Genomic DNA, 64,090 nt, shown 5'->3' on the forward strand with positions numbered 1-64,090 from the left:
GAAAATCACAAACATGCCATGAAATGTAATTTAAAGTTTAAAAGAAGTTTATTCACTGCAAGCCTAGGTGTCTCTTCATGTAATACTGATCAACTTCATTTCTCTTTCCCTGCTCTATCCCAATTTCAATTGTGATTGGTACTTCGATCATCTTCTTTCCGTACTTCTTACTCTCTCTAACACTTCTCACACATTCTATCGATGTCTTTCTTGTTTTTCCTCTTTATCTTTCTAGCTTCTATCTCAGAGCTTAGTCTCGAACTCCATAACTGTTATGTATTGCTTTCACAGTATTCATCGGGTCTCAATACGTGGGTATACCAGTGAAGTCGACTGCCTTTGACTTTCTCAGTTATGGAGAAGTGCTAAGGATTACCCTAATAAACTCACTTCTTATTCTATCCAATCTACTGATTCCGCTTTTCCATCGTAAAATGTACAATATAGAAGTTTTTCGTGGCTTTCGTGGGTTTCTATCTGGCCAGAATTCTGCACCTTAGAGTAGTACCGGTCTAATTATAGTGTTTATGGAATATCACATATGTTTTGGATGGTATTCTATATTATAGAAATAATTTCTCAACTATACGAATATAAAGTTGAGAGCGCGAGACTGTATGTGCTCCAGAGGACCAGGACGAAACAGTGCAACTTGTGAAGAGCATATTCTCGTGATTCTCTTCCACTATGAGTCATACGCTGCCTCTTTTCCTCTGTCTTATTCCCCCCCCCCCATCTGACTTGCTCAGAGAGAGAGAGAGTGAACTCTCTGTGCTTACCGCTGGGATATAACCTGTTCGCTCTGAGGTGAGAGTGACGTCATGGATATCTGTGACCACGTCGCTCTTTTCCTCCAGTGATAGGCGTCGAAGGGAGCCCCAATGCCAAACATTCCAAGGATTTCGACGTCCTGCTGTGAGCGAGAGAAAACGAAATACGGGATAAAAGTCCTGGAAGCTGGCCGATACGGAGAAAATCCGGTGTGACGTCATTCTCATCTCTGAGCGAAGGGAGGATAGATCATCTCACGTTCTCTGGTTTTTAGCTGTTTCGCGAGGTATTGGTCCGGTCCCCTGAGATCATCGGGTACCATTTATTAAGAGAAGAATATTTAAAAAAATAATGATGCCAATATCCTTTCCTACTCTTGATTTTTAAAGGTCTACGTCTATCCTTAACCTTAATTGGTGTGTTCAAATTCGTGGTCCACGGACCGCAAGCCTTTGTTATCGGTTCAAATCGATACGCGGTCAGAGGTGGATTCTATCGGAGACTTTCTCTTTTCCGCCGTTTTTCTAAACCGGATTCAAAGTGTCGTTTTAATATTTTAACTTTAAATTGGAATCGTGCGATTAGGTTAATGCGGTGGCTAGTGTACTGGCCTCCTACCCCGAAGGCCTTCGTTCGTATCCCGGCGGGGGCGGAAATTTTCAAGGGGTATCCCGATCCTTTCTTTGGTGCCATGCAGAGAGCAACTCCAATATAATACTCCGTCCGTCGAATGGGACGTCAACTTGCGTGACCCCGTGGGGCCTCTCATTAATATAGTAGGTCGATTCTGACGCCGGGGTTCTCTCCATCCGTCATCCCAAAATTAGCTACCTTTAAACAAAATTACCCACCCACCCCAAATGGCAAAAATGACGTCAGCTGTCGGTCACCCACACCCTAATGACTAATATAACACCTTATAACCCTACACTGGTATTGATATCTTGAAAAATATTTATTTGCTTGTGAAATGTTCGAATGCAGTATGGTGTACGGTGAGGCATACGAGTATGTGGTGAAGAGTGCTTATCTCAATTGACTTTCTGTTTGTTTTTCTTCGTCGATCTGACAGTTTCAGATAGCGGAATAATTCGGACGGAATGTGAAAATATACTTTTTAGCTAATCTTTCGGGTATGAGAATGGTGAATTCTTTCATTCTCTTTTGCCGCCGTAAGTTTCACCGAATTTAATTCCGTGGGGAAAATGCCTTGTGGCCGATTAAGGTACGAGTGCCATATCTGCGGAATGATGCCTAGTCATCCATGTATTTCCTTCCCCATCAATAATTCTCAGCGGCGGCGAACTGACCGTCGAATAATTGACGCGTGACCAGAATTTGTTGAGAATTGAAACACAAGTAGACTAATGTATTTTCATAGTTTTCCAGTATGTCCTATTAGCTGTCAATTTTTTATTACACCAAAGTTTCGCTACTTTCATTAAGAGTATCATCTGGGTTAAAGGACTACCAAAAGTAGTCAACTCATCTCTTCAAGACCGTTGCTGCTTTACCGAATGCAATATACGTTTAAAAAAATGCTTATGTTTTTCAGTCATTCTTTGGGAGACTAGAAATTATTCAAAATCGGGCTCAAATAATTACGGATCCTCTGGATGTTACGTATGCCTTACCTTATCAGCTCTTCCTGTGATTTTTAATTTTTTCTTCGCCCAATGTGAATACGATATCATGCATATGTTGAAAGGCGGGCCGTGTTATTCTTTCTGAGCTGAAATCTATAACTTTTCCTAAAAATTATTTTTTATCCATGAATATTCGGCAATGGTTGCTGTCTCCGATCGAAAGTTTCAACTATCTTCTTTGGGCTCTTAAAATCGATGGACTAACTTACGTTAAAATCGCCAATAGCTGCTGCATGCACGAAAAAGAAATGAAATGTTGTACGTATATGTGTATATAACCCCAGTCGTCAAGGCACTAAAAAATTAAATTACTTCTACTTTTTTACCTAATAAAAAAGTAATAATTGACAGAACAAGTATTCCCACTAAACATTAAGCTTATTCGTATGTGAAAACTGCGGAAGTCTTCACTCTGAAACAGTTCATAAAAATTTGTGATAACGCTTCTGTGTTTGCAAGGCATTCCATGTTCTCTGGAACAGTCAAATACCCGTTCCTGATAACTCTATAGAATTCTTTCCTCAAGCTTTCAACTCTTTTAAACGAATGAGCTGAAAACTTTATGGCTTTCTTCCATTCTCTTCAAGTATTCTAATGGGTCAATCGTTTCCTCCCATGTCCTACAACTTTTCCCGAATCCGAATCGATCTTTATCTAGATACCCCTCTCTTCTTCGTTTTCAATATTAAAAAGAATTTTAAGCGCTAGACCATTTTCAATATTTAAAATGCAGATATTTTTAGGATGGTCCGAAAATATTATCTGTAATTTACTTTAGGGAACGGGCTCTCTAATGTTTCTCTGAAAGTCAAATTGTGTACATATGAGGTAAATTAGTCTGTAGACCTTGGTTAAAGTATTTTCTTACAATTATTTAATTAGTTCCTAGAAGTGTTGCTACCGTTTCCATGGGCCTTATTCACGCACACACCGTTAATCGTGGCGTCGAATTCACCCCTCAGTATAGTGTCTCCTTGCACTCTAGTGTAATGACGCGTTAAACGCTAATACGTTGGGTTAAACTGCTAATTTTTCGAGTAACTTTTAAATTAAATCGTTAATTTATTATTCTCGTAACTTTTCTGGCACAATGTGTTACTTTTTTAGGTAAAAATTTGGCACTTAAACGGTAAATTTGTCAGGCAAAAGTTGATCTTTATTAGAATAATTACACATTACTACCAATGCTAGGCAAAAATGAAAGAGAACTAGAAGACTTCCACAAGGCTCTTCTGCCTTATTTTAGCTAAAGTCAGTTTAAAATATATTAACTTAAACTAAACGAATTATCTGAGGTAACTTTTGCAGTTAAATGTTCCAAGTCTTATTTCCTTTATTGTTTTCTTTAACAATGTGAACCGTTTCAATTTTCAGATAATATTGCTGGGACTCTTTCGTCTCTTTACTTTCCCTTTATCTTAATTTAAACGAAAAGCGTTTTGTTTCAAAATTTATCTATTTCTAAGTTAGGTTTGGGACAACCTGACACCTTCATGAATTACGTGTCACGCCCTTTTTTCTTGTTTGTCTCTATTATTTGTTTCTTCAGTTCTAAATGAATGAATAATATCCCGTATTGCATTGTACCTTGTATCATTTTCGTGTAATTTGTTTTTCACCTTCCCATGATTTACTACTTAAGCTTCCTCCCGAACTAGGTTGTTTAACTCTCCTTCCCTTATGTATGCTCTTCATCAATTTCTTCCCAGCTTTCCTTTTCTTTCGTCTTATCTACCACGTCGCTTTTCAATCTCGGGTTCCATGTATTTCGTCACCCTTCAATAAGTTCCAAGGGCTATCTCATGGCAGATTTCTTTCCATGTCTGACTTTTCAGTTTTTAGTGGCCCACTTCTAATATTCTCCATCTCTCCTCTCCGTATCTTCTGTCATATTTTTTTCCATCACTGTTTTCATTGCCCGTTTTAAAGTCAACATCGTTTAGTTTCTTTCAAATTTTCTACTTCCTATCTCTTTTTTTCCATCTTTTAAAGCTGTTCAAATTGACACTTTGCCAAAATTAAGTTGACTTCAAAATCTGCATCTTCGAACTATGCACTCCTTCCCTTGATTCTTAAGCCCATGCTAAAAAAATTACATTCATATTAGCAACGTTTTCTGTTCTTAGGGTTTACCATGTACATTTTCTTCGCACTTGCTTTAAAATAGGGGACTAGCCAATTGTAATAAATAGTGAACAGAAGGCAATGTAAAAAAGCAGTGAGTAGAAATATTCGCCAAAATTACGTAAGTGACTGACTCAACTGTGTGAAATCTGATGTTGAATGAAAGGAAAACTATATTTGTTTTTTTTAAATTATTTTTCAATTTTTATAAGTTTAAAGAAGTAATAATGGAAGTAGCTTTGAAATCTTCATAGTTTGTATTTAATCCGTAAATCTTCCCTCCTTTCTTATGTTTAGTTGTTTTTTCCTCCTTTAAGGATTTCACCAGCGATGAATTTCCATTTATTAAGTTATTGCATGTTTTTACTTTCATAACTTCCTATGAGTTCCTTGTTGAGTTCTTCCATTTCGTCATCATCAGGGTGGGACATTTCTTTCATACTCGTCTATTACCGATGCATCCTATGTATATTCTTGAATAATGCACTCGTCCTATCTCACCCATTTTTGCCGCAAACACTCCTTGAGTATCACATACCCGCCAAATGTATTCGTGGTTGCTCTGGTATGCCCAAGTTGTCACTCATGTCAAATTTACGTCCGTTTATTTTCCCCGGAGAATTGAAATGGGGAGGTGGGAGGAGGAGCACCGGTTATTTTCAGCCAGTGGGGAATTTCCGCAAGGGACTCTTCCACGTTTTGAGGGGTAATTGCACCAAAAATTGTTAGATAGAAAAATTAAATATATGTCAATTTACCAAAATGGTAGGGCAACGAATAATCCTATCATCAGTCCTCCATGGAAATTAATGAAGTGTTTAAAATTTCGAATCGAATTCCATAGAAAATGATAGATGACTTCGAAGAAGGAGAATAACAAATGCTGCATGGAATGCACCCTTTGAGTCAGTCACGTGGGAGTAAATTTGGCACGTCTTAATAAGGACGCAAAAGCAAACAAGGTTGAGGACTACTAAGATAATCTCCTCCTTTTTTCATATTTCTTCGCTCTAATGTCCTATTTTACCTCCTCTATATATATCGCAACCGTCTTCTTCCTCTGTATTTCCATCCGTTCACTCATCCTTCCGCAATTTTCAGCAAAGGGATTAGGAAAAAATAGCACGCCCTTCATTGATTCTCTAACTTTGCGCCCATGGTCTCGGGACGCAGTACCATTATTCCGCCCGATGAAGATTCTATGAATCAAAACCTTTACCGCGAAACAGTTCGGCAGTGGTTTTACTGTTTCTCGTCATTTCTGTAATGAATGAGTTGCTCAAGTTGATTCCAGGTGGTCTTGTCTTCAGCTAACCATCGTCGTATCATATATCTCAGATGACCAAGTGGCATGACAATTGCGGCAATCATGACAAGTTATCTAAGCGTCACAACGACCTTTGGCGAAAGTGTAACGGCATTTAACATTAATGCAATTCAAAAGAACATTACTTACATGACTGACACTTCTTTTGAATACCTGCTCTCTCTTGGCATTAAATTATCCTCGTTAAAATGCGTTGAGGCCTCCAAATGAGTACGATTCTTTTCAAATATAGCATGATTTTCAACTATCTTTATAGAAAACGTTACAGCATTATTTTTTCATGCATAAAAATACCCTACTTCCTTAGAGATTGTCCAGATCCGCCAATTCCGATGACTCTTTACCTTCGTCAATTTGTTTTTCTCTGTCATTCTCCCAGTCGTCGTAAGACTCCTCGTTATCGCTTATTGATTTTTTCATTATTATGGATAAATTGAAACGTACATGTGTTAAAAGTACCCGCTACCTACACGCTCTATGGTAGTCACCCTCACCTATTTGCATAGAAAAATAGAATGTTCTTCCATACCAACCTAGAAAAGCCGGGTACATTATCACTTGAGAATTGCTGCTACTTTTTTTTACACGTTTAAGGACTTATTCTTGCCTTGTATTTCTTTATAATTGCATATGATTGGCATGTAACGAAGTTGAATTTATTTCCTAATAAAATATTTAAAACGCATTCCAGTATTAAATAAACTAAGCCTGACAGACAGGATATAACTTGACAGATATCTTCTATTTTTTTTAAATAGAGACAATAATTAATGACGAAACAAGAACAATATTTTTGGAACCGGTTTTTATAAGTATTCGGTGTTCGGGAGGTCACAATCCCTTCGCCTTTTCCCTTCTCCGTCATCCATCACCCATGACCTTTTGAGTTTCTAAACACAAAGTAATAAGGCCGAGTCCTGGTTTCAGACCGCCTGTCTGTGGCTCGGCGTCGGCTCGATGCTTCATTCCGACAAAAACAGCCTCCTTACCAGACGAACTTTTATTATTGGGAGCACCTGCCACGAGCGTCCTTGTGGCACGAGTCATTATTATGTCACCCAAGGAATTATTTTTTTCCAATTTTAACTCCCCGTAGAGTATAACTGTGTTACTTTTATGCAGTTTGGTGGCCTTCCAGCGACCTTGCGTCCGGTGTTATCGCGATGGAGTGGGCGGTTGAGGGGAAATCGCTTCCGTCAAAAAGGTCCGCATTGTAAAACCGCAGAAATGTTTAATTCATCAATTGAGATCGCCATTAAAGAGAACCATAATGGAGAGGATCTGATTCGGGGATGTTTTTTCGGGTAGTTCACGTCCGGGAGTACATTCGATTAGAGATGAATTCGATGCTTGCTCGAATGTCCTCCGTCAATTTCGCCGTCCATGTGAATTCGAGTACTTCGACGTATTCCACAGGACCGGACTATTGTAGGCGCAGTAATTATAGACACTCGAGTCTTGGGCTTTATCATTTAGCAGAGCATTTCAAAATGAGCAAGAGTAACTTAAATTGTTATATACTGAGTATATATATTACAAAATATTTTTTGCGGTATTTTTAAATTACTTGAACGCATGTGTGAAGGAAATGGTAAAAGTGGAATGGGAAGAACTGGAGTTATGAATGAAAATCATTGGGGAATTTATAAAATCAGGTTTGGAGATGATGAAGCTTATTATAGCCAGTCGGCTCAGGAGTTTCCATCATTGCTAATGAATTAGAAAATCTGTTTGATAGGTATGGGATGAGAATGAGTATAAGAAAAAAGGTAATGCGGATTTTAGAAAGAGAAAAGCTTAGATAAACGTAGATAAACTTAGATAAATGGCAGGGCAAAAACTATAGTCGATGGAGCAGCTAGGTAACTATTTCGGAAGGGTCTCGGACCAAGATGGGCATAGTAGTAGGACTAAAAGAAAAAGAACTGCGCCATCATAAGATTTCACAAGGGAAAGGATATTTATGGCAGAGATGTTAAACGAGAATGATAAGAGCTCGTTAAAACTTTGATAGGGTGCATAGTTTTGTACGGAATTGAAACCTGGTCACTGAAGCAGGGTGGTAGGCATAGATTAGGAGGTTTTGAGATGTGAGTGTGGTGAAGGATGGAAGAGGTGAAATGAAGAGAAAAGAAAACAAACGAGTAAGTGCTAGGCATGATGGAGGAGGAGAGGAGATTGTTGGGAGAAATCCAAAGGAAGCAGATTAAGCGGAGGAAGAGCAAATTGATTGGCGACCGAATGCTGACGACTGTGATAGAGGGGAGAAGTTTGGACAAACGAGCTAGGGGTCGTAGAGGTAAGGATGAGGGGATATGGAATGCAATCTTATTATGGACCAGTTTATTGCAGTATGCTGTGTTAGGTTGTGCCTTGTTAGGCGAGACTTAATAAATGTAGGCGAGTTAATGTTGTGTCCATTCCAAGCCTACCTTAAACGATAGGCAATCAAATAATGATAATTTTAAATGATCGTGATAGATAGATCGTGATAGATCGTGATAAATCTGCATTCACATGAGACCCGGCAAGCCACCACTAGGACGGGTTGCACACCAGGCCAAGCATTATCGAAATTATTCCATAGATCCTAAAATTCATGTTCACAGGTAACATTTTTCGTAAATGAACTAGTAATACTGCATATTACTTGGAATGATGTTAAATTGAATTCACATGCAGCATTAAAATGTACGTTTAACCACTCGTCACGCTGCCTCATTTTTATCGCGAAATATTTCCGAATTTATCAAATAATCACTGACTCAATGAAATTCTATCTAAACTGGTCCACTATTAAAGCTCATATTTTAAACTCATGAATCTGTACTGTTGTTAAAATTACGAAAGTATTTTTTTGTCCTTTGGTTTTAAGTGGCGCGAGATGACATTTGAGCCTTCGTCATATTCCCTTTTAGTTGAGAATCACAAATAGGTATGTCAGATTCTGAATTGCGGTTTGATGTGAGAGTGGTAATACAAATTGTCAGCGTTGTTAGAGCGATGCAACAGGCTTGTGAAGGAAAAGTTCCCCGTTGTTGTCGTCCGATTAAAGGGATGCATTGAAATCCTCTCTTGGATTTATCTGAGGCACTTATACTATGTGATATATTTAGTAAGTGTAGTCGTATTTATGTAGTTTGCTGCAAAATATTTTGCAATACCTTTCTTCATCCTGTTTTTTTCCTGAGCCTGTGAGTTGCCCATATCCACTCAAACCCTAAAATTCATAAAAAGTAATTAATAGTTTCACGGAGTGTTATTTGATTCGTGACCGAAACTAATGAATGGCTAGGTTTTCGTTCTCAGTTTTATGGCGAAGAATTCACAAATGCTGTATTAAAATTGCACATTTCCTCTCTACAAAAATATTCTACTGAAACTCTATTCAGCACCCCAAATTTTTACTGAAAAGTCAGTGCATAAACTGAGATAGTTATTTAAAAGTATTAGATATTTTACCTTCGACTGCAAGAAGACAATAATTAAGTCCCTTAGTGGGATTACTGAGAGGTTAAAATTGAAAATGTTTCATAAAACCAGTTTCTCTAAGAAATAAGCTGAGTTAGTCTAACAAGCTCCCGGGGATAGAATTTCCAACTCAAGCACAATAAACTGCAACGTTAGCTGGGATAAACCTTACGTCACTTGTTTGCTGAGTGAGGGAAAAATTGAAGTCCTTGTTGACCCAGCTTAAAAAAAATAAAAAAGGTAAAGCTGTCTTAAAAGCTGGAAATCTTTTTACTTGTGATAAGCAAAGAGACAATAACGGATGAGTACCGTCTGTGGTCACCTGTATCTAAATGTGGGCTGACTATAATCTGACTATGATATAGGTCGATATAAAGAACAAAATTTTCAAACTGAACGACTGAAACAAACAGTCAGCTCATGATGGAAGGACACATGTGTAATAATTGAAAACGATGACTGAACGCGATTATGCACTTAGAATTTGGAGGAATATGATGCACAGATAATAAACAATTACTTATATTGCATGTGAAATGCAAAATGAAATTAATATTGTTTTAATACTGATGTCATTTAAACAAATAATTGAACCGGTATGAGAAAAAGGTAAATCTTTCTTCATGTCTAATATTCTGAACTGCATTTAAAACGCATAGGCGTAATTGCCCTTGATTGTCGATGGCCGATAAGCTCCCAGTTTAGTTGTTAAAACTCTTAAATTAATGTTCGTGTTATTTGAGGAGTTATTGTTCTATTTCTGCAAAGATTTGTTTAGCTGGCAATAAGACGCAACGAGAGTTAGAATTAAAACGTGTCAAAGTGAGTACTTACTTAACACAGTCATTTGGCAGGACATTTTATTTTTTCAAGGAGAACTGACTCGTGTAATCAAAAGAAATAACATGAATTGCTTCCTCCGGAGAGAGAGTACCAAATCAGCAAGCTCGCTTGTATTTGAATTCACGATGTCTTTTAACTCACAATTTTTTTAGTTCAAATTTCCAATTTTGGATTTCATGATGTTAATACTTTGTTTCGTAGCTTTATATTTTGATAGCTTAATGATCGTCATTGTTTTTTTTAGTTTCCAATAGGTTCTCTTTGTGGTCAGTTCTTGATTTCAGATTAATTTTCCTTATTCTGGCTTGATCATGCTCCCCGCTGCAACAATACTGAAGAGCGACTTAAGAGAAAAGAAATTCCGATCTTACCATATCGGTTTGACACCCCAGGCTGAACACAAATGAAGATGAAAGAAAAATGAGATTAAAGTGGGAAGAGGTTCCTGCATAAGATTTACGGTAAAGGACGATAATAACGCAACATTTGGTGCCTCTAACGGGAACAGATGAACTGGCACAGGCCACTTTCCTTTTGAGAAATATTTTTAGCTCTGATCTAATGTAAAAGGAAATATTACTTAGATACCCGTAACTAATTTTGAACACCTTTTGTTCCCTGAGCATAAAGTTATCTGTAGTGAGGTTGATGGCGGCCTCGAAAATAGTGTAAGTAGAATACAATGAACATAATTTTTGTCTTCGTAGGAAATAAAGAATATAAAATTATTTTTGTTCTCGCATTAAAATTTCCCCTCGCCCTATAAAGAGCCTCTAGTTTGGTTACTGAACTGGACACGGTGGGTACATTTTATGGTGAACCCGTCGGGAGTATGATGGAAGTCGAGAGCGAGACACAAAGAGACCAAGCAAATTAAGAACAATCAGTGAACATTTAACTGCAAGGGTGTAAGGGAATTAGCGCGGTCGGGCAGTGGTCGCCGATCCTTCGATCGAAAATTATTGATAATTGACAAAAATTTAACAACATGTGCGACTTCTATTTCGTAGAGAACCACCACCTTCATTTGTCAGTGAAAGCATTTGCTTGGCCTGACCCGGTAAGATCGGCGTTGAGTCCCAGCCCTATCAGAAGAGGCAAACACGATTTAATTGCCTGGGAGTCGTATGTATAATTTGCAAGTTCATTACCAAGTTTCCCGTGTTTCTTCATCCAGTTGGAAAAATCCCGCGCGAGGCATTTATATACTCAAGATTTCTCCATGAATTTTTAGAGACGCAATAATGCACACAGAAATTAAATATTAAAATAAATTTTATGGAAACTCAGCCGAGGAAGGCCTTCGAAAGGAGAAGAAATTCGAAAAGGTTTCAGCGTGAAGGGCATTGGAAATGAACAAAATTATTAAAAGTGGAGACTTCAAAGCTTGATTTTCAGTAGCGGCTGATAAATCTCGTATTAATTCGTTGGGAATTTAATGATATTAAGTTGCATGCTTTTGTCAATTACAAAATCAATTATTGCAGTTAAATACGAACATAACGTATTAATTCAAGAAATAATTATGATTTTTTGAAAATTTCTTGTTGGAATTGCTCATTAATGAATAATATGTTTTGTATTTTGAAGTTTAATTTGAATGTAATATCATGTTCTACGTCGGATCGCCAAGCATACACACATCTTTGGAATAACCAAGTTCGTGTTTAACTTCATTATTTTTTCGTTGCTTTACCGGACTATTTATTTGATTATTCTTCTGTACACACAGCGCATTCCCATTGTTGCGGATACTTTCTCTGCCGTGAGGAGAAATAGGTATATTATGCATATGTCTTAATGAACCACTTCCTGGTGTCCAAGCTGGTTTGATTTGGCATTAGTAATATATTTCTCCTTCATCATTGTCTTTTTCCAATATTATTTTCAGATTTTCTTGCTTCCAATCAGATCATGTGTCATAGTTTTGAGCTTGTTAACCTTTCGGTGATACTTGCGAGTATTCACAATAGCTAAGTCGTCATATGTAAGGATTCAAAATAACTAAGCGATGCAAACGGTGGCAGTGCTACCGAAGACAAGGGCGCCTTCCTTCGGACAGTGCTGCCTGAAGTTCGGGATTCTTTGGTACAATATTTTCCTTGCTCATCAATACAATTTACATTCCACACCTTATCGTCTCAGCAATGATTACCCCAGACATAAAATCAAGCTATAATGTTTCGTAGGATGCATTTCTTGGAGTGTAAAAGAGCAGCATGAAACTGCAATCATGGAATCAGCTCCATGAAGTCTCGTTTCATATTGCTAATATTACGTAATCTACCTTAATAAGCTACCTGGTGGTCACGATTCCCGATTTTCCCGACGTGGAGTAAGGAAAGGTGGATGCAGAGAATTTTGATTGACAATGAAATACTGAAGGCTGGTAGATTGGAGATCGTTAGGCAAGTGAGGTGGAAGGAGGATCAGAATAGGCATGTTGGACGGAATGAAGGGAAGCAGAAAGTATTGAAGAATGCTCTATCGTATTTCAGGGTGTCACGTTGGTTGAAACTTATGAATTTTAGCGATGGGAAGAATAAATAGCGATGATTAGACTGTGTATCCATCCAAAACCTACCTAAAATGTTAACCCACCATTTGTAATACAGGGTGCGTTCCGAAAGTAATGCTATTGAATTACCCCCGCCGCTCCTATTGGTCGGAGTGGAATTGAATTTCACTCGGAGTAGGTGGGGCGGACGATAAGCTTTGCCGCAAAACCGGTCTTAGTGCTCTCCAAGCTGTGGAAGCGGCGGGGCGTCAGTTATTGTACACCTCTGCGCGCCGACCGCGTCACGAAAGGCCAACCGAGCGGAAATTTCAAGTGAACTTTTGCAACGTATTGAATATGAACATGATTATTTGGAAAATGTCATCCCTGGTGATGAAACCTGGGTTTTTGAATACGACCCAGAAACAAAACGCCGAATCTCTCAGAGGCATACCGACCTGTCTCACAAGCCCAGAAAGGTCAGAATGTGCAAACCAAAGGCGAAAGCAATGCTAATTGTCTTTTTCGACAGTATATAGTATGAGTGGTTCATAAGGAATTATTTCCTCTAGGACAGACAGTTAACGCTGCCTACTACGTGGATGTGCTGGAAAGACTCCGAAAAAGGGTCATCAGGACGAGAAAATACATCTCCGCTCCCTGGAAACTTCATCAAGATAACGCACCTTGCCACAACGCGCCACGAGTTCCTGGCCGAACACCAGATGCAAACGCTGCCCCACCCCCCCTATAGTCCTGACGTCGCCCCAGCAGACTTCTTTTTGTTCCCTCGGATTAAGGCAGCCCTGAAAGGAACTCGTTTTTCGTCCATGGAAGAGATGCAATCAGCCGTGACGAACACCTTGCAAGAGGTCCCCGAAGACGCCTTCCAGGGCGCGTACCGGTCATGGCAAAGTCGCTGGAAAAATGCGTTGAGGCCTAAGGACAGTAATTGGAAGAATTTTAAGTGTTTGTGCAACTCTGTTCAATAAATTACTTTTAAAACATAATTGCAGTACCTTCGGAACGCATCCGGTCAATACCGGGCCGAAAAATCTTGGCTTGGAAAAGAAGCCTTCGGCCCCGCTGATAATTCCACGATCAAAATACGGATAAACCACAGGAAGTCAGGAGCCATAATGACTGCAATAAATTAGTTTATATTAAGTACCTACTCTTTATTTTTGCCAGGAATTTTTGTGACCTCAACCATGTGCATAAATTTTTCGGAAGGCCAAACTTTTGGCATGTAACTTTCCATTGTTTTCAGACTGCTTAAAAACGGCTCTCATTGCCACTTTTAATTAGGCTTTGACTTTAAAATGAAGTGTGATTTTTTAAAAGGGCGCTAGACACAGTTTTGAGTTTTATACCTTGGTAAATATGATTGTGTAGTGCAGCCATTAAGAGGTAAAAAGACATATTTCCGACTATTAATCGCATTACGGAATATTAAAATATGCATTTTGTTTTCTGCAATAACTCTGCATCAATTTCCAAAAATATATTTGTTCGCACGCATGAAAAAGTCTGAGGGTCCCTTCCAATAGAGAACACCTAGGACGTCTTCCACACCATCCATGGAGTCAAAAAATGTTATAATTTAGGTTGAAATATTATATCAATAATTTTTTAATGAATAGTCTACCAGGTTAGGGAAGGTTGTTGGTGGACCCTGGCTCCAAGCATTAATGTACTCATTAGCCCTAAACTACGTGATGCAAAATACCCTTAAATCACATAGGTACTGCATATTAAATTAATGATTACATTACGAGATTAAATTAAAGCGTAGGGTTAACTGCAGAGCATGTACATCTATAGGTTCAAGCATTCACTAGCATTGTGTTTGCAATTTGGTCAATGGAGACAATTTGAATCTCTTGATGTGACCTGTTTCTTATGTAAAATTAGATACTTTTAATCATGGAGAATTATTTACCTAAATAATCCTTGAGTTTTTTCTAAATTAAATGGACAATAGAGTTCTTTTCCTTTCCTTGATATTGGTTTCAACAGGAGCAGTGCTGAATTAGTCTTTTAGTACTGATGTAGTCATAATTTATCAAAAAAATAGGAAAACTTTACTGAGCAAAAATTACCAGGACAGAAGGACCTGATGAGAACATCTTTCATGTGATGAAGACTTTGAAAGAGATTTCCAAGTATCTTCCCTTCCCCTATGGCAGGACCCAGTTACTGACATCCCTACTGTTGGAACTTAGATATCTTGGATTGTTTTCATGGATTAGCAGCCAGAAAGAGGATATGCTCTTTTAGATGTAAAATTAACAGCATATTAAAACCCTTTTAAGGGAAAATTTGGGGTCTAAGAAAATAGTCATTACATTTTGTGTGTCAGTGACATAAACTGTGTTGCATTTAACTGTACATGTTGGTCTTTCCAAAAAGTTAACATTGTAATATTGACATGAGATGAAATCACCCTTCCCTACCCCCAAGAGACAAAACTCCGCATTCTGTCAAGCCCATTTCCTATTCTATAAATGCTGCATGGCTAATTAAGCTCCCCTAATGTCATCAGCTCCATGTCCATTCAAATGTGAACTCCTGGATGCCATTGCTTAGGGCATGGTTAATACTCACAATGGGGCTTGCTTCGCTCTAATGGCTGCCCAATTGTAAAAAAAAGGCACTTAGTGTCAGAAATAGATAATACACCTTTCACTTCCTGAAGAATGGTCAGAACCACCATTAATTTATTCAAAATCGCATGAATCTTAATCAAACCTCCCTATAGAACTATATGCCTGCCTTAAGTAGTTATTCCATTATGAATGGAATTGAAATGATATCCAATAGATCTCTCCTATAATCCATATATTCCCAATTTTTAACATATACCACTCTCATTGTTTGCAATTCTATTGTAAAAGTAGTAATCCCTTTTTTAATCCCTTTCTACCATTCCTCTAGTATCCCAATCCCTTATTCTTGATTATAATGTAATCAGGTAATACTTTTTATTTATTCTTTAGTAATTTAATCAACGGCTCTCCATTAAGATTTGTACTCTCTACCCCATTTCATTTTCTGAATTTAAAGTGGACTTCCATAGCTACATACTGGTCAGAACATGCATCTATCCCTGTTCCTTAAGCTGTTCAAATATAATAGAATCCAAGTGTCCTAATGGCATCTAACTGTTCTCTTTAAACAATGTCAATGTGTACACACATGAATGCAGGATGGTGTTTACGATTACTTATTATATTACTCTTTTCCTGGGTATCTATCATTTCTATGGCCATTCTCAGTTCTTAAACCATAATTATTTTCCATACCTCCATTTCATCCTGCAATGATTCTCTATCATCCTATCCATAAACCTTACTCTCCATCAATCTCCCACCTAAAATATCTATATTTCCTCTTTCATTTAACGAGAATTTCTCTTGTCTCAACATTATCCCAACATTCCACAGCCCAATTATGACTAGTTTTCTTCTCTGCTGCTACTGCCTTGCCTCTCCTGCTGCTGGGTATGACACAGCAAATTGGGAAAATTCCCATAGTTGCGAGGACTATAAGTTTCCTGTAGTGCCTTCCTGATATGAGCAATTTAGATGGTTTGTGGTTTCTTTTCTCTATAGTGTTTTTGAAATGACACTATCAACCAAATGGCCTTTCAACTATAGTCGAATATGCCTTTGCAGTTACCTTGCAGAGGAACAGATGCTGTGCAGAAGCCTACTTTCATCTAGTTCCTAACTTTTGACCCTTGGGTGACCCTACCAGGAGCAAAAATCATTGCTCCCACTAGCACATCTCTAGGAGTCATCAGATTTTTATTTTATTGATTTAAGAATTTATATCATTGCAACTAAGCTATTGTCCTGCCATTAATGGTCAACTGTCACTCTTACAATGCACGTACATATATACACAGGAAGAATAGATATGAGACAAAATGCTCTAATACACAATGACACTTTAAGATTACCAACCGCACCTTTACCATCACACAAGGGCTAGTTCACACCATACCTACAACACTCTGTTACTTGTCGTACTACCAAACCATAATCATGCACCCTTCAATTTCATAAACATTCAAAATCACGCGCCATTAACACATAATTCACTTTTGCAATACAACTTCTCACACTGTGCACATCACATAAAAACAATATTTTAATCAATACAATACGTGAAGTATTGATCAATGAAGTTTATTTCCCAGTGGCTGCTTTACACTTATTCTTAAAACTCCTAAAATTGGATTGGAAGGGCTCAAACAAACCTCCAGGCAGCTGGATCCAATCAACTATTGTTCTGTCTGAAAAAAAGAGTATTTTTTCTTATTTGTTTTCACATTTTTATTTTAAAACTGTGGTAGTTTTTTTCTCTTAAATTTTGGTTTTTCTGTCTCTGTCCATAAATCCTCTCACGCTTTGTCATTTTTAACAATTCTATACATTGTGCCTACCCTCAAATCCAATGGTAATAACTCCAACTTTAACAATAATTTATCATGAGGCACTCGGTTGAAAGCTGCTGAAAAATCAACGATTACTGCATCAACATCCTTTCCTTCATCCATTGTGTCGCCGATATATTGGCTTAATCCAAAAAGCTGCATTTCACACGAGTATCCCAATCTAAACCCATGTTGGTGTTTGAATAATACATGTACCCTTTTACCATGCCAAGGCGGTAGTCCATGAAGAGGGTAGGGATTAATGGAACAGGAAAACTACTCCATCACAGAGCCCATGAGGAAGGGTGAAAGAGATGAGAAATAAAAATGGAATACCCTTATAAAATAAACCAAATCTCCAAAAAGAACGATTTAAACATTACCTTATCATCCAAGTCATACAAGAAAAGGGACGCATTATTTTGTTGAAGTTATCTATTTTCAATCACGTCAAATGAGATAAGTTTCATACAGGATAAAATGGTGTTTTAATTTTATTTTGAGACACCACTAAAATTATAAGAAATCAATACATGAAAACATTTCATCATCAGTAAGAACATAGACTTAAAAATTAAATTTAAATTACATAATAATACTCCTTTAACAAAGCACCACACACATAAGCAATTGTCTACTTGCTCAATGGGAACCTAAATCAATCGCTACCAACTTTCTGTAATTAACTTGATCTGCAATGGCAAACGATTAAACACTTGCTTAGATTTAGAACCAAGAAGAGATACATTATTGCTTGCTCAGACTAACCAACTAAAACAAGATTAAAAGTTATCCACAGGTTCAAGCAACTGTTGAACTCCAAAAATATAATCTCGTATCTACAATATTTTAATCAACACTGTAAAATTCAAAGCAATACTAAGGTCATCTCACATACTAGTTGAAATTACAAATGCTTCCAAATATTTTATTGCCAATTTCCCTAAGTTTTATTCCAAACAACCTTGGGACTTTGTATTAAGTAATGTAAAATGATTCGGTCACTCATACTTGAAAATGTCACTTTCTCAGTAATGAACATCATGACATAATTGTAGAGTATATTAATTAGCATAAAATTCCACAAAACAGACCATACACTTCATCTACACTGACACACCAATAATATTTTCTTGTTTTCTAATTCTGCGTCCACCTTACTAAAAATATAAAGTGTAAAATAAAATGGCTATCCACAAAACTCTGACATAATAAAATTCATTATTTATCCCAAAGGTATACAGAATCTAACTATTTGAAAATTGCTAAAACAAAACAAATTTATGAAAAAATGACTATTCATCATGAATTTTCATGATAGCACACCACACTGCAAACTACACTTTACAGCCTTCCTCCGACGTGACCCGAACTTCCTTTGTGTGAATGAATTCAAGTTTTACCACTTGTCCCTTTTCATCAAGCTCTTCCACTGCAATTTCAATCAATCTGCCTCCTTTATCAACTAAGGTAGTGTCCATGCTGTCTGAATCATCTAGGTCAAGTGAGTCATTGATCATTGGAGATCTTAACTTAAGAGGGCTGTCAGGCTTCACCCTTTTCATACTTCTTTGGCTTACATTTTCCTCACTCAATTCATCGTCAGGGTCATCTGTGTCAACTTCACAGTCTGTTTCCACAAATCCCTTGTAAGGATACTGCCACTTGTTTTGACGTTTGATGATTTTTGTTTTAGATGCTGATCGAGCTTCACGTTCTGACATCATCTTCTGAGTGACCTCCAAACTTTCATAACGCACAGTCTCCAATCTGTAGAGGCCATCCTCATGAAGTTTATACCTGCAAAGAAAATTTTCATTATTGCCAATTACGTTTTTACTTAAGTTTACCCATTTTGTTATTCATAATAATAAGAGTACTAAAGTAAACATATAATTTGGGTTGAAATAAGAAAATATTATTAGGTAATCTACCAGTTAAGGTAGATTTTGGATGGACACAACTACCAAATAAATATTTTGTTTCTTCTGAAGGATTCCGTATTATCGGGTTTCACCGCATCGTTGCATGATGCTAACAACAGTTTCACCAAACAAAACACAGCCCAATATCCTACTCTAAAACAAATTATTCTTTGTCTCTCTGTGCTTACTTCCTTCCTTCATCTGATCCAACATCCTAATCTCGCCCCAACCTTTTTGCCTAACGTTCTCCCTCCCATACAGTCTTTAACATCCCACTGCTGACCAATATGCCCTTCATCCATTTTTCTTGCCTTCTCAGGATTTCTCCCAACAAACCCATTTGCTCACCCACCATACCAAGTACTTCCTCATTTGTTTTACTTTCTGTCCATTTCACCTTCTCAATTCTTCTCCACACCCACATTTCAAAAGCCTCCAATCTACGTCTATCCTCCTGTTTCAACGCCCACGTTTCCGCACCGTACATAGCTACGCTCCATATCAAAGTTTTTAAGAGTCTCTTCTTAACATCCTTACTCAACATCCCTGTCTTCAACTTCTTCCTCCTTGTGAAAGCCTCTTTGCCTAGCGCAGTTCTTCTCCTTACGTCCCTACTACTTTGACCATGTTGGTCCAAAACACTTCCGAGATACGTAAACTGTTCTACCTGCTCTAGTTTTTGCCCTCCTATTTTAATGCTAAGCTTAGCCTTTCTATTTCTAAAAAATCACATAACCTTTGTTTCATTCATATTGATCCTCATCCCATACTTTACTAAGCAATGCTCGCAACCACTTGTCCAACTGACAAATTAGCGCTTGGCCATCAGCAAACCTAAGAGATTTTATGAATTCTGTGCAGACTTTCATTCCTACCTCCAGCTCTCCTCATGCTTCTTAAATTATTTCCTCCACATAAATGCTTAACTGAACCGGTGATAATGGACAGCCATATTTCAATAAAATGCTGATGAGACTTATAGAAGTTTGCTTTAGTACCAAAAAATTCTTCACTCTATTTAAAACCACTGAATTTGACTTCCTCTAAGTCATTGAAGAGTTTAAAATTTCAAATATTATTAGTTTTTATTGAGAAGATAATTTATACAGGTGCTTAAGCACTTGTTTAATCATTTTATTGTTCTACATGTTTTAAAAGAATAAAATGCATACTCTGGTAACAGTCCAGTGTTTAAATTATCTGGTAATATTTCATATTCTATGATTTAATTCCCCTTTTAAAGATATACATTCACTGTGATAGATTTTCCCTAGCTTCATATATAAGTCCAAGAATAAATTGTGTAATTTACAATTATAATTACCATACAAAATGATAACAAAGAAGAAGACCACTAAAATTTTCCACAAAATAAAGATTTATTCACTACTAGTTTCGATGCACTTTATCATTTTTAAGTGAAGGTCCCACTGTGCAGAGTACAAAATATATAAACATATATATTAAATATAGGAGGTGGGGAAACCAGGGTGTCTCCACGTGCTGGGAGAGGTTGGTTGAGTGGGAAAAACTGAAGCTCGGAGGATGGGAAAAAACAGAGAAAAGTGGGAGTGGAGATTGAGGGTTTGTAGAGGAAGAGGGAAAGGCATAGGAAAACGATGAGTTTAGTCGGTTGCAATGAGATGGTCTTTTCTTCTCATCTGAATTCCTTATGGCGTTCATTGTCCCATCTCTCCGCGATTTGCAGGGATGGAGTGGTGGCAGTGTCCTGTGGTGTTGAGTGGGGTCCATTGGCTGATTGGTCTCTTCCGTAGGGGATGAGCCAGGTGCAGAGTGTCGATTCACCCCACAGTTGTAGTTAGTGGGAGGTCGGTGTCTTCCTGCATCAGGTTGGGACTAAGCCATTGTGTGGCTGGTCTCAAGGAAGGATCTGTCTATGGGGGGAGAGGGGGGGAAGAAAGGTCTGTCCTCCGTTGGGGTAAACCCTGGTTGTTCAACAGTTAGTTTTCTTATGCCATGCTTTGGCTTGGAATGGGGTTGAGACAGGAAGATGGGGAGGATGGATATAGGTTTTTTGTGGCAAAAGGTGAGAGATGGATTAATTGAATGCTCTTGCAAGTAATGGGGAGTGAGACTGAAATAAATTTTCATTTAACAACATGTCATTTTGAATCTTGTGTTGAATTACTTCTAATTGATCTAGGACATCTAGTTTCTTCCCTTTCCTTGTGACATGTAGAATTTTGGGGTTGAAGTTGTATTTGTGATTGGATTCAATCATGTGTTTCACGAACATAGAAGATTCATCTCCTTTCTGTGGACACTTTTGATGCTCGTTAGCTCTTGTTTTGAAGTCTCTGCCTCTTTGGCCTAGTGGGGCAGGAGTCACAATCAGTTCATGTACTCCACTTTTCTGAATTCTATCCACTTTGTCTCTTGGAATGCAAAATAGTTGGGATAGGTTTAAATGGGTGTAAAAGGAAACTCTGATTTATCTTTGGGGGGGATCTATTTTATTTGGCAGGTGGCCAATGTAGGGGATCATGCACCAATGTTTTGGGTTTCGGGTGGAGGGAGATGTTTTCAGGCTTAAAGAATTTATGCTCTGTAATGCTTTGCCTTTCCTATTCTTGTGTGATAGAGTGCCTATTAGGTGTACCATAGAGCTTATATATAACAGTTATTATGGAAAAAATCATGAATTACCGAGTCAGTTATAAAAACAATAAATATCCAGCATAACTTGTCTCAGGTGTCTTGTATTAATGCTTTGATAACCACTCATATTTAGCAGTTTCAGCCATGAATGACACCTTGTATTTGCTTACTTGAGTGCCTAGACTACACAGCCTATTTCTCCGATACAACCATTGCCTTAAACAGCATTCAGGGTCAGATTATGCAAGGCTTAGTAGTTTAGATTATTCACCTACAGTAACTGGAAAGCTAACATTATTCATTCACTAAAAACTTTACTTACCTAAAGCGGCTATGTCCTGAAGGCCACTGAAATGAATGCTTATTTACAAGATGTCGGGTGAGATAGAACCCTCTTGAATAACGGACATCACATATGTGACAGCAATACATGGGGTGAACTTGGTTAGCATGTACCTATAATAAAATATATTCATGAATAACAATATTGATAGTCCTTGGCCTTGAAGAAATACAACATTTTCTCAATTTAAATGACCATTGAGAATAAGAACAAATAATTTTGTTCTTTCACTGGTTGTTAAGCCTAGCAGCTATGCTACATTTAGCGATGCAGTTGAAATCTTTCAATGGAAATATGGGCAAATGAATTTGCATGCATATGTTGTGAACTTATAAACACTCTTCAGTTAACCATATACTCAGTATTTGCGCTAGAGGCTGGTGGTTGTCAATCCCATTTTGACCTATTTATTTCAACATGTAGCCTTACCTTTCGATAATGCCAGCTTAATGCAGAAGGAGTTCTCGCAGAATATTCACATCCCTCCTCAGTACATTTGTAGAATCCATCTGGAAGGTGAGCCCTCTGGTGACATGCCAAATCACTCTGGGTCTTGCCCCTGAAAAATGTTTACGTACTCAATAAATAGGCTATAGATAAAATCCAAGAGAAGGCAAATGTAAAGGGAAACTACAAACACCATAATAAACTTTTCATCATCAGCAAGTGTGAAGGTTTGCTGTTTTATGCTGGGTATGGTATTGAAATATAGTCATTAAACCAATATGATAGGCAGAGAATTAAGGCTTTTGACTTGTAGGCGTGGAGAAGCATGGAAAAGGTGAAGGGCACAGAAAAGTAAACAAACAAGGAGGTGCAATGCAAGAGGATTGTAGGGAGATGGATGCAGAGCATCTTGATGGAATATAGAATGTTGAAGACTGAGATAGAGGGGAGATCATTTGGTAGGCAAGAAAGGGGATAGGAATAGGATCGGCATGTTGGCTGAAATATAAGGAGGAAGGAAGTATAACTGAACGTTTATTGTAATATATTGGGGATCAGGATGTGCCTCATCAAGAGAGGCAAAGAAGTGTATCATTATCCACTCAGAGTTCAACCAACCTACCTTAACAACAAATTACCTAATAATAAAAATGGGCAACCCAAATCCTGACTAATCATGTCATGCCTTTCTCCTTACACTTGAATTGTAGTACTTTGAGACTAAAAACCAGTAGCATGACTCTTCAGGAATGAAATACTCACAGCTATTACTCTAGAAATTGAATATTAAACATGGCTGTGCAACACAGGCTTTCTGTAAAAAGAACCTGAACTCTGGATTTGGCCAACTCACCTGAAATCACAGAGTTCGCACTGGAAGGGTTTCTCATCCAAATGGCGGAAGCGAATGTGATTACTCAAGCTTGCAGGACCAGGACAAGTCATATCACAGAAAGGGCACTTGTAGTGATTCACATGGAGTCTCATGTGGCCTTTCAGCAACCTCTCTGATGGATAGAACTTGAAACAGTGGGAACACTGATATCCATGCACTGAAATTGAAGTCATATTTCTTTGTATTCAAGCATTTTAATCACATAGTTCAAAGAAACTTTGGGAGATGTCTCAACAGTAACTTTGAATTGAGTCATCTGCTAACACACATTAAAATGCAACAATTTTCAAAAGGTAATAATCATTCATGCAGTATTTACTACGGTAATGAAAGAAATTGAAGTATTAAAGTAAGGAATGGCTTCCATATAATTATGGTGAGTGTCACAAATATTTGAAAATGGCATTTCATATTTACGGTACCAATGTCAATAGACAAATCAAGTGGTAACTTAAGGTCATAAATTATAAAATTACTCTGAAAAGAACAAGCCAAGAAGATTATTCAATAGAGAGATTTTGTTTTATAAAGATAATGTCTATGAATTAACCGATCCTTATCAGAATTTTACTAGTGAATATTAAACTTTCAGGAATATTAGCACGTACTTTCCAATGGAATTTGTCGTTTACAGTGATCATAATATTTTGCACGAGTTGCAAATACACCTCCGCACACAGGGCATCCAACCATTTTCTCTTGCGTGTGACTTCTCAGATGGTCTCGGAGTTTTGGCTTGGTCGGGCATTTTGCTTTGCACACTACAAAAAAAATGTATGGTGAAAATTTTGTACTCCGCGAAGATGGCTAAGCGAGACAAACAAAACGTCCTTACATCCCCAGCGACAGTGATAACAATTTTTAACGATCTTATCGCTGTTATGTCCTCTTATATGGCATTCAACATGGAGATAAAATTTTTGAGCATTTTGAAAGTTATCTGTGCAGTCCTCCCAGTTACACCTGTATGAATTGGGAATATCAGGTATTACATTCCTTCCTAATTCATGGTAGTTGCATGCCTGTAATAAAGAGTCTTGTTATTTCTGAGTTCCTTTAACCGTGATATACATTAATATTTAACAGAAAAACACAACTTACAGGCACTCCTGTACGCTGACATATATTACCACCAATGCATTTTATTTTTGTGTGAAATGCGTGATAGTTTACATGCCTCGATATTTCACTCCTATCTACACACTCGAACTCGCATGCAACCCAACGACATATGTATACCACTGAAAAGGTTAACATTTATGCATAATTATACATGATTACAACGGAAATAATCAAATTCGAAAGGACAAATCAACGCACCTTCACTGGAGCTTAAAACCTTTACAGCCAATTGAGGGATGTGATTCTCAACATGGCTGACAAACTTGTTTAAATCATCCGTACGAAAACTGCATTCTTCCCATTCGCACAGCATATCCAGTTCCTCATCAGTGAATTTCATTGTTCTTGGATATATTCTTGGTGCTATCACTCGACACACATCTTCATTCGAAGGTTCGCTGGGCAATTCAGCTGTATTTTTAACGGTTTCATCCTCAGTGTTACTCCTCTCCGATTCACTTGTATCATTTTCATTAATGATATCCTTTACTGGTACCTTTTTGGAAACCACCGCCTTTTTCTTCTGTTTTCTTTTCTTTATAGTCCTTCTTTTGCTCCTGACTTTCGACATAATTACCAAACCTGCCTAAAATGGTCACTACATATAAATGTTAATTAAAACCATTAAATACTGAATCTTAGTTTCACCAAAGCAACCACGAAAAAGTTGAGCGCCTTTTAAAAAAATGTTGAAATAGTTCTAATTTAAATTTAAGTTATCCAAGTTGTATATGAGTCAAAATTGACAAATTAAAATACGCAATCAAAACGAATACACGAAGAACCGCCACTAACGACTTCACAACTTCTCATACGAGACTTTTCTCAACAGTAGAAATACGTATTGCGAAGCACGAAGAAACTATTGAAGTATGAAAAATTTAAGTAACTGAACTTCCATATGGCGCGTTTGATGACATAGTATTTCCATATGGTCCACGTAATTTACTCTTTTACCACGAATCGATTATTTTACATTATTAATCAATAATTTTCCCCGAATCTCTGGTGAAAAGAACTTCTGAAATCGATGCTTTGACAGTCACACGAAGTTGGTGCTCGTCAACGGTTTGTTGCAATGAAGACTTACGGTTGCTCCAACGTTGTTTTGTTGGTAATTTTCTGAAAGAATTTTCCAGTTGAGTTCCGTGCAGAAAACTGCGACATTATTTTTCTTGATGTCTATCAATATTCCTTGTCTTTATTGTTCTCGCTTACCCTCTCAGAGGCAGAGCCAAGAAATGCTGGGCTGTAATCGAAACTAAACTTATTTTGCCGTTTAAAGGGGTGACATTCCATATTTAACTGCAAATATGATTTATGAAAGGAAACATAGCACCCTCCCAGTTCTGCGTGCCACTTTTCAGTTAAAAAGCAACGTTTGGACCAATTCAAGAGGGAACCGACCGATTTTTTGCGGCGATTTATCACTATGAATGAGACACCACACGCCAGGAGCGAAACAGCAGTCGAAACTGTGGGTGGAAGCCAGTGGTTCAGCGCCAAAGAAAGCGAAGTCTTTCGCATCAGCCGGAATGGCCATGGCCATGGTTTTGTGATGCAGATGGGATCCTGTGAATTGAGTACCTTAAAAAAGGCAGAAAAATTACAGGCTAATATTAATCCAACCTTCTAGACCAGCTGGATGCCAAAATTAGCGAGGAGATGCGTGGCTTGAAGAAAAAAGCCATCTTTAAGCCGGACAACGCACCTGCTCACAAAGTTGCGTTGGCGATGGGAAAACTACGGGATTTGAGGTACGATTTACTCAGCCATTCCCCATTTTCTCTTGATTCAGCACCTTTAGATGTCCATCTGTTTCCTAACTTGAAGAAATTTGTTTCTGGGAAGACCAATGATGAACTTGAGAGGGCTCCAGATGGAAATTTTCAGAGCCTACCAGACTCACTTCCGGGAAGAAATACTGATGTTGGAGAAATGTTGGAGCAAGTGTGTTGGAGTCTAGGGAGATTATGTGATAAAATAATATCATGTTTTACTGAAAATCGCAGTCTTTCATTGCCAGACCGAGAACTTTTCATCTTACCCTCGTATTTCCTCTTCCTATCTTTCACTTTATATTCCCTAATTTTCTTGTCATCAACATTGTCCTAACTTCCAAGTTCCTGTTTTAACTAGTTCAGTCTTCTTCTTCTGCATCTTCTGCTGCTGTGGGTTTTGATTTGCAAGGCTTTTTTGAGATGACAACCGCCGAAGCCTTACCTCTTCCACTGCTGGGCTGGACACAAGGCTGATTGAGCAGTCCCATAGCGGTTTGGACTGATTTTCTCAATACTGTGTATCATAAATGTCATGGGAATAATAATCGAGGTGGTTTCCTGTTAGCTTCCTCAATAGTGTTGTTAACATGACACTATCACTCAATGATAATGCCCCACAGGGGTCATACGCATTTGCAGCCGTCTCATTGAGGAACAGACACTGTGTAGACTATCTTTCATCTTGCTCCTATCCTTAGACCTATCTGGCATGGGTGACCATACCAGGAGCAGTCATCATTGCTCCTGCCAGCTGAACTTAGGGTTTATCACAAAGCGCAAGTCCTTCTACCATGCCTAGGTTGTAGTCCATGTGAAGGTAGAGCCAAATATTAAGTGAAAAATTGCCATTCCCTAAAAATGATGTGCAAAGGTAGCAATCATACCTGGCTAACTTCCTGAATAAAATTTCCCTGATATCAATTTTACTACATTCCCAACGCTATGACATTTTTGCCATTAAACCTTGACATTTGCCTAAATATAGCTGCCATTTAAATTTGCTAGTGCCTAAATTGCAATGGGAGTCTCCTCAAAGAATGTAACTTCAAAGATAGGTTAATCCATAAACTTGCTGATCAGAGGATGCAAGTTGAATGTCGAGTATTAGATTAAAAAATACAAGAAGAGACTGAACAAATTGACGAATACTTAAAGTTAAGGGATACATAGCCCATGATAAACTCTTATCCTTAAAAGAAAATTCTGAACTCATAGATTCAACAAACTGCAATAATTATTTCAATGAAACAATTTCAGTGTAAAAATCATTCATAAATCAAAATTTGTTAAATCATTCAAAAAATTTCATAGTTTAAGAGGACGCCTCGGTAGCTTAAGTGGCTAAAGCTCTCAACCGGATATTGAGGGATCTGGGTTCGAATCCCAGTCAAGGCAAATGATTTTTACACTCTGAAATTGTTGCATTGAAATGCACATTAGCGGATGATTCCGTTAAAAAGATGTTGCGGCATCTCCTGCAGTTTCTTTGGAATTTGCAATAATTATGGCTGAAAATCTCTTATATTGCAAATTAATTAAGGAATGTAATGAAGAAGAAACAAAATTATAGAAACTCCAGTTTCAAAACATGGAGATTAACTGCAAGCACATGACAAAGATATAAGAAGATTCAAAACGGAGAAATTAATTCACAAAGAAAATCCACTGCAATTAAAGAAATGTGTACCGAAAAGAATATCACCAACATTAACAAATGCAATGTTTATTACAATGCCAGGGAGAAAAATTGCAAGATAAATACTAAATGAAAACAAATTCGTGAATTCTTTGCAAAACATTAATACTCTTCAGCTGTAGATGTCTAAAACAAAGTTATAAGTCCTGCGATTTTCAGTGTTGAGTAAGGAGTATCATCAAGATGAATTTCTGTTGCTATTACTAAAATTCTTATGTTTTTTTCCGGAAAGACCATTATTTAAGTACATTAGCCTGAGGCCACAGAATTATGACATCAGGGTGATCATTCTTATTAGCATACTTATATAAACAAACATAAACAATAGTGCCACATAATTAAGAACTTCACTAACATTTTTTTCTCTCATCCATCTTTGTAATCATACAGAAGAATGTAGACACAGTAGCTTGGCAAAATGAAGAACAAAGAGTTAAATGATGAATTGAGATGGGCAACAAATAAGGAAAAGAAGCATGGTGGAAGACGTAATGCAAGGATATGGAAAGTTTGTAGAGGAAGGGTGAAATTAGTGCACTATGCATCACAGTTAAAGCACTATTGGGACGTAAGAAGGGAAGATCTGAGCTAACAGTTAGAAATAAGTCAGGCAAGATAATAGTTGACCCAAAGATGCAAGAGAGGCGGAAGGAATATAAAGAAGAACTGTTTAGTAAAGAACTTATATTAATGAATATCATCATGTGCATGGGATAGGTCTCATGAATGGAAGGGCAGAAGAGCAAAGTTAATAGAAAAGGTGAGCATTGGGTTAAGCAGGAAAATGTATGTGGATTTAAGTCAAAGAATTAATAGAAACAATGGAAAAATTGTGAATATAAAGATATTCCTGAAATGGTGAAGTTATGAGTTCTGCAAGAGGATGAGGATTGCCGGATTATAAATAATTTGAAGGCAATAAAGACCATATGACAGAGGTGCTAGTTATTTACTAAATTGAATGAGATAAAGAGGTAGTAGGGAAATGTGTAAAAGGACATGATAGCCAAGAGGTTGAGCTAATTGCCTTAGATAAAGAGAGTGAACAACAGGAGGAGGATCAGGCTGGCAGGGGACTAATAAATGATTGAATGATGCCCTCCCCCATGCATTGGAAATGATATGCCAAGGAAATACTAGGTCTGCCACGGATTAAAAATTAAATAGTGTGTTTGGTTAGCACTCAGGAAATCAATGTGGTAATTGCCATATTTCCTGATCCATCTGATTTTTATGATTAGAATGATGAATAATAGGTCTGCCAGATAAAAATCAAAGGATTTTGATTTTTACCCTTAATATGAAGGAAATTGAATTGTTCCATTACAAAATTAGCAGCCATACTCACACATAAATATAAACATTCATTCATTGCAGAATCTCAGAAATTCTTCATCACTCACCCAAAACTCGTTTTTTACCAATTATACTAAACATTTGACTATTTTCATTGGAAATTGGCTGGAGCAATTGAGCTAAATTGGTTTGAAATATATGTAAGTAAGCTCAAGAAAATGTAAAACTTCAAGTTGGATTATTAGAGAAATTGATGTCTAAAATATTCCAAGTACAGAGCAAAAAAACAGTACAAAATAATGGCAATAGTTTAAAAATAAATGTTGAGCACAAATTTATTGTTAAAATTCAACAAAGAGGTACAGAAGTATAAATATGAATCACACAAGTAAAGCAAATAGGTGTCAGCATACAAAATAAAACAGTCTTTATCTTTCCCGAGGCATGATTCCATGATGGCCCACTCAAACCTGGGATTTTAGTTGCATCAGCCTGTTCAAATTGCTTCCTCATTTCTTCTTTTAGTCCAGTATGGCAAGTGGACATGAAAATAACTGCAGCTGGCTGGAAAGTAGAAATTTGAACAAGTTAAAAGCAAGTTACAATATAGGTTTAAGAATACATTTTTTACCATGTGGTATTTCACAAATTAATTTGATTACTGTATTCTTTTTCATTATATTATCCCTCCATTACCACCCAACAAGCAGTGCCTACCAACAACAATGTTATTAATTAAAAAGCCTACTTTGCTTGAAAAAGTTTAATTGTCAAAATATTTTTCCAAGTTATGTGATACGTAATTTGCTTTTAAGTATTACAATCCTGCATAGCGAAATCTATCTTAATATTTATATGTTTTAACATAAATGGATGAGAGTGTTAAACTTTTTAATTCAAATTAAATTAAAAAAAATATATCATTAAGATTCTTCCTAACTAACAATATTCATCTTTTATCGCAAAATTCTCATTAAATTATGCATCCAATACACTTTGCAGACAGTTTGATATCCTAGCAATGGATTACAATATTTTTAACTATTTATTTGGCTCAGTTGAACACCACCATATGGTTGCTGATTAACAATAACTCAATGCCTGCTACTCAACTGCACCACAACCTAAGCACCCAATATGCTTCTCAGAAAGTTGTTATCCTAGCATTTTATTACAATACTTTAACCTATAACAGAATAGATTTATATGTATATAGTCTATATTTTAACCTTATTTTAAGCTCATTCACACAATGCCATACGGTTGCTAATTAACAGAACAACTCCCAATGCCTTAATACTCCACTGCACTGAAGTCATTTTATAAGCAGAATCTGTTGGTTTACATTTATTTGTGATCATATAGATTTCAACCACATCAACAAAACTAAAATCAAACAAATAATTAAATCTGGATTAAAATTAGATTCAAAACTTGTCAAAAGATCTTATACTAACCAAAACACTGCTTCACAAATTTTAATATTGCTAAGCAAACAAGTAAATTACATTGCAGTATTTCTTATAGGAATTATTCCCAATGGATATGTTAATTTTCTGCAATTGAAGGGTTCTCAAGAATAAATTTAGATTGTAAAGTGTGGCAAATTTAATTACCTACTTTAATAACACACAGGGATGTCTTTGCAAATGGTCAACCTAAATTAATCTTATTCATTGGTTCCCAACCTTTAACTTCATATAGCTACCAAACATCATACAAACATGCGAACAGGCCCACCATTATCTAATATCAGAGCAGTTAACTGAACAAAATCAGATGCATGATGACTAAATATGAGTTCTGGGACTGGATGTGCGAGTATGGCTTCAGTATGAACTATGTATATGCATGAAATAATGGTTGTAACCAGGTAGCAATGGAAAGTTTATCATTTACATCATCAATAAAAGCTTACGTGGAAAATACATCTTGGCAAAAAGGTATATAATGAGTATGACATTCCAAAAAATTTAATTAAAAAAAATTTCATACAAGCAACTTTTAAGAGGCAAATGAAGGCAGAATTTCCAGAAAGTAAAATAGTGAAAAATACCTGCCAAATTCCCAAATATTCACAAGCCCACTTGGTGTTAAATAACTTGCTATCTAATTAGCCAGTGCATTCAAGTTTCCAAAATTCCTTCACAATTGTTGTTTCCTTGTTGAATCAACTTCCAAATTATTCACGAAAATGTACACAAATATTTAAAAATTATTTTCACATCTTAATAGCCCTTCCTAGTAAATCAGCAAAATCAATATGATTGAAATATGACATTATGAATAACTAATCTTGGCACTTTTCCGCTTGATAAAATTTTTATTTTATGACCGTGTTTCGATGTATTACATAAAAATTTAAATAAAATTTTATCACGAGGAAAAGTGCTACGATCAGTTATTCATTATGTTTGACTTCCCCCACATCATGGCTGAAGCTACTCAATTTGTAAATATGACAGCACTAATTGCAATAAATGGAAAAAACATCACCTAAATATGATACATAATGACTTAATTACAATCGTGCAAGGATTTTGAGTGTTTCAGCTCGTATTGAACAATTTTATCATACGAAACATTTGGCTTTGTAATTATTGTTATTATGAACTATCAGAAAAAAATTGAAGTTCCTGGTAGTCAACCGTTAATATTGAAGTGTACTCAGTAGCATATAGTATTAACAATGTAGAAGAAAAGATGTAAGCATTACAATAATATAAATCGAAAGGGAGAAAAAATTGAAATATGCATATGGTTCTTCCATAGTCTAATCAAAGAGTAACTGAATACTAAATAATTATTGTTAGAATGAAAAGAGAGCAGCCTAGAGATCTCTTGTTATGCAATGTATCTCATTTTACAAATTAATCAAATGCTCCTGTTCCCATTTAGTAAATGTGGCAATTTGTAAATAATTCCCTTGGCAGAGTAGGGAAATTTTGAACCTTTCATTGAAACTACTGAGTGGTACTTCCCTGAAAAAGTTGTGCAGTTGCAGGTTGAGTAAAAGTATGCGTACACCTTGGCTCATTACAAAAAATATTAACAACTTTAATGAAGTCCACGAGTAAATAAAACCTAGTTAGTCGAATTCACTTTTGAAAATGGACGATGTTCAGGTAAGATCATTTGCAGTCAAGAATTTAGAAGTACCACTGAGCATAATGTTGGCATATTTTTCATAACCATATTTGTAATTAATTTCTGTTCAGCTTCACACTTTAATGATGGATAGAGATACAAATAAAATTAACTACTAGCTAATATCATGAATATCTCCAGGGCCCATGAGATTATAATGTAGTTGCCAGAAATTTAGAGAAAGTGGGGATCACAGGAATTAGAGTGACATTAAATCAGAGTTTTAATGCCATGCTAACCTGTCTCTCCGATACCAAAGTTCAAGAACTTCAGTTTGAGTGAAAACTGAAGAGATTCAGGAAACCACTGTAGAAACAAATCAACCGTGAATTATTTGATCCTAAATGATGATAATGGGGAAAATAATGCAATAACAGGATCTGCATTAAATTAGAAATCTAACCAGTGAACTTTCAAGAACTTAAGGATAATTTATTACACCCGCTTCAAAAATATGATTTAAGGCAACATTCAAAACCTCAACAAGAAACACAGATCCTTGCGGGAACCAAAAAATTGATGTTGATGAAATATGAATGACCAGGGCAGCAGAAAATAATGAAAATTCAAACTATGATTGAAAACCTTTTTAAGTCAATTCCAAGAAACTGTGTGATGCCGCGGCAGAAACTTTTGCTGGGGTTGACCGCTAATATGCATTACAAAGCAACATTTTCATAGTGTAAAAATCATTTGCCTTGACAGTGATCCCGGTCAAGGCAAATGTTTTTTTTACACAAAATTGCTGCTTTTTAAGCACTACAATAATTAAGCATTATCATGTGCAAAGCTGAAATCAACAATTACCACAAAATACAGAGCTCGAAAAGTTACTGGAACTTTAAAATTTATTAAGGAATGGTATAACAAGTATACTACAATCCACCAAGACAAGGAACCAGTGGTAACTGCAAAAACAGCCGTCGAAGAGATAAGAATATATAGTAGTATGCAATGCTAGTAGACAAGACATTGTGTTTATTCTTTGTAGTGTCCCAGCCAGCCATTTATGAAAGGGGCAGCAGATTCATCAATAGACTATGGATTTATAATCAAGCTATCTTAGAACAATCTTGCTGTTCTGAATGATCAAATTTATTGAAAAATACATAAGGATTAATTTTTAAGACCTTACGTAATGAATGTATTTTAAAATGATTTAAGAACATTAAAATATTCACGAATACACCAGAATCAGAAGTTTACCGAGAAACACCCCAGATCTTAAAATATCTCTCTCCCAAAATTTGGTAAACCACTATGTATAGTGTCAGTAAATTGTTCATAACTGCGTTGAATAAATAGTTTTGTTCATCTTCCCTCCTTAATGAAGGATAGAGACCTAAATAAACTACAACCTAATACTATGTATTATGTTATAATACTATATTAACCTAATACTATGTAAATGTAGTAGCCTGAAATTTAGACAAAGTTGGGCCATGAGAATTGGAGCAACATTGAATCCTTCCAATTTCATGCTTGCCATAGGGTGAGCCTCCAGACACACAATAATGTTCAAACTTCTCTCTATGATACCTAAACTCACAATCTGTTTAGAGTGAAAACTGAGGATAGTCACAAAATCTGACAGCACAAATAAATCTGTCGCAAATTATTTGAATTGCAATTTGATAAGTTAATAAATTAAGTACGGGCAATAGTGAAAATTACTACCTTTTCAAAGCGTCAAAACATCCGGAATGTCATTACAGCGCAGGGAGAAGAAACCAATAAATCAGCTGATGACAAGGGAACGGCAGAAGGTAAGATGAGGGATCTGCAAATCATAAGATTTAATTTACTAGTCAAAATTGCATCTTTTTGAATTTAGTACATTTTAACCAATAAAAATGAAGCAATATGAGATTTCAATTCTGGTAGTGTCATTCTTATAAACTAGTGCCAGGATATTTATTACCAGAGGAGGGAAGGCTTTAGTTCCAAGGAAGGAAAATGTGCCAGACGGAGGAATCGTCTCTCAAGACGCTCTGCAAATGCACCATCACAATCATTCACGGGATTACTGAAAAGATACAGAGAAGAATAATTATATAGTTCGCGTATATTTAAGCGCGAAATTTGAATTCTGATAATCGGACTTTTTCATTTCTAGCGTTTTTTCAAGGTTAATTTGACTTCTAGGTAAATACCACTAAATAACCACGCAATCATCCTTTACCAGAACATTTTCACGTCTCCCGAGCATGCTCCATAGGAACACACGTGGGCAGTATTTTGCAGTATTCAAATCGATCATCAAAAGTCCCTTCAGGCGTTAAAAAACCTCGCTTCGAAGGTTAACGTGATGAGATGCCTTTAATTAAGGACGCCTTTAAATATTATCAAATTTAAGAATCTCATGGGAATAAACATATAAAATTAACGTAACAAATGAAAAAATTGAGTTGAGGAAAATTTCATGTTCAGCTGGCTACTATTCCGCGATGTTTTTTGGGTATTTGGGTTACCGAAGGAAATAATAGGAGATTAATGAATACCTTACTCTTCGAAACGCCTAGAATCGCCCGGTTTTCATATATCTAGGTATGACCCGCAGATCGAAGCGAAGAATGAACAACCTGATCGATGTAAGATCACGAAAAGAGACTGCTGGAGGGGAAGGAGGAAGCAGAGGATTGGTGGGCGAAGAAAGAGTAGGGGGCGAAGTTTCGCGTTTCAGGGTTTGATGGATTATTCCCGAGGGTGGGAATAGACAAGGGAGAGGGAAAAGGAGGAGGGCATTTGGTAGGGACTCAGCTGAACGCGAACAGATCGGCAATAAAATTGAAATATGTAATCGTATTTCATAAAATTAAAGTAAGATAATTATATGTCACATAAACATGTTCTTTAAACATGCACATTAATTTGCGTGAAAGCTATATTTATTATGGTGAAAGATAAAAAGGATTTGCTGACTTACAATATATTAAAAAAAGTCAACGCACCTTAGGAGAAAATTATAGATAAGACTGAAAATATTTCCAAAATGTTACGAGATAAGTTTTCGCCAAATGAATTAAAACTTGTGAATTTGATGACCAGTGGGAGACAATATCGGCAATAAATATGATTATGCGACGGAAATCAATTAGAATTTTTCCCATAAAGAAGTTTACACATACAAATAGAATTGAGAACACAATGTCTGGTGAATAATAAATGTAGAACGCAGATACGCCGTAATATTGGTGTGGGATTTTTCCATTGTCGATATCAAAGCGTTTCATTTAGACTACGGCGTTATTTTGAACCTACCGCGCCCCCTGAATATGAGCAACTGCCCCATTTCGGATGTCTCCGAATACTTGGGATTTCACTCCTGCGTATCCGATTGACTCATCGGATATTCGACTAGCTTCCCACCCAAGGGGTCGGCGTTAGATTCCCGGTAGCTGGAGAACTACTCAATAGTTTTTTGACATCAACTGGGATGTCGCTTGTCAAGAAATTGATGAAAAAAATGGGAACGCCGAGCCATCGATTTCGACATGTCGTTCAAACTGGCCTTCGTCGCCTTGCAGCAAGCAGATAAGGAAATCTTGAATATATTTCGCCCTGGTATCCCTTGCGCTAGTCGGGACCTCGAAATACGAACCTCAGCTTTTCATTATATTGCACGTATGGCTTCAACCAGTACGCATACGAGAGTAAGGTGAAATGTTCTCGGCCTTTACGGTAGGCTACCTTATTATTATTTGTTTAAACGCAAATTTATTATTCTCTCAAACAAAAAGATCTATCTATCTAAAATGTCTACTAGATTTGGCATCGGGCAGGGAAGAAAGGTGGGCTGTCTTCGGAAAGCGAGGCAAGTAATGAGCATCCAGTACGCTAACGCTTGGGATCTAGATTTTCATGTCATGTAAACTCCTAAGAATTCATTAACATTTCAGTTGGAATAATTTTTTCCATTCCCTGTTCATTTGAATTTTGCACAATTAATTGGAAATGCACCAGGTTCCCACGGTAATCTAAGACCTCAACGAGAATAGTCGAAGGTATAAGCTAAGCTGTTCGCGGAAAATATCCAGTATCTCTCAACCCTGAGGGAGGTTAGGCGTGTATGCCCCACGGAACCTCTGTACGTCTCTCCCCATCGTAAACAGAGGAATACGTCATGCTAGAATGCTTTACGGCTCTTAGGCGGGAGTCGTAAGGCATTGATTACCTGGTTAGCGTTTGGTCTATGGGCGCATTGCACAGCCGGAGGACGTAGGTACAGAGAGACCTTGCCTCTACTCAAACCCCAACGACACCAGCTGTGAATCAACAGACGACCGAGTATTTCCTCTCATTCATCCATTCTTAGATTTCGCCCACGTCGCGTAATACAATTTTTTATAAAATAGTATGTGGTTCAGATCAAATAACCATTACAGTGTGATGAATCAGCCGGTTGAAATGTTTCCCACAGTATTTTGCCACACAATAGGAATTAGGTGTGAGCTCCTCCCCGCTCAGCAGCGTTTACTCATGTTTCCAGTAAGACTGGAAAATCAATCGCATAAATACAAGTAGTAATTATACTACGGAGTCTTTTCTTTCTAAATGTTTAAGTATTCAAACTTTAAGTACACATCTATTAAGACAAGCTTTTCCGAAAAAAAGGAATGTATGCATACGGTAGCATATTATGCGAACGATGATTTAATGTAGCGCAGGAAATAATTGTGAAAAGGTACAACTCCTATCAAATATCTGAAGGTTTCTTCCCTCGCCCTAAAACGTGCGAGGGAAGAAACTTCCTTTTGCCTGGCACTCATTGCCTAACATTTACATAGCTTGAGATAGCTGAGAAGTAGCAGTGATAGCCGAAATCTAGTCGGACGCAAAACAAGAAAAAGAAGAAGCCCTTGTGGAAGGATATCCGGAAAGAGGCCTCATTCAGACCTAGGCCTGAATCGCTCAAAGCCATTTCTTCGTACAGCGGCTTTACCTGCATCGTATCGTTGGAAACTATCTCAACTCTTCAGATTCGTCCCATTAGTTGAAGGGGTCTCATACATTTTACAGCAGCGCAGGTACGGGGATGGGAATCAGCGGCAGTTCCCCCCACCCCCGCCAAGGTCTCATAATTCGACCCTTCGTTTATCGCAGAGAAACGCTGGCTTTCCAGATTAATTGCTGGATTGTGACAGCCCGGTCAAAGCGTCGCGAATGACTGCAATTCCGCACAAAAAACCATTCACTTTGACCTGGATTCAAATCCCGCGATTTCTCCGTCGGTTTAGGCGAATTATTTGGGAACCCCGAAAAACTCGCGTTCGTATGTATATCGACGGGTGATACTAGTACGCTTTTGTCGTGTACAAGTAGTTTCTCTGCATCTGACTGCAATGTCTCTTTGAATTCGCCGCTTAAGGTAGAATATGGAAGTATGAAATTAAAAATCAGATACTAAAAACTTTCACAACGTAATTTGCTTCCCAGCCAGCGAGGCCTTATCTTTTCGTAGCCAGTGCTTCACTCAACGGAACTCTCCCGCCCATTTTCCTTTCTACAGTCGTCAGCACTGGTCAAGCACCATCTCATCCAATCTTTTAACCAACAGCTCCCTCCCTCATATGAAACTCACTTTACACATTCCGCCCATGCTCTTGCAGTCCCTCTCAAAATTGTATGCGATCGGCAGATATCGCCGAGAACCGTTGGCTTCGGACGTTAATTTTAGGGGGTGGGATAAATACCATGGCTGAGTCTGAGTTTCGAGGATAATTACAATGTCTTTTTACCGTAAACTTGATTGGCACTGGGTTTAAGGGGAGTAGGTAAAAACAATGCCAGAAGTTAGGGGAAAATGGAAAACACAGGGATCGAGATGGTGCGGGGGCTAACGTACTGGCTTCCCACCCTGAGGGCGCGGGTTCAAATCCCGGCGGTGTTGAATATTTTTCAGAGGTATCTCGATCCCTACTTGAGGTGCTTTGTGGAGGGCACTTTGAGTGAGTACGCCGTCCGTCGGATGGGACGTTAAACTGCGGACCCCTTGGCGCCTTTCGTAAAGAGTAGGCTAATGCCGACGCCGGGTTTCTCTCCACCCTTCATCCTTTCCTGTGCATCCCCTATGGCGCAAATGACCTTAGCTGTCGGTCGCCTCCCCTCAAATCTACTACTACAATGGAAAACACACACTCGGTCACTATTGTGTATTTGGAAAACAGTGACCCACGTGTACATCAATCAAATACGAACAATGCAAAAATAAATACAGAAACAGCCTTACAATCACTCGATCACTAGGGTATGTTAAGGAGTAACACGTCACTCTTGTGAATCGCGTTCATACAGACCTCAGGGTTTTCCTGGATATCTCCTAAGCCAGGGACCCGTTGTACTCACACAGGAATTAAAATTTTTTTTTGAAATGAAAATTTAAAAAAAATTTAAAACTAAAAAAGTACCCAAGTTCAGTCACTCGGGTGTGTTAGACCTTTGTGAATCGCACTCACTCACTTGTTCAGGGTTTACAAGGATTCCACCTTTGCCAGTGACCCATCAATCATACAGATGAATACAAAGTTATAAAACAGATGCATGCATATTTTCATTTTTTTCAAATTAATTTTCATTTATGTGTAAGCACAATGAGTCCCTGGCATGGGAGATTTCCTTGAAAACCCTGAGTGTGTGTGTGTGATTGCGATTCAAGAGGGACTGTAATTCCTTAACACACCCTGGTAATCAAGTGGTTATAAGTCTGTTTTCTTATTTATTTCGGCATTGTTTGTGTGAGATTAAGGTACACGTGGGTCAATGTTTCCCAAACACACCCAAGTGCGTGTTTCCCAATTTCCACTGATTTGTCACATTGTTTCCACCTTCCCCCCTAAAACATACCCAAGGCCAATCAAGTTTACCGTCATGGTTATTTCATTTTCCATTGCTTCACGACTGTAGGAACATTCATTTTAAGTTTACAATGTCTTTTTAATCTCATCATTTTATGCAGGCTATAATTGATAAAATTCAGCATCTGAAAGTTGCCATAGTGAAAGTTTTTTCTGGCTCTGTCTTTATCTGCAGTGTAAAATTCATTTGATAGCCCATATTTCTTTACATAGTCATTAAAACCTGCCACACACCTGCTCTCCCAGGCCATTTCCCTAATGTAACTGCCTACTTATACCCTCATTATTTTCATCATCTTACTCTAAAACAAAGCCAAGATAAGTAAACTGTTCCATTTGCTCCATTTTTTGGCCTCCTATTTTAGCAACCCACTTAGCTTTTCTCTTACTATTAAACCTCCCAGCCTTAGGCTTTTTAACATAGGTTCTCATCCCATGCCCATCATTCTTTTCTAATACACTCAGCAATGATTGTAACCCCTTTGGCGGGCTGGGTAACTAAACCTTGATCATCTGCAAACTGAACTGGTTGTATCTATTTCCCACCAACTTTCAGTCTTACCTTTACTTCTTTCATTTTATATCCATATTTTTTATTATTTGTATTATATTATCTATCTTTTGTTTTAAACCACAAGTGCCCGGGTTTTGGATGGATATGCCTATGCACTGCACAGGATTTTGACCTTATTACACTTAAGCTCAGCATAATTGGCCACCCATGTATTCCATGATATTGCTCCATCCTGTACAGTAATTGCTCCTCGACAACCAGAGTTATAGAGCATTTATAGAGTAATGAATTTATTCACTTACCATATTAAATGCACTTCTCTCCTTTACCGTAAACAAGGACACTCAATGTAATTTCAAATTTCCAACAATTGAATACATACGTCCCATCCCAAAATGGTAATCAGAACACACACATATTTCAGATAAAATTTATCACATATATTTTATTTTAAACAAATAAAATTCCCTCACAATGTACTACACTTTCTCCTTTTTAGTCTTCTGCACAGGTGGTTTATGGTTTGGAGTCCATGGTCCGAGGCTTCCATAAGCATAAAAGTCCATCGGATAGGAAGGACTAAGGTTACACTGCCCTTTCTCTTCCCCATTGCTGGTACACTTGCACTCATCTTTTTTCTTCCTCCATGAAGCATCGCCATGTCCAAGGGCAACTATTGCTTCATATGGAGTCAGCAAAGGTTGTTTGAATTCATGGCCCCAGTCTATTGATAGCCGGGGACATGCAACTTGAACCCAAGCATCAACATAATTCCCAAAGAGATTTAGCTTACTCGGGAAGATTTCCGACATAAGAACAGTCACATATTCCTTATCTCCAGATGCTTCTATCATTTGCTGAAAAATGGAGAAAAAATTCATCTATTTACATCCATATGTACATTGTGGTAACAATCTATTAAGTTCAAAATTAATTTAAATCCAAATATAATTTTGATTTTACATGATTCTGTGGGGTTCTTAATATACATTTATATACTCTTTATAACCCTAGCTTGGAATTCAATGCAAAATAATTAGTTATAATTAGATGACTAAGAAGCATTGATTTTTAACTAGGATTTGGATAGTAGTAGTTTTCATAGGTAGCAACTAACAGTACAGGTCATTTGTGCCATTTGGGAGGGTAGGATAATGATATAGATAGGATGTTTCAGGAAATGATAACCTGCATTGGCTTAAGCCTACACTTAATGAAAGGAGCCTAGGGATCCACAATTCAGCATTCCATCTGACAGATGGCATACTCGCTTATTGTGCTCTCCTCTAGTAGGCATTGGGATACCAATGATTTTAGGATCTAAAGACTTATTCAATTAAGTTCCCAAAATCTTGAACTATTCACTGGTCATGCTTACTAATAACATATTTTTACCTTTAGTTGATCCAAAACTTTTGGGCTTCCCTGACGTCCAAGTGTCCCCAAAATCAGACCAAAGCGCTTGGCAGACCTTGCCTTTTCTATGGCTTCATGCCTCGTGTTCAGCATTCTATGATGATCATAGAACTCTTCTGTAAATTTCTTTTCATAGGGATCATACCTGTCATGAAAGGTTGCAACAAAGTGTTAATATTAATACTTATGGTAGTTATTAACCACTCATTTGAAATTTTCTCAAAGATAGAAGTGAGGGAAATACTAAATTTGATTACCCGCACTTACTGTCCATAGGGTTGATAATTTAATCCATCCCACTTTATTAAATCTCAGCATGAAAACTACATTAAAATAGGCTCATATATAGCTTCAGAAAACAAGGTCTAGAGAACAGAGGACTCCCAGCACCCAGGATGACCTGCATTTAAACCATAGAGTATACAACTCAATCAAAGACTTTTTTTTTACAATATCACTTTTATCAGACCCAGTGAGCTACATTCAATACAGGTACACCCTGCTCTACGTTTTTGCAGTATTTAAGTTTTACCTCAATATGAGCTTCACATTCCCATGAATTTATCATGTATATGGGTGAATCACCAGTTTTTCCTTTAAATCAAAGTGTTTTCAGGTAAATCAGTACCCTTCAAGTTTATCTGATAGTATATCCTTTTAATTCAGCAATTTTCATGGCGTAGATAGTTATTTAGCTAAAACAAGTCCTTACCTGAATGCACGTAGTGCTGGATTTGCAATCATGGCTGCTTCCAGATGAAAACGCCCATCACCCAAATATATAACCTTATCAACGTCAGGTACTGATGGCGCTGTACATCCAAGAATTTCCCCAGGTGAAAGCGGCCGGCTCTGCGGAAGAACCACAGAATGGCCTTTTTCCCGTAATATTTTTGCAGATGCATGCAGGGATTTCACGAACTGTATGGTGCTCACAAGGGCCAAGCGATTTGATACTTGATCAGGTGGGAAGTTAAGACACAGAGTCTCTATAAAATGGTCTAAATTGATTTGTATGTCCACAAACACATAGAGCACTGGAATATCTGTTATGCTCACAGGTATGAGACAGGAATGACCATAATGCACCAATAAATCCACACCAAGAGCCCTAAAAAAAAGAAAAAATATTCATAGAATTAAAAAATTGCCAAAACAAGCTCATTATTCCTTCAGAAGCTCCTTATATGGTTTCATAATGATTGGTATTATACTTAACTATGCACAAGAATTTTTCAATAAAAAATGAATGTACAATTTTTAGTCTCATAATTTGTGAAAAAACTTAATTATATCCATTGCAATCCTGATTTTAATGTATATGTGCTACAAGTATCATTGCTTTAACTCCAGTATGAGTAGCAGTCATTACAAACTGAAATCTGTTCAGCTCACACATGACAACTGTTGAAGAGCGGCAGTGATACATTGCATTAACCATTGCTTTAGTTTGCACAAATAAGTCAACTGGGCTCTATGCCATCCATCACGAGGCCTATGTCTGTTCTTTCATAATTTCCTTCCCTTAATGTGCCTATAATGTAAATCAGAGTGGCTCATTTTTTGTCATCACCCATAGCTCAACAGAGACCTACAGGGTCATTTCCACAATTGCAGAGAAATTTCTCATGTAATGTTCCATATCCTTTCGCAACTTCTTTTTAAAACCCAATAGTAAATATTTTCTTTAACTCCATCAAAAAATGGCTGGCATGGCCTGTTTGACTTCACCATTTCTTTTTCACACTGCATATTAGTCTAAAACTATGGATGCAATAACTCCCTCAATATCCTTTCTCCATCTCCTGTTTCATGTTTTCTAACTTCCCTATCCTAAACATCATCCTAGCATTCCAAGTCCTTATTCGAAAAATTTCAGTCCCCACAAGTCTTCTTTTCTGTTGCTATGGCCAACTCTGTTGTGCAACATTGCAAGTGATGACAACAGTGAAGGCCATGATTCCTCTGCCATCAGGAATGGCAATTGCCCTCATGGGCAGAAGTACAAAGTCACCAAGACTCAATCAAATTTGTGCCATAATGTTTTTGTGGGATAAATAAATTAAGTGGTTCACCATTGGCTTCCTCAATCATCACCAAAACACATTTATACTGTACTTGTTTCATTGGATATTGTTTTTAATGATTCTGAGATATTCATATGAAGGAGAAATTGGCTATATTTATAGATTACCTATTGTTTCTCATAATTATTCAATTATAATGAAATAGCCTTTTGAGGTCTGGCTGTGTGTAGAGCAATTGGTGACTGAAATCAATAGGTAAGCATCTGCTGACCGACCCTGGATAATCAGCAAAAACCAATTTCATCCCTCTCCATGAGAGGGCAGAGTTAAAATTAAGTAATCCACAAATGAGGTGAGAGGATAGATTGAGAATGTGGAATAATAAAAAATGTATATATATTCTGTATCAAGTGGTGTATCTACTGCGATTTCATTTCAAAATTGAAGAAACTTAAAAATGTTGATTGTGGTGGGTTACAGAAGGAATATTTATTTTGCTTCAAGTCACAGGAATAAGGCATTTCACTCTGGGGTCATGCTTTAGACATAAAAATACATAATAATTCCCCGAGTATCACTTTAGCATCAGAACTAGAGTAATGGTGAAAACAACATCTTCATAAATTTTTAATTCATGTTGGTGAAGAGCAGAGCTTGTGAGTTTAATATTGCAGTGGTGTGATAGTGTATCATCATACTTGTGCCGTGGAACAAAGGAGATATCACTCCATATATCTTAATTCATACAAACTTAACCATACAATCATCTCAGGAAAGTAAAAATTTTACTAATAAACGTGCTACCAGAAATAAATATCAGTCTTCGTGATAGAGTCTAAATATATTCTCTTCTTCATTAACATCAAAACTAACACTGAACATACCTCATGCAATTGTTATCATGAAAAATAATTTAATGATTATATTGCTTCAATGTGTATGCATTGAGTCCCATTCTAAACATAAATACATCGCTTTATATATTACCTGTGCTGCGGGAAAAAGATATATGATCAACTCAAACACCCGACATACAGAGAATTTTACTACCGCGACCATTAAACCAACTTTTGCCTGGATGCATACTGATGATTTGTCAGCTAACACTGGAAGTGATTAGGGATTTAATTCATATTAAAATTACGGCATTCCCAGACCGATGTAAAAGAGAAACGGTTATATACACTTCAGTCCGACTTACTTTGCAGTGAAGTCATCCACACAGCATGCTCCATATGTAACATCACCCATTATAACCGTGTCTGCATCTGTAAACTCGGTAATGATATCGGAAATGGTGGTACCAAACATCAAGAGGCCTTCTGGCATCTAGAGTAAATGGTCGCCTATCAATAACTCTGTTTAAGTATTACTTTTTTGTGCAACATGATGATACATTACCTGCAACCCCACTCGCTTAGATTTTGAACTCTTGATTCGCCAAATAGTTTTCATTATTTCGAAATCATAATTCTTAGGAAGAACATTACACGCTTTTTGAATATCAGGATTCAAAAGAATATCATCAGGTATTTTATTGATAACTTTACTGTACACTTTCCTATTAGGATTTGCGCGTACAACAGCTCCTGCACTATCATCCATGGCTAGTAAAATTTTAATCAGTAAAATTGCACATTAGTTCTCCCTGTAATAACAATTTTTCGTGTGCTCTTTTCAGTCCATTTCCATAGTGAACTCAGTACAATATTATATTCGACTAAATTGTGGATTTTCGTTTCACGATTCGTTAAAGATACACTGCACAACTCTTAGGTATCAACTCACATGTACCCCTTTCTTTGAGTGCGCAATTCCAATAACTTGGCCCACAGAACCATCGGTCTTGAACTATCCCAAATTACAAATCGCTTTCTACTACCAACATACGGATTTTAAGGATACAATTTCAAAAGTTCAAAGGAAAGATAACAATACTTTTAATGCCTAAAATAGGTGCCTGGCACTTTTATCAAAGTATTCGAATACACACAGGGAAGGGTGTAGAGCATTCACATTAGATCCGGGATAAGGAAGGATCCTACAGCCGCAATAAAAAAATAGTTAATAGATTTTGTCGTAAACAATACCCAAAATGGCAATAATTCCATTAAACAAAGAGAAAAAAATCTGAAAATGCCAGAAAATGTAGTCATTTATACTGATCATAGTTATTCAGGTGTGGGAGAAAGAAATACATCTTAAATTCACTCGACTGAACCTGGCCCACGACCACGGCCGGCCGGAATGCGATGGATATATTTTATTTATTTATTTAATGGAAATAACCCTTTTTCAGTCATACCAAAATTTATAATTTCGCACGAAGTAGCTAATTAAATCTCCCTGTAATCACTAGCAATTGCAACACCGATATTAATGACGCAGTGTATGAGATACGGCCCCAGAAAGATAACTAAAGCTAAGTTAGCCCGAGCGTTACCGCTTTTTTAGTGAAAAGAAAACCTTTTGAGATCATATCTCCAATACTAAAACATTTTTTTTTCGAAATTTTGAGTAAATCCGACGCACTTCTTCCTCTATCTGCCGGGTCACGCTTACCCCATGCTCATTGTCTAGTTTACGATCCAGGGCCTACTATTCGTCACCAGAGCCGTCCTTGCGCACGAAAAATCATAAAGTACTTAACAATATCTCCTAAACTAGAACATTTTTTTCTTACAATTTTTCCGAGTGTTTGTGGTGAACTATCGGCTTGTCAGTTTAAGAGTTAAATTTCATCAGCAAAGTCACGGGAGGATCTGAACTGAGGGAGAATGAGGGTACATTTACCAATGAGGTATTCACAGCAGACATACATGGGTTTTACGACAATATTTTAAAAAAATGCTCATGGAACTGGTCTCAATACATTTTAAAGGTTTAACTTTGCTGACTTGTCACCTAGTTACCGCGTCAATAAAGGTTACTGATCCGCGCTGCAGACCAAACTGAATGATTATATCGCCAATACCTCTCATACCTCTCGATAATTTTATTGTTATTCAAAGGAGTAATACCAGTTTATTCCTATCATAAATAGGATTTGAAATAGCATAAAATAATAGTTCAGGACTCTGCAATTTTGGTTTCCAAACTGAATAAAAAAGCCCGGCGGATTTCGTCAGCAGCAAGAGGACAGGTTATGCTCCCGGAAGAAATACCTACTAACAAGCGGAAAAAATGTCATAGAAGTAAGGAAACTTAATTAACTATGGGGCTTGGTGTCTTATATAGTTTTGAGGCACTCAGAACAGCAGAGATAACTGTTGAAACCCGTAATAAAAAAAGGAACCCAGTTTTAGATAAGCCTAATGAATATTCAATTGCTCCCGGCTCAACTCTGTGGAAATTTATGTATGAAATACTTTTCGACAGATTCTTTTTCATAACTGGCACTGAGCGACGAGGCCCTATCTTTAATAGATTGAGTGGCTGATGTCTCAGGTGCACTTCCTCTTTTCCACGCCATTGCACGTGAACGTGAACTGTGGAATCAGGTGAAAACAAACATCTCACTCCTTGTTGCCAAGGTAGGGAACGCATGATGGATGCATGCGCTTGCTAGGATCAATAATTTCAGTTAAATAAATAGTAGCTTCCACAAATTCATATCGGAAAGGAAAATATTTGGTTCTTCCGCATGTATTTTGTTGTTCGCGGCCTGGGTTTCGATTTACAGAGTCCTGATGACGACTATTTAAGATGAAACCTGGGTTTTGGATGTTGCAGTATGTGTGGGGAAATGAATGGCTTTCTTTTCCGGTCATTCATTAAATCCATCTGTACCCTTTTGCTCCTACTCTCATCTCCGCTCCCCTCTCGCCTCTCTTCGCCCTTTCCACTCCCCCAACCCTATCTTTCACCCCCTTCCCCCGCCCCCTTCTCTTTCTCTCGCATACCTCACCTCCCCTATACCTGCAGGCAGCATTATCGTTTCTTCTGAGGAAGACGGAGCTAAATTCCATCGAAATTATCAAGAAATAACGTAAGAGTGTTCTTTTTATGTGTTCTTCTATTGTTTTTTGCTACCCAAGTTATATATAAATATATGAGTGTGGTGTGCGAATTATATAAATCGAGTAATATGTCAAAAAATAATGTCATCAAACAGGCATTAATTTCATGAGAATTGGATTCTGAATTCCTCTCATTATAATTCTAAATATTTAAAACCTTAAATAATTTCAATCAAGGATAAGAGAGAGACACTTAAATTCGGTACCCTAATCACTAAGTTACTCTCTTTATTCAACGAGAGACATCACTTTAATTTGTTGACAACCAAGTTTCATATTGCTTGAGTGTATGTGTTTGACACTGCGTTGGTATTTTATCTCTTATTACGTTCTCACCTTATTCAAATGGTATTGCGCCTGGGGCGGGATGCTCGTCTCGGCAGTATGGGTTCACTCTTGCTTCGTAGTAGGGGATTTTTTGGGGGGGCGTTGGCTCCTTCATTCCTAATGGCAGACCCTTCGGCTGCGACCGTTGAATTGGCCATACTGCTCCTCCCCAACAAACAACCGAAATTTAATCCACTTATTTCATCCAAGGAAACAGCATCATCCCCAAGGCCACCATCTGCATCACCCTCATCTATGTATTCCTCCCCTTCATCCTCGTTGTTATCATCATCACTATCCCGAAATTTAAAATTCCACCACACCAGCTCTAAAACATTCCTACCCTCCGATTCGCCTAGCAAACCACCTCCCAACTCTTCGGCCACCTCTTCCTCACACCTACCCCCCAACTCTCCTACCACTTTAGCAACATACCCACCTCCCAGATCTTCCAAATACTCTTCTTCTCCACGATTATTTCTTTTACAACAGCCTGAAAATGCAAGAGAGCGAATTATTCTAAGTGCTTTGATTGCGCTTTCATCATTACATTTGTCACCTTTTCATTTCCAGAACATAATGTCATTACCACCCTTTGCAAAGGGCACAATCTAATCTTCCTGCATTTAAACACCCAGTAATTAGCCCAAACGATAGGGATACAGTAGTTATATCTTTTTCGGAAATCGCAAACAAAATACAATTCTTCATTGTTTGTCATTTAATCTTTTTAAAATTATTATAATCCACTTCTTTTAAATTTTATTTTGAGATTGTGATATTGGGCTAAATATATCGAATCATTGATTCATAAACTGTAAAACATTGATAAAATATCCTAATAAATATATTAAAAAAAACTCTTATTCAACTTACACATTAAGTTTCCCATTTTCGGACGTTTCTTACAACACAAGTGTAGCCTTGGTAACAGTTGCATTGGATTATTTATTTTTGAAATTCATTGTTGTACGCAGATGTATTTACATTAAATACGTACATATTACTAATGACCGCATAAATAATAAACCGATGAAGCTGAATTAGACAGAATTCTGTGATATTTATAAGGAAATAAAGTGTCAATTATTAATTTCTTTTAAACTGTACAGCCGCCTTGATAATTAGGTGCTCGTCAGTTAAAACACAGCATATATTTTTGTCCCTTTCCTGTCGTCGGCTTCCTGTATTGCTTGCCAGTGTATCAAACCAATCCAATTCCGAGAAGAAATAACGAAATCAAAACTCAGCTTGAATTATAGGGTGTCTACACCATATGGGCATATAACAATGGCTCGATTCAGTTAATATTTTTCAATATATCATCCTTGGAATACTCGGTTATTTTTCATTTATTAGTATTATGAATCATTATCGTTGACGGAAAATATAAGAACCTCTCTATTCAAGGATATGTGTAAAGTAATCTGGTTCCTATTAATTGAAAAGACGGCCACCACAATTGTTAAGATGAATGCATATCGATCCAAGTAATTGTATCCCCTAATTCTGTTTGATACCGACCATCAATAATTATTCCCATTTCCTTGGATTTTCTCTTCGTCATAATTAAATGTTTCTCCTTGGATTGTTAGCATAATGTCGAGTATATTTCTAGGCAATAATACTATGAACCACCTGCCACGTGATGGTTCTGTGACTGTGTTTTTTTAAACTTCGGCAATTTACTACCAATAAAAATGATGTTTCCTTGGCATTAGGGTTTTTTTTTGACGAGGATCGTCTTCTTATTAATATTAAATCCATGGCAAAATTTTACTTTCGATGCTATCTGATTCGTGTTAAATAAACGATTGTTAGCATTGAACATCACTTCATTTAAAGCAGCATAATTTTACAAAGAAGACTCTAGAGGCCCACTGTTTGACCTAGACGCTTACCTACACTTCAATGTAAAAATTCCCTGCAGTGTTCGAATATCCTATCCGCTACACACCTGGCGGCCTCGACGTGTAGTGAACACCAAGAACGATTCAGGTGGTTCTTACACGATTGGATCGCCGGCTGAAGGTCGACGAAGGACTCCCCGATATCCCTGCAGAAAGCACGCAACTTCTGATTGATTCTTTCCACTCAGCTCCAAACCAGAGGTCCACGATAAACCCTCGGGACAAGGCTGTAGATCGAGAGCGTCGCATCAACCCCGTCGACTCCATCAACCCGCTTCACTCCTGAGTTCAGTTCCCCGAAGGAATTCAGAATCTCTTCAATCCACGGTCGACCCGGAGCCTGGAACACTTCGTTCCCGCAGCCGCCGCTGCAACCGCCTTCGTCACCTGGAGAACGCCGCCACTAGGAATTTAAGGGGGCCGAGACGGCCTGGGGAGCTATGAAATCATACCAGTGGATCAGTGGCGAAAGAGACATTATTGACCCTCAGTTCCCATGGATTGGCATTGTCATCGTACTCACTTGTAGCGCGAAAGAGAGAGCGAGAGACCGGTACACTGCGATGCGCGAGCGGGCGGCGGTGGGCGCTGAGGGGAGTCCGCAGACCCGGTCACGGCAAGCGTATCCGAGTCGTCTGTCGAGGGGCCCTCGGGTCGTCTTGCACGCAGTCACGGCGAGCGTAACTAAATCGTACAGGACTCGGTCACGGCGAGCGTAACCCGGCGAATCCTGGCGACTGCGGCAGTGCGTCCGTTTAAGTATGATTTTCGGGCCGACCCTTGCCCTCTGCCGTGCACCATCCCGGTGCCATTCTGCTCGGGACCTCCCCGCGACCCGTGTGCGTCAGGGCGGCCATTGCCCACTTATCTGCGCTAGTCATACCGCCGCTCTTCCTGGCATTGAAGACCGAATGGGTAGGAGCGAGTGGGTATCGGAACACCGAGGGGGTGTCTAGCATCCCCTCGACAGAATGCTCCATGCCGTCAGGCGCTGGATCACACCCTCCTGGTCTGTCCTCTCCCGCAATGAGTCACTATGGGTCAGACGTTACTGCTGTATATCACTAGAATCCCCTCCTTCCCACTCTGTCGGTTCTTTCTGGGTGATGCCCTTACAAGGGGGGAGGTAGAGGCTCAAGATGCCGCTGGGCTATCATCGGTTGGCTCCTGACAACTGTTGGAGAGGGAAATGAGGTTTGCCTTCGCATCTACCCTCCCTCGCCTCAGGGTTAACTTTCCTACGCCGCTGCGTGAGACAACCTTCCAATCCTCCGGTTTCAGGTATGGCCCCCATCCACCATCAAAAGATCGGACTCCGGTCGGCCTCTCGATCACTCCGCCGCATGTTGCATTCGGGCGATCCATGCAGCCCAATTGGCGTGGCGAGTTAAATAAATAAAAAATGTCTTTAGGCCCAACGAAGGCTACTTTATCTTGCAAATTGATGTCACTGATCTGCTGCTGCTGATACAGTAAATCCATTAGACTGTTTGGAAGAATCCCTTTCTTACTAGGGGTTAGTTTTCGGTTATGTCTCCCCATCATTTTAGTCGCCTCCTACGACAGGCAGGGATACTGCGGGAGAATTCTCAATCCCCCAACCAGAATGAGGGTAGGGGGATTGAGACCAACCAAAGAGATGATGGTGTCACCGCGAAAGAGGAATTGAATACTACCCAAGGACATCCCAGTGCCGTGCACCGTCCGTCGGATGGGACGCAAATGACTCATCGCACTTCCGAAGCGGGATGGGCAATGCTGCTTCACCTGTGCCTAAACCCTCCCTCCCCATCTCCTCTGACCCTCCATCCAACCCACCCTTCCCGTAATGTACAAGGTACCATGCCCTGATGTAATAAACTTGAAGAAAACTAAGGAAATAGTCAGGTTCATACCAGCTACTGAGAGATATTAGTTGCCAACACATTTATTTTACCTTGTTCGTGATGAAATTTTCCTTACAGCATTTATCGCCTTTCTAACTGGAACTTGCAAATTAATTTCCGGGTCGCAAGGCATTGGCACCACCATTAGGCTCATTTACTTACATGTGTGTCACGGCGTGTATTTGTATAGTCATGGACTACCAATGAGACCCAAGTCTGGATTCACTGAATGGTCGCACGATGGCTCGTTTAATGACGCGCGCGCATTTCTGGAGGGTCAAGCAATTGCCTTGTTGGCTGGTAGTCTTGGAAACAGCCGTACACTCGGTACTCAAGCTTTCGGCGAGGAAGGGAGCTGTTAACTGTAGGACTCCAGTTCCCTCCTGTGCAAAGCCCTGCGAAGATCCGCGAAATGCGCACTTTCGGAATTGAAATGGGCTAACAATTCCCTCCGCCTCTTTTTCCATCATGCCAATTCGATTTCACTCACTCTTGTACGAATGCTCCCACATAATATACCCCCCTAGCCACCCCCGTCTTCCCCCAAATACCCCCCCCCCCCACTTTACTTGACGACGGGCCAGGGCATAGGGTATGTGAGAGTATGATGATCTCCATGCTATCACATTCAGACCAAAACACTCTCATATGTAATTGAATAAGACACTGTGAATTCTGATTTTGATTGCCTTGTAATGGGCGAAGCACGATTTTTTTCATTCCGTTCTTCGTACCATGCATTGGAGTGTTCAGAAACATTATGCTCGGTTGTTTAAGCATTGACTTTGGAGGGGCAAGTGAAAGAATTGCGGAAAAAAAGAGGTCCCATTCCAAAATCTTATTTCAAAATATACGAGGGCTGTCTGGAAAGACACCTCCGTTTTCGTGTAGCGTGAGTATTAATGGAGGGAGCCGAATAGTCGCTGCATTGACGCATACAGTAGGTGAGTACGCCTCGAACTGCAGTGGTTGGAAGGTCGAGTCGCTTGTCGTTTGTTTACAGCAACGAGTCAAAATGAACAGTACAATTGAAATTCCCGCCAAATGTGAAGTCCGTTCAGTGATAATGGTTCTAATGATTAAAAAACTTCAAAGCTGCTGACATTCGTCATAGGGAAATTTGTGCTCTCTATGGACCAAATGTGATGAGTGACAAGAGTTGAGAATGTCAGTGTTGTCTCTCGTTAAAGAGTGAACGGATAAATGTCCATGACGCTCATGACAGATGTAGCCGCCCCCGTTTGTGGTGAGCAATGAACTGCGCCTGAAAATTGATGAAAAAGTTCGAGTAAACTGGCGTTTTACGATATCGGAATCCTTTGAAAGTTTTCCACAGATTTCTGCGACTGTGTTACATGGAAACACGACTGAAAAGTTAGGCTACTGCGCATGTTTTGTGCTCGTTTCGATGAGGAATTTCAAGATGCCATCATCATAGGTTGGCTGATATCTCAGGCGGCAGAATTTTATGCAGAAAGAATTTGAAAACTAGTTCAGAGATGAGGCGGATGATTAAATCTTTTTGGTGAATATGTATAAAAATAGGAAAGGTATATAGTTTTGAGGTGAAAATAATAACTTTTTTGTATCTATTCCAGGATATTTTTTATAGCATAACGAAGGTTACTTCGTTGACAGCCCTTGTGTTAACGTGACGAATGCTCTTTGACTGGGATTGGATCGGCCCCCGCCACCCGTTTTTGCGAAATCCAGGACTGAGGAGGCAAATTACTCCCTGGTCCATGCCGGATTTCCAAAACCGGGTTGGAAACCAGAGCGCTCATCCTCCGGGATCCCCTTCTCTCACTTGCGGGTTTCCAGGTGCGGCAAACACCTAGGTAGATCGAAGGCCGGATTGTATGGCCGTGCGGAGACAGTAAATCCATTTGGCTGTTTGGAAGTATGCCTTTCTTACTAGGGGTTAGTTTTCGGGTATGTCTCCCCGTCATTTTAGTCGCCCTTTACGACAGGCAGGGATACTGCGGGAGAATTCTCAATCCCCCAACCAGAATGAGGGTAGGGGGATTGAGACCAACCAAAGAGATGATGGTGTCACCGCGAAAGAGGAATTGAATACTACCCAAGGACATCCCAGTGCCGTGCACCGTCCGTCGGATGGGACGCAAATGACTCATCGCACTTCCGAAGCGGGATGGGCAATGCTGCTTCACCTGTGCCTAAACCCTCCCTCCCCATCTCCTCTGACCCTCCATCCAACCCACCCTTCCCGTAATGTACAAGGTACCATGCCCTGATGTAATAAACTTGAAGAAAACTAAGGAAATAGTCAGGTTCATACCAGCTACTGAGAGATATTAGTTGCCAACACATTTATTTTACCTTGTTCGTGATGAAATTTTCCTTACAGCATTTATCGCCTTTCTAACTGGAACTTGCAAATTAATTTCCGGGTCGCAAGGCATTGGCACCACCATTAGGCTCATTTACTTACATGTGTGTCACGGCGTGTATTTGTATAGTCATGGACTACCAATGAGACCCAAGTCTGGATTCACTGAATGGTCGCACGATGGCTCGTTTAATGACGCGCGCGCATTTCTGGAGGGTCAAGCAATTGCCTTGTTGGCTGGTAGTCTTGGAAACAGCCGTACACTCGGTACTCAAGCTTTCGGCGAGGAAGGGAGCTGTTAACTGTAGGACTCCAGTTCCCTCCTGTGCAAAGCCCTGCGAAGATCCGCGAAATGCGCACTTTCGGAATTGAAATGGGCTAACAATTCCCTCCGCCTCTTTTTCCATCATGCCAATTCGATTTCACTCACTCTTGTACGAATGCTCCCACATAATATACCCCCCTAGCCACCCCCGTCTTCCCCCAAATACCCCCCCCCCCCACTTTACTTGACGACGGGCCAGGGCATAGGGTATGTGAGAGTATGATGATCTCCATGCTATCACATTCAGACCAAAACACTCTCATATGTAATTGAATAAGACACTGTGAATTCTGATTTTGATTGCCTTGTAATGGGCGAAGCACGATTTTTTTCATTCCGTTCTTCGTACCATGCATTGGAGTGTTCAGAAACATTATGCTCGGTTGTTTAAGCATTGACTTTGGAGGGGCAAGTGAAAGAATTGCGGAAAAAAAGAGGTCCCATTCCAAAATCTTATTTCAAAATATACGAGGGCTGTCTGGAAAGACACCTCCGTTTTCGTGTAGCGTGAGTATTAATGGAGGGAGCCGAATAGTCGCTGCATTGACGCATACAGTAGGTGAGTACGCCTCGAACTGCAGTGGTTGGAAGGTCGAGTCGCTTGTCGTTTGTTTACAGCAACGAGTCAAAATGAACAGTACAATTGAAATTCCCGCCAAATGTGAAGTCCGTTCAGTGATAATGGTTCTAATGATTAAAAAACTTCAAAGCTGCTGACATTCGTCATAGGGAAATTTGTGCTCTCTATGGACCAAATGTGATGAGTGACAAGAGTTGAGAATGTCAGTGTTGTCTCTCGTTAAAGAGTGAACGGATAAATGTCCATGACGCTCATGACAGATGTAGCCGCCCCCGTTTGTGGTGAGCAATGAACTGCGCCTGAAAATTGATGAAAAAGTTCGAGTAAACTGGCGTTTTACGATATCGGAATCCTTTGAAAGTTTTCCACAGATTTCTGCGACTGTGTTACATGGAAACACGACTGAAAAGTTAGGCTACTGCGCATGTTTTGTGCTCGTTTCGATGAGGAATTTCAAGATGCCATCATCATAGGTTGGCTGATATCTCAGGCGGCAGAATTTTATGCAGAAAGAATTTGAAAACTAGTTCAGAGATGAGGCGGATGATTAAATCTTTTTGGTGAATATGTATAAAAATAGGAAAGGTATATAGTTTTGAGGTGAAAATAATAACTTTTTTGTATCTATTCCAGGATATTTTTTATAGCATAACGAAGGTTACTTCGTTGACAGCCCTTGTGTTAACGTGACGAATGCTCTTTGACTGGGATTGGATCGGCCCCCGCCACCCGTTTTTGCGAAATCCAGGACTGAGGAGGCAAATTACTCCCTGGTCCATGCCGGATTTCCAAAACCGGGTTGGAAACCAGAGCGCTCATCCTCCGGGATCCCCTTCTCTCACTTGCGGGTTTCCAGGTGCGGCAAACACCTAGGTAGATCGAAGGCCGGATTGTATGGCCGTGCGGAGACAGTAAATCCATTTGGCTGTTTGGAAGTATGCCTTTCTTACTAGGGGTTAGTTTTCGGGTATGTCTCCCCGTCATTTTAGTCGCCCTTTACGACAGGCAGGGATACTGCGGGAGAATTCTCAATCCCCCAACCAGAATGAGGGTAGGGGGATTGAGACCAACCAAAGAGATGATGGTGTCACCGCGAAAGAGGAATTGAATACTACCCAAGGACATCCCAGTGCCGTGCACCGTCCGTCGGATGGGACGCAAATGACTCATCGCACTTCCGAAGCGGGATGGGCAATGCTGCTTCACCTGTGCCTAAACCCTCCCTCCCCATCTCCTCTGACCCTCCATCCAACCCACCCTTCCCGTAATGTACAAGGTACCATGCCCTGATGTAATAAACTTGAAGAAAACTAAGGAAATAGTCAGGTTCATACCAGCTACTGAGAGATATTAGTTGCCAACACATTTATTTTACCTTGTTCGTGATGAAATTTTCCTTACAGCATTTATCGCCTTTCTAACTGGAACTTGCAAATTAATTTCCGGGTCGCAAGGCATTGGCACCACCATTAGGCTCATTTACTTACATGTGTGTCACGGCGTGTATTTGTATAGTCATGGACTACCAATGAGACCCAAGTCTGGATTCACTGAATGGTCGCACGATGGCTCGTTTAATGACGCGCGCGCATTTCTGGAGGGTCAAGCAATTGCCTTGTTGGCTGGTAGTCTTGGAAACAGCCGTACACTCGGTACTCAAGCTTTCGGCGAGGAAGGGAGCTGTTAACTGTAGGACTCCAGTTCCCTCCTGTGCAAAGCCCTGCGAAGATCCGCGAAATGCGCACTTTCGGAATTGAAATGGGCTAACAATTCCCTCCGCCTCTTTTTCCATCATGCCAATTCGATTTCACTCACTCTTGTACGAATGCTCCCACATAATATACCCCCCTAGCCACCCCCGTCTTCCCCCAAATACCCCCCCCCCCACTTTACTTGACGACGGGCCAGGGCATAGGGTATGTGAGAGTATGATGATCTCCATGCTATCACATTCAGACCAAAACACTCTCATATGTAATTGAATAAGACACTGTGAATTCTGATTTTGATTGCCTTGTAATGGGCGAAGCACGATTTTTTTCATTCCGTTCTTCGTACCATGCATTGGAGTGTTCAGAAACATTATGCTCGGTTGTTTAAGCATTGACTTTGGAGGGGCAAGTGAAAGAATTGCGGAAAAAAAGAGGTCCCATTCCAAAATCTTATTTCAAAATATACGAGGGCTGTCTGGAAAGACACCTCCGTTTTCGTGTAGCGTGAGTATTAATGGAGGGAGCCGAATAGTCGCTGCATTGACGCATACAGTAGGTGAGTACGCCTCGAACTGCAGTGGTTGGAAGGTCGAGTCGCTTGTCGTTTGTTTACAGCAACGAGTCAAAATGAACAGTACAATTGAAATTCCCGCCAAATGTGAAGTCCGTTCAGTGATAATGGTTCTAATGATTAAAAAACTTCAAAGCTGCTGACATTCGTCATAGGGAAATTTGTGCTCTCTATGGACCAAATGTGATGAGTGACAAGAGTTGAGAATGTCAGTGTTGTCTCTCGTTTAAGAGTGAACGGATAAATGTCCATGACGCTCATGACAGATGTAGCCGCCCCCGTTTGTGGTGAGCAATGAACTGCGCCTGAAAATTGATGAAAAAGTTCGAGTAAACTGGCGTTTTACGATATCGGAATCCTTTGAAAGTTTTCCACAGATTTCTGCGACTGTGTTACATGGAAACACGACTGAAAAGTTAGGCTACTGCGCATGTTTTGTGCTCGTTTCGATGAGGAATTTCAAGATGCCATCATCATAGGTTGGCTGATATCTCAGGCGGCAGAATTTTATGCAGAAAGAATTTGAAAACTAGTTCAGAGATGAGGCGGATGATTAAATCTTTTTGGTGAATATGTATAAAAATAGGAAAGGTATATAGTTTTGAGGTGAAAATAATAACTTTTTTGTATCTATTCCAGGATATTTTTTATAGCATAACGAAGGTTACTTCGTTGACAGCCCTTGTGTTAACGTGACGAATGCTCTTTGACTGGGATTGGATCGGCCCCCGCCACCCGTTTTTGCGAAATCCAGGACTGAGGAGGCAAATTACTCCCTGGTCCATGCCGGATTTCCAAAACCGGGTTGGAAACCAGAGCGCTCATCCTCCGGGATCCCCTTCTCTCACTTGCGGGTTTCCAGGTGCGGCAAACACCTAGGTAGATCGAAGGCCGGATTGTATGGCCGTGCGGAGACAGTAAATCCATTTGGCTGTTTGGAAGTATGCCTTTCTTACTAGGGGTTAGTTTTCGGGTATGTCTCCCCGTCATTTTAGTCGCCCTTTACGACAGGCAGGGATACTGCGGGAGAATTCTCAATCCCCCAACCAGAATGAGGGTAGGGGGATTGAGCCCAACCAAAGAGATGATGGTGTCACCGTGAAAGAGGAATTGAATGAAACCCAAGGATATCACAGTGCAGTGCACAGTCCGTCGGATGGGACGCAGTTGACTCATCGCCTTCCGAGGCGGGATTGTCAATGCTGCTTCACCTGTGCCTCAACCCTCCCTACCCGCAAAATGCGCACTTTCGGAATTGCAATGGGCTAGCATTTTCCTCGCCTCCTTTTCCGTCGTGCCAATTCGATTTCACTCTCTCTTGTGCGAAGGCTCCCACTCAATAAACCCCCCTATCAACCCCCACCTTCCCTCCAAATCCCCCTCCACGTTATTTCGCGACGGGCCAGGCGGTCCGATGGTTATTTCGCTTTGAGAGCCGGGAGGATCCAGCCGGTCGGGGAGGATGGACTTATTGCTATCCCAGAGTTCGTGGAACCTGCGAGAGCATATCGTCGAGTTACTCTGGAGAAGACTAAGCGGTCGAAATCACGGGCAGCTGTATATCACTGGTGAGTGGCGACTTGATAAAGGCCGAAGTTGAAGCATATAGTGGTAGGTTAGGCTTCTTCATACACGTGTTCATTGTATCAAGTTTCTAATTGTCAGGTGAAGATTATGTAGATATCGTTTGATATTGTCCTGGGAATGGTTTGATGATGGTCCCGTAATTATAATCATCGGGGACCGGAATGGTGCGGTGGGTAGCGTACTGGCTTCCCACCCAGAGGGTCCTTGTTTGAATCCTAGAGGCGGCAGGTATTTTTCAGTCTTATCTTGATGCCTACGATGTAGGTGGTTTGTGGAGAGCACTTGAGTGAGTACACCGTCCGTCGTTTGGGACATTAAACCGCGGACCCCTTGGCGCCTTTCGTCACCAGACTACGACAGATGTCAGGTTTTTCTCCGCCCTTCCTCCTTTCTCATCCTCCTCTAATGGTGCTAATGACCTCTGCTTTCGGCCACCTCCCCTAAAATTACAAATATTGTCGACCCTCAGCAGTACTGAGGTTGCAATCACTGCTGCGGTAGCTTCCAATTCTTGTGCGCGCACACATTGAAATTTCGATTTGCGACGACCAATTCTTCGTCATTGTAGACACTGGTTTACCTTCTGTAGACCTTCTGGTTGACCACTCGCATGGCCTGTGATTCGAAATGTGGAGGGGCTGCAGATTCGATCGCGTGTTAAGTGGATAAAAATTCAACCCGAATTTTGTGGTTCATTCCGTCGTACGCGACGGTGGCACGATAATTGGTATCGCGCTCGCCATCCAAACACAGAGGCTATCAAACCTAGCGTCGGGTTTGCGAGCGACTAGTGTATTTCCTCAGAATCCTCCTAAGGAAAATAAAGCCACCGTTCTGGTGCTTTGGAGACCGGTGAAATTAGCCACATACTATATTCCTTAATTTTGTCAGTCTTAATGAAATACTATTTTGAAATTGCTTTCTCTGCAGATGCGCTTCAGAAGAGGTCACTCCTAGACTGAAAAAAGTTAAACTTCCCTTTGATTTCATCTGAGGCCTATTGTAAGAAAATCACCTGAATAAATGTCCACATGCTGATGAGAGGAGAAAATATGGGTGAAATATTTTAACTTAAGATTGATCTGGCTCTACTGAGACAATTGCCAAATATTTTTACCAGTTTCCATGGTATTATTAGTAAGGTGATGAATTATTGATATTTGTCTCAGCATGTAGAAATGGTGTAAACATTGACGCTGTTAGAGCCAAGAATAAAAGATTGAGGTGCATTTTCCCCAAAAATTTGTATTTGTGGCAAATAGTTTCAATGCAAATTCATAATCCTTGAGGACCCACAGTAAATTTTATTTCCAGAACTTGATCAATTTTTCTTGGAGATAATGAAATCATTATGAAAGCCAATGAAAATTTAAACCACTCTAAATAATGTAAAAGTGTCACTTTTATGTTGCTCTTATCTTTCTTCCATCTTTTTTATTGTATTGAAAAATTATTTCAATAGGAATCACCTTCTGCGATATGGATTAATTATTAAAATGTTTTGTCTAGTTCCTTCTTATAAAATGGATTTCGAGTAAATATCAGTGATTAAATAAATTCAAACACAAAAGCTGAGTAAATTTTTAACATTTTCATTTTAGGTGAAACTATCAAAGTCCCAGTATACTTATGTACTAATTTTGCAAAAAGACACAGATCCTTTCATTTAATTGTGCATTATTGCAAGAGGATATTAATTTAAATCTCAACAAGAAATAATTATATTTACACTCGCTACCAAGTTTTTAGGTCCCCATGTTTAATAAACTGGTGTGTGGTCAAATTGATGTTAATAATGTGTTCTAAACTGCACACTTTGATGTTTCTGAATGTCTCGGAGAGGTTTTAAAACTCGTGTATCTTTGTACTTCTGTCTCCAGGGAAATCATATGGAATAGTCTTCTGGGGATATCATCTGTGTGTGTTGTAAAAAGTTATCTTCAAGAATAAGGGTCCTTATTAAAAAAAATTCAATCTTCTTATCATTCCTTCTATGTGATATATATTTGCCATGTCTCTCTTAATCGTAAATAATATCCATATCTTTCATGCAAATAGCAATATTCACTCATATTCAACTAGAAATCATAACATGCACATAAGTTATCATAAATCAGCAATTTCATGTAAAATCCCAATGGTAATGGGTGTGATAATTTATAAAACTATACCAAACTCATTGAAAATGAGTGATAAATTGTGGTTTCAAATTGAAACCTGGGAAATTCCTACTAATGAAGTGTTATTTTTCGTTGATTAATTATTTAATTAGCTAATAATAATGTATCTTTGCGTTTCTGGGTTCTCCATCCACGTTGGTTGTCTTTTGGTGACGACAGTTCGGTGACGACTGCCTGCATCTTCAGGTCGAAGGTATATTTTGAAGCTCTTTTGTCCGACACCAAGAAGAAATTTGAACATGGACGATGGATATCCATTGAACAGTGCGGGGAAAGGAACTATCCAATCAGAGCGCAGTACTTGACTACCAGCCCTATATAAACTGTTTTCACCAAAAGACAACAAAACAAGATAAGTAATTCAACACCATGGAAACCTTTGCCAAAAGTAATGGTAATACATAGTTTTTACTGCATAATTTAATATATACTCTTTTTTAAGCATCTTCATGTTGCTGAAATGTATTGTCAATTTCTTTGTTTTGAAGACTCGTATATATGGTATGCATGGCCTGTGGACAATAATAATATTATTTGTGCTCTTTCATTTATTTACTGTGTGTGCAATGTCTTCGTTTCATTCTTTTCTGTTTTTGAGGTAATTCGTGATTTTACCAGATGGTTGTCATTGTGGCCAAGTGGTTCACCTCAACCCTTAATGAAATGGCTAACTCCACCCAAGTCCCTCAAAAGTTTGTGTCAAATTGAAGTTCAGTTGCCCCAACTCACTCAGTTTGGAAGGGTAGGCAACTTTGGACCCAGCTTGAACCACCGTCACTTCATTTGCCATGGTTGAATGCACCTATGCTCATTGAAATCACTTCCACCTCTCCACTTATTTCCCTTTTCACATGCAAAGCCATCGGATAATTCAACGTGAAATGACCTCCACCCCATTAAACTTACCCCCCTTCATTCACTCATTTCACCATTCCAGTGCACTCATCAGCCAGGTCATCTAGAGTGGACGAGTTTTTCCCCTCCATTTCATTATTGTTTTTCCCACTCTTGTCCTAACCCTCCTCCCTCACACCCTGCTCCAGGTGGGCATCATAGTCTCTTGAGCAGGACACCCAAATCTTCCAGCTCCTCATTCCCTGTATTCCTCCTTCCTGTCTCCACCTTTTTGCCTACATTGCTTTCTTTTGTTCCTGGCAGCCTTCCTTTTCTCAAGCGGGTTGTGTGTGGAGCTCTCTGGAAGCATACTGTTAGTGGCTGCGTGGGAGGGCAGGGAGTGAATGTTGGAGTGAGGGAAGATAGAGCCATTCCAATGGGTCAATGGAATTATTGAACCCTGCTCCGTGTATTCCAGGTGGGCTTGAATGAGTTTCACCAACTCTCGCTGTCAATTTATATCTTGATAAATGATCCAAAGAGATTTTTTCAAAGATAACAGATTTTAGTGCCCACTATGAACTCATCCCACATGAAACACATGTGCAGTGAAAGGGAGTATTCAAATCATATCTCTGTCCTATAATATCATTTTACTCAAGTTATGAATGCCTCATAATATTCCCGTTTTAATTGCAGATTTGTCCAAATATAGACCAGGATTACATTCCAGGGACCGCTTAACAGTATGTAAAATTTTGGTTTTCTAGAATACCATGTCCCATCATTCTATTAGGAATATTAATATAATACGTATATCAAATGTTTGGAGCAGTTACCTGGCAAGGAAAGATCCAGGCAGGTAAGTAGCTCATTCTTCTCTTTTCATGTTCCTAAGTTTAAATTAGTTCTAAGCTAGGATGAGTACTCAAAGGCGAGTTATACATGTAAAACTGATGCCATGTAATTATGGCCTGAAAAAAAATTTGTTACTTATAACAATTGTTATATATTATCAAATTTTTTAGAATGTTTTTGCATCCTTTGTTGAAGTCTTGTTATTTGGCTAGTAACTAAGATGATCAGGTTGATGTAGCAGTTAGTGTATTGAATTCCTTTGCTGTAGGCCTGGGTTGGAATCACAGTATTGGCATAAATATTCTGAGATATCTTGATCCCTAATTGGTGCCATATGCAATGGAGCATTAAATTGTGTGATCCCTTGGACTATCTCTCTTATAGTAGACTAATGCTGACAATGGTGTCCTATCCCCACCCCAATTACCACGTTGATATCCTAGGGTATTTATTCAAGCACAAATGTAAAGATAATGAACTTTTACTTCCAATATTGGTCATGGAGATCAACCTATTCTGTGATCCTTATGTTTGCTGTTCTTCGAATGATCAATGACAGTCTCCTCAACAGAACTGTCAGCCCAAATCTATGTCTGGAGTGATAGCTTGCACCATGGTTTGTACCATTCCAATATCCTTTTATTACTATGTACCAAGTATTTTCACAATATTATGCAATCTTCAAGTACATGTGAGCACATGTGAACAAAGGTGCCCACTACTACAGGAATGAAAATATATTCACACACAAAATATAACTGGGAGAAGTGCAGTATTTGGTATTCATCTTGGGAAAGATTTAGTGGAAATAATTTTAATGAGCAAATAATAGACTGTGAGTAAATCAAAATTTAATGAATTTTCACAATTTTCATTCATAGTAATTGAAAATAGTGTTACTGACAAACAGCGTAATCAGCATGAAGTTTTTTCTAGCATTAAAAAGTTTTGATGGTAAATTACTTTCATATAGGTATTGAACAATTTAGAGAAAAAAATTCATAACACTCTCATACCCCTCAAATCAATCTGCATTCAAAAATCTTACTTTTGTTCCTTACCAGTCCAGTCTCGTACCAGGTACCAATCTCTTTGTTATCTTGACCAAATCCATTTAACCATCTGCCATCCAGTTCTGATGCTATGTACAGAAAAGGTGAGTAATAATAGTTCAACCACACTGATCCACAACTAAGGAGATATTTTAACCAAATTTACCTCTTTCTGTAACTTACAAGGGTAATCGCAGAAGTACCCGACCCAACAGAGTAAACGCACAAATTTTGGAAAAAGAATGAATTTATTTTTCAACATAATCTTCTTTCAGCTCTATACACTTTTCCAAGTGATGTTCAATAAGTTTGATGCCCTTTTTATAATAACTGTCTTGCTCAAAATAGCCATTAACTGCCAACATCACTTCTTCATGGTTGGAAAATCTTTGACCACCAAGCCATATTTTCAAATTTGCGAACAGAAATAATCTTGTGGGGGCTAAATCTGGCAAATAGGCTGCATGAGGTAGCAATTCAAACTTGAATGAAAGAATTTTGGCAGATGCAATAATGGATTTGTGAGCTGGTGCATTGTCTTGATGAAACAACACTTTCTTCTAAGCCAAATACGGCCGCTTTTGCTTGAATCCTTTGCTCAAATACTCACTGTTGACATTTTTCCTCTTTCAAGATACTCAATGGAAATTATCCCACATGCATCCCAAAAAAACAGATGCCATGACCTTACTTGCAG

The 64,090-nt window shown here is 38.8% G+C and overlaps 2 protein-coding genes and 1 long non-coding RNA gene across 3 annotated transcripts; all 3 read right to left on the reverse strand.

The window, feature by feature from the left end:
- Nucleotides 1-17,594: 17,594 nt before the first annotated feature.
- Hinfp (Histone H4 transcription factor) lies at nt 17,595-25,263 on the reverse strand. The gene is made up of 8 exons (XM_071593570.1): nt 24,670-25,263; nt 24,451-24,590; nt 24,185-24,371; nt 23,958-24,110; nt 23,308-23,506; nt 22,437-22,566; nt 21,987-22,120; nt 17,595-18,920 (listed from the first exon to the last, which is right to left on the reverse strand). The coding sequence occupies exons 1-8, from the start codon at nt 25,040-25,042 to the stop codon at nt 18,458-18,460; spliced, it is 1,779 nt and encodes a 592-aa protein (XP_071449671.1). The 5' UTR covers nt 25,043-25,263; the 3' UTR covers nt 17,595-18,457.
- An 8,811-nt stretch (nt 25,264-34,074) lies between these two features.
- On the reverse strand, nt 34,075-34,660 carry LOC139695490 (uncharacterized). The gene is made up of 3 exons (XR_011702319.1): nt 34,574-34,660; nt 34,313-34,417; nt 34,075-34,171 (listed from the first exon to the last, which is right to left on the reverse strand). It is a non-coding gene; the product is annotated as an uncharacterized lncRNA (long non-coding RNA).
- A 5,524-nt stretch (nt 34,661-40,184) lies between these two features.
- On the reverse strand, nt 40,185-44,991 carry Dph1 (diphthamide biosynthesis 1). Its single transcript, XM_071593694.1, has 5 exons — nt 44,604-44,991; nt 44,404-44,531; nt 41,888-42,286; nt 41,155-41,320; nt 40,185-40,616 (listed from the first exon to the last, which is right to left on the reverse strand). Exons 1-5 carry the CDS (start codon nt 44,805-44,807, stop codon nt 40,239-40,241), a joined length of 1,275 nt encoding a protein of 424 aa, XP_071449795.1. The 5' UTR covers nt 44,808-44,991; the 3' UTR covers nt 40,185-40,238.
- Between the last annotated feature and the right edge of the window lie 19,099 nt (nt 44,992-64,090).

The sequence above is a fragment of the Hetaerina americana genome, unplaced genomic scaffold (genome assembly GCF_022747635.1).
Source record: "Hetaerina americana unplaced genomic scaffold, ioHetAmer1.1.p SCAF_6, whole genome shotgun sequence".
Lineage (NCBI taxonomy): Eukaryota > Metazoa > Arthropoda > Insecta > Odonata > Calopterygidae > Hetaerina > Hetaerina americana.

Excerpts from the sequence above, each read along its gene's own strand:
- Dph1 (XM_071593694.1), bottom strand. The coding sequence starts at position 44,807 with ATGGATGATAGTGCAGGAGCTGTTGTACGCGCAAATCCTAATAGGAAA. Across the intron at positions 44,532-44,603 it reads CTAAGCGAGTGGGGTTGCAG|ATGCCAGAAGGCCTCTTGAT; the intron begins GTAATGTATCAT and ends CATTTACTCTAG. Across the intron at positions 41,321-41,887 it reads CCAGCACTACGTGCATTCAG|GTATGATCCCTATGAAAAGA; the intron begins GTAAGGACTTGT and ends CTTTCATGACAG.
- Hinfp (XM_071593570.1), bottom strand. The coding sequence starts at position 25,042 with ATGTCGAAAGTCAGGAGCAAAAGAAGGACTATAAAGAAAAGAAAACAG. Across the intron at positions 24,591-24,669 it reads GGTTTTAAGCTCCAGTGAAG|TGGTATACATATGTCGTTGG; the intron begins GTGCGTTGATTT and ends TAACCTTTTCAG. Across the intron at positions 24,111-24,184 it reads TTATCACTGTCGCTGGGGAT|TGTGCAAAGCAAAATGCCCG; the intron begins GTAAGGACGTTT and ends TTTTTTTTGTAG.